The 72,089-nt window shown below is 44.9% G+C and overlaps 2 protein-coding genes and 1 long non-coding RNA gene across 7 annotated transcripts; 2 read left to right on the top strand and 1 right to left on the bottom strand.

Moving 5' to 3' along the window:
• Nucleotides 1–50,510: 50,510 nt before the first annotated feature.
• LOC123085766 (uncharacterized) lies at nt 50,511–54,314 on the top strand. 2 transcript variants are annotated; one of them, XR_006439876.1, is made up of 5 exons: nt 50,511–51,139; nt 51,225–51,286; nt 52,873–53,159; nt 53,281–53,355; nt 53,466–54,314. It is a non-coding gene; the product is annotated as an uncharacterized lncRNA (long non-coding RNA). The 2 variants fall into 2 exon arrangements; XR_006439875.1 differs by having other exon boundaries at nt 50,513–51,139; nt 52,935–53,159.
• A 1,394-nt stretch (nt 54,315–55,708) lies between these two features.
• LOC123085764 (proteoglycan 4) lies at nt 55,709–62,399 on the top strand. 4 transcript variants are annotated; one of them, XR_006439874.1, is made up of 11 exons: nt 55,710–55,896; nt 56,689–56,826; nt 56,997–57,182; nt 57,261–57,372; nt 57,501–57,534; nt 58,457–58,491; nt 58,588–58,622; nt 58,704–58,856; nt 59,013–61,432; nt 61,689–61,805; nt 62,018–62,169. XR_006439874.1 is itself a non-coding variant. In XM_044507465.1 (11 exons), the coding sequence occupies exons 2-11, from the start codon at nt 56,756–56,758 to the stop codon at nt 62,086–62,088; spliced, it is 3,195 nt and encodes a 1,064-aa protein (XP_044363400.1). In that variant the 5' UTR covers nt 55,710–55,896; nt 56,689–56,755; the 3' UTR covers nt 62,089–62,399. The 4 variants fall into 4 exon arrangements, 3 of the variants coding, with proteins under 3 accessions (XP_044363401.1, XP_044363400.1, XP_044363399.1); XM_044507465.1 differs by having other exon boundaries at nt 61,725–61,805; nt 62,021–62,399; XM_044507464.1 differs by having other exon boundaries at nt 61,725–61,805; nt 62,018–62,399.
• A 92-nt stretch (nt 62,400–62,491) lies between these two features.
• Nucleotides 62,492–70,905, bottom strand: LOC123085765 (2,3-bisphosphoglycerate-independent phosphoglycerate mutase). The gene is made up of 8 exons (XM_044507467.1): nt 70,603–70,905; nt 70,370–70,497; nt 64,627–64,777; nt 64,345–64,548; nt 63,778–64,205; nt 63,503–63,695; nt 63,106–63,357; nt 62,492–63,002 (listed from the first exon to the last, which is right to left on the bottom strand). The coding sequence occupies exons 1-8, from the start codon at nt 70,777–70,779 to the stop codon at nt 62,832–62,834; spliced, it is 1,704 nt and encodes a 567-aa protein (XP_044363402.1). The 5' UTR covers nt 70,780–70,905; the 3' UTR covers nt 62,492–62,831.
• Nucleotides 70,906–72,089: the final 1,184 nt, after the last annotated feature.

Genomic DNA, 72,089 nt, shown 5'->3' with positions numbered 1-72,089 from the left:
ACAACAGCCTCGCGAGGGTCTGTTCTTGGCTAGGGCGATGAATTGCTCAGAGGAGTTCAGTCACCTTTCTCTCTCTCTCTCTCTTTCTTTGCTTCCTCCAACCGACCGAACCCCCTTGCTATGTGGGTGGCTGGTCCTATTTATAGAGGCCCTGGTCCTCTCCCCAAATATCAAGCGGGAAGGGAGCCAACAATGGCGGGCTAATTTGAAGGGGGACAACAAGTATCAGCTATCCTGACAAAAGTAGTCTTCGCCTGCGCAAAGCTCTGGTGATGACGCCGTCTTGGGCTCCACGGTGACCTCCGTCTCGTAGTCCTCCTGGTCTTGGTCTCGTTGCACCGAAATGGCAAGCTTTGCCTGATGCCTCGGTACTCCGCGGCTGTGCTTGCCCCCTTTGCACCAAAGAGGAAAGGAGGACGCTGCGTGGGCTGGCACCCGCCTGGCGCCCTGAGTCGTCATGGCTTGCGTCACAGGCACCTCGTGAGGTACCCCGCCTTGATCGCTCCGCCTCCTCGTGAGCCAGCCTGACGAGGCCGTGCCTGAGGAAGCTCCACGTTGTCCGCCCCGCGAGGCTTGGCCCCTCGCTAGGGTCTTGGGTTTGTGTTGGTGAAGATGGGCCGAGCTGGGCCCCCCTTTGAGCCAGGCCGTAGGCCGCAGGCAGGCAAGTCTGGGGACCCCCGTTCCCAGAATGCCGACAGACGGCGGCGGCTGCAGGCATCCATGGCCTTGACGAGGAAGCAGGCGATGCAGCGGGGTGACGAGGATGGACGGTGCCGGCGTAGAAGAGGAAGGAGGGCGGCGCTTGGCGTCCCCGGCGATGCGGCGGCCTCCTGGTGATGCAGCGGACTCCTGGTCGCCGTAGAGGAAGCAGAGGGTGGCGCTCGTCGGAGACGGGGAGGCGGCAGTGAGGCGGTGACATGGGGGCCTGTTGGACGGGCGCGGGGAGGGAGACGCGCGAGGGAGTTCCTTACCCTGGAGCGAGATGGGGCGCGAGCGCCATGGAGGTGAACAGGGACGCGGGCAGCAGAGGGAGGAAGAGATCGAGAGGAGAGGTGGCGCGACGTACGGGAGAGATGGGATCGAGGAAGGGACTGCTGCGAGCGAGAAAGAGAGATCGAGGGGAGATGGGGATCGCGATGCGTGCGCGTGCAACGCTCTCCTGGCGGCGCTATGAAGCACGAAGGAGGAGGAGGGGTTCGAGGGAGATGGGCTAGGTTTAGGTGGGAGTTCAGTTGGGCCGGTGCTGGATGGGCCTATAGGCCGACTGAGCTAATGGGCCGGCTGGGTGGCCGAGGCCCAGGTAGCTGGTGGTGCTGCTTTTCTATTTCTTCAGACAGAAAAACAAAAAGGAAAGAGCAGGAAAAAAGGAGAGGAACTAGAGAAATATAAAAATATACTCGTGATCCTGAAAATGTGCTCTATTTAACAAAATTGGTTTGGAGATTTTTAAAGGAAGTAAAAATAATTCAAGTTTGAATTAAATTCAAGCTTGAACCATTTTAAACCCTAACCAAAACAATTTCAATAGAGATGAAATTTGACATAGAGGCTAGGTGCATGGTGTGAGAATATTGAGGCAAAGATGAACATTAAAAGAGAAGGGAACGAGAAACTTGCCAAAAGAAGGAAGTAGAAGGAAGGAGAAGGTGATGAAGCAAGATTCATGCATGGAACATGCAACAACTTAATATGTATGAAAAACACACAATGCACATGATGACATGATGAAATGCAACATGATGCAAATGACATGGCAACAACAGCGAAAAATAGGAAGACACCTCGCACATCAGTCTCGGGCCGTTACAACACTCCACCACTATGAGAGGATCTCGTCCCGAGATCTAGAATGGCACCAGAGGGAAAACGGAAGAGAAAGAGAAGAGGTAAACTAAGTTGCTCCTTTGACAAACGAGTGAAACCAAAGAACCTTGCAAAGGTTAAGCCATTTCGAGAAAAGAATACAACGGAGATGACGAAGCTGAAAACGCTCCGTTAGAAAAGAGGAACACGGGAGAACAACTTAGGGCAGCACTCCGATTGAAACGAAAAGGAATTGAATAAGAACTTGATAAGACAAGAAGATACTTGATGAAATCACAATACACTGCCTCCGTAACCATTGAATGAATGGAACAAGGGGTAAGAAAGATCTCGGACAACACTCCGGTTTAAAAGAGATAAAAAACTTGATAAAATGAAAGAGCTTGAGCAAAGGGACACAACACTCCGGTTAAAAGGATAAGCACGAACAGAACATGGTCCTAAAAATCCGAGAAGATGGGTTGAGGAGAGCAACATCACAATGCCTCCGGAACGGAAGAATAGAAGATAGATAATTGAAATAGGAGAATTGAGAAGAAAATGCCAACTTTCTGCCACAAAAGAGCTTGAAGAGGCATCTTTAGAAGAAGGGTCGAACGGAGTTGTTGGAAAAACCAACAACAAAAATAACATGGTTGTAGTGGGCTTATGGAGAACAATGAGGTGAAATTCTGCCACTAACGAAAACAATAGATTGGATTGATATCAACAAGGAGACGAGAAACTTACTCACCGGAAGGATAAATGAAGAACTTGGGTCATTTATAAGCACCATAATTAGCAACATTCCCAATGGAAGGCTTTCAGTGAGATATAAACCAAGATACTCTGACGAAGAGATTGATGGATTGAGAAGAGCTCATGCTCGAAGAAATTGATGGGTTTAACTATCTCATTCCTGACAACTTGCGAATCATGAAACACGAAAGAAATTGTCAAAATGACATAACACCACCTGAAGAGATAAAGTGGAAGGGATTGCACTCTGGATTGCAAGATGAAGAAATCTTGAGCTCCTCTGAAAAGAATCTTGATGAACACTTTGAGAAGGGAATTAAATCCTTGATGAACCATCATGCAGAACTCCATGAAGAACTCCGTTAAACGAAAGAATGATCAAACGGAAGGAAAGAGAAGTTGAAAACACAAAGTGAATCCTTGTACCGATTTAGATGGATCTCCGTGACGAGATAATGTGGAAACTTGGAACTCTGGAAAAGATAGATGAAACAATTGGAACCGAGAATTTGATGATAGTCCAGAATAATGAATTGAATTCACTCGATGAAAAAAAGCAATAATAAGAATTACATTATGTTTATCCTTCACCAATTAAATTGATGACAAAACAATGGATTTGGCACACTACTTATTCTGGTAGAAAGGATTAAGATAGATATAGCGCAAACTTGGGAAGGTATTCAACGAACCACTGGTAGGATTTAGAAACAACGAATGAATTGATATGATATCAAAGGAAGAGAAATCTTGAATGAAACACCGTAAGAATTGAACATGAAAATAGCAAGAGCACAAATTCACCGGGAAGAATTGGAAAACGAAAGAAGATACTTGAAGGAATTTAGATACAAGAGAAAGAATAGATCACGAGCTGATTAGAGGATATTTGAGCGATACACCGGTACTATTTGGAGAATGATAGCTGAAAGCTAAGAAAGAATAAATCTGAGATGATGGGCTCCGGATGATCAAACTGAAAAATACTCCTGAATTTGCTCCGGATAGGTGAAAAGAATTCTGATAATCGAAAACAATAAAGAGAGGATGGCCTCAAACTAGAACCACGAATCTCTGAGAGAACGGATAAGATATGGAGGTAAAGCTCTTCTTCGGTCTTCAAGTGTTGAGAATGATGACGAGAACCACCACTGAGAATTGTTGAGGCACTCCGGAATTAAAATTGGAAAGGTTGAACCAACAATGAAAAGAATTTGAGAGATCTTAGATAAAGGCATTTGACTGATGATAATTCATTCTTACGTCAAACTTCGAAAGAATTTGAGGATAGCTCCGGGAAAATAAGAAGAGTCAGGTAAGATCCTGGGAAAAGACCTGTGGGTTAGGGCCCACTGAAAGGAAACACCGTTGAACGATTTAAGAGAGAAAGCACCTGTTGAAATAAATGGCTTGAATGAGGTAACATCCTCGCAAAAGCTGGAACGAAAGCAGAGTGGAAACACGAATCTTCGAGATATCTTCAGCACTCCGGAATAATAGAATAGCGATAAGGGAATGAATATGAGGAGCACCGGCATGAGAGGGTATTTGAAACGAGGAAAAAGGATATGATCCACAAAGCTTGAATTGAATCCACCGGAAAAGAAAAAAAATGATGAACTTGAGGTTCCGTTAGAATCTTCATGAGAATCACCGGATAAGGATATTGAAAGAAAAGAATGAAGAGACTTCACAAGAATAAAAGGATGCTTGATTAAGAAATCCGAGTCCTTGAGGAAAAAGGGTGGGTGGGCGGGAAAAACAAAGGCAGCTTGGGACGAATGAAGCAAACAACCTTGAGAAGACTTGGAGTTGATCTTACGGAAGTGACAAATGATAGGATCATCTTGAAGAGAATCGCACCGGCTTGCAAGGATTGACATGACAAACTCGATGATCGAGAAGGATTAGTATTCCCATAGGAACATGAGAACACCGCTTAGGAAAGGTATGGAATCAACATTTGACATTGAAGCAACTCGAATACCACAACTCAAAACAAAACAAAGGATTGGCTTACGGAATAAGCTAGAACAAACATATGATAGAGATTTCGTCCGAAGTTTTCATGGTGGGGCCCACATGGGCTCGATCGTACAGCACCATCATGTACAAGGCAGTGCACATGACATACGAAGCGTCCCCGAGTCAGCATAGCCAAGGACTCTTTAAGACACAACGAGACCACTGTAAAACCAACCATGAATAGGCGGACCACTAGACGTCGAACCCCAATTTCATTTCATACATCTGTCGGAAAGATATCCTAAGAGCTACTTGAATTGCCACTTATAAACTCCCGAAATTTTCCGGTTATGCAATCAGGTGTTGGGGATACAGGGGAAGCATAATATCTCACCCAAAACTAACAAATCCTACATCCAACTGTATCCATCCTTCAACACATAAGCAAGAAACCTTCGGAAATCGTTTACCTCAACCTTCGAAAAACATCAGTTATATGAGTTATGGCAATACTACCGAACTCCCGCCCCAGTACTGGGTGGCGTCGAGGTTATCTCACCAACAACTGCATAAAAGAGATTTTCGATGTCGGCGAAACTAAACTAAGGTATTCCAGAACTGCAACGATAAAATTATGACGACAACACCTCGGAGCTCAACTCCCTGGGACACTGCCACAACCCCTAAATGACAGGAGGCACCAAGAACAATGTTCTCATCACAAAACCATCGGAACGATTCCAAGATACCCGCGTGATCCTAATTTTTTTTAGTGAAATTTGAGAAGAGAAGAGTCAAAACTCTACATCAGGATGCCTCACCAGAGCGATGAAGGGACTGGGGAGTAAAAAGAAGTCCTAACTCTCCGATATATATAATTCCTAAATGACTCAAAACATTTCTAGACTCAATAACGCCAGCGATTCGATCAAGCAGGGGGCTCCTAAGGTCGGGGAAGGCTCTGATACCAACTTGTAACGCCCTCGATGCGGCTATATCTCCCACGTGTCGAAGCAGGACTTAGAGGCATAACTGCATTGAAAGCAATGTCGCAAGTGAGGTAATCTTCACACAACCCATGTAATACATAAGGGAAAGAGATACATAGTTGGCTTACAATCGCCACTTCACACAATTACATGAATAAAGCATTACATCAACCAGATACAATCAAGGTCCGACTACGGAACCCAAAATAAAAGAAGACTACCCCAAAAGCTACACGGATCCCCGATCGACCCCAACTGGGCTCCACTACTGATCAACTAGAAGGAAACAACACAAAGGACAAGATCTTCATCGAGCTCCTCCTTGAGCTTGGTTGCGTCACCTGCTCGGTAACATCGGCACCTGCAAAGTGGTTTTGGAAGTATCTGTGAGTCACGGGGACTCAGTAATCTCACACCCTCGCGAACAAGACTATTTAAGCTTATAGGAAGGGTAAAAGGTATGAGTTGGAGCTGCAGCAAGCGACTAGCATATTTGGTGGCTAACAACGCAAATGAGAGCGAGAAGAGAAGGCAAAAGCACGGTCGAACAACTATGATCAAGAAGTGATCCTAGAACAACCTATGTCAAACATAACTCCAACACCGTGTTCACTTCCCGGACTCCGCCGAGAAGAGACCATCATGGTTACACACGCGGTAGATGTATTTTAGTTAAGGTCAACTTCAGGTTTTCTACAACTGGACATTAACAAATTCTCATCTGCCCATAACCGCGGGCACGGCTTTCGAAAGTTCAATCCCTGCAGGGGTGTCCCAACTTAGCCCATCACAAGCTCTCACGGTCAATGAAGGATATTCCTTCTAGCGGGAAGACCCGATCAGGCTCGGAATCCCGGTTACAAGACATCCTCGACAATGGTAAAACAAGTCCAGCAACACCGCTCGAATGTGCCGACAAATCCTGATAGGAGCTGCACATATCTCGTTCTCAGGGCACACTTAGATGAGCGCTCCATACAACTAAAACCAAACCTCGAGTTTCCCCGAGGGGGCGCTGCACAGGGCTCTAGTTTGGACCAACACTCAGAGGAGCACTGGCCCGGGGGGTAAAATAATGATGACCCTCAGGAGCGCGACTCCCAAGGGGAAAAAGGCTAGGTGGCGAATGGTAAAACCAATGTTGGGCATTGCTGGAGGAGTTTTATTCAAGGCGAACTGTCAAGGGGTTCCCACTATAACCCAACCGCGTAAGGAACGCAAAATCCGGGAACATAACACCGATATGACGGAAACTAGGGTGGCAAGAGTGGAACAAAACACCAGGCATAAGGCCGAGCCTTCCACCCTTTACCAAGTATATAGATGCATTAATTAAATAAGAGATATTATGATATCCCAACAAAATATCCATGTTCCAACAAGGAACAAACTCCAATCTTCACCTGCAACTAACAATGCTATAAGAGGGGCTGAGCAAAGCAGTAACATAGCCAATCAACGATTTGCTAGGACAAGGTGGGTTAGATGCTTGGCTCAACAATATAGGAGGCATGATGAGCAAGTGGTAGGTATCGCAGCATAGGCATAGCAAAAGAGCGAGCAACTAGCAAGCAAAGATAGAAGTTATTTTGAGGGTATGGTCATCTTGCCTGAAATCCCGCAAGGAAGAAGAACGAGTCCATGAAGAAGACAAACGGACGTAGTCGAACGGGTCCTCACAAATGCGACGTTATCGGAACCAACTCGAAGAAGCAACACCGGAAAGAAGCAAACAACATAGTAAACAACCAAGACATGAACATGGCATGATGCACAACCAAGTATGATGCAAGTCCGGTTTAATGAGGCATGGCATGGCAAAGTGCAACAAACAACACTACACATTAAGTGGAGATCAATATGCAACGGAGTTGCATATTGAAGAAAACACCACATGACTTATTTAGTTCTCTCTCATTTAGGTACCCATCAATATTAAATGTTGTTAAGCATGTCAAGAGGGTGAAGCATAACAAAACTATACTATCTAAACAATTTAAATGGGGCCGGATATCACAAACAACAAATCCGGTAAAACCCCATATGCATTAGTAATCTAAAGCAAACAACAATTTTAAACATTCTTGGTGATATTATCATGATGCGGATGACATGTACAAGTTTATGCAAGTTTTATGAAAATGTTGGGATGAGCATATTATGAAGCATTTGTCATCATGGCAGGAACAAAAGGGGTGCCACGTCGACGATAACGAAAACGGTGCCACGGCAACATTTCGGTTCCGGTAACTCAATTGAGATACCGATGCAAAGGAGAAGTGTGCGGATGCATGCAAAATATGGTGGGGCGCTCCCGGATTTCGGGTGTCCCACGAGACGATGGTAACAAGGCAAAAGAGGGGCAACATGCATCAACAATTCGGACACGGTTCGAACATGAGCATCTCATACAACTTGCATTCATTCTCGGAAGGTCGTCTCGGCGGTTATACCTTCAAAGCGTGCAAACGGGACGGTTCGAGTTCGTCAAGGGAAGTAGAGGAAGTAGTCGTTCGGCGATGGTAGAAGAAGTAGTGGTACTATTGGTCCTCGCCGGTAGTGGTACACGTTCGTTTTAAAGAGGTACTTGACGCATCCGAGGTTTCCGAAGGCGACGGTAGTGGAACTTGGTGAATCCGGGTTCTTCGAAGGTCGTCATCGAACTTGGTCAAAAAAACACGGCGTGGGTAGACGTTCACTCGACGGTCCTTAGCAACGGTCATCGTACACGGTTCGTAGACGTTCGGGTCTTCTGTAGAGGTACTCAACGCACTTCGGGTGTGTAGTCGTACATGGTTTGTAGATGAACTTGGCGGGTCCTCAACGTCCTGGTACTTGGCATTCGGAGCGGTGGTCGTTCGTGTGCCGTAAGTCGTGGTACTTGCCGATCTTGGTGAATCCAAGTGTCTCGGTGGCGGCCATGGTACTCCCTGATTTGGAGGGTCTTGACAATGACAAGAGGGGCCAGAGGTTGTGCACGATGGCAGCGAGAGCTTCAGTGGCATGCAGCGCACGGCGGCGATGCTTGGGTTCCATGGAGGGGCACAAAGGTAAGAAGGCAACGAGGCAGGGGCGACGCGGGAGGAAGCAGGGGTGCCGGACGCGCGTGGAGAGGCTCGAGGTCGAGCTCCTGGTTCCGGCAAACTCCGAACGGAGCGGCAGGGACATGTTGGCTTGCTCCGGCGTGGTGGCGAGGAGGAGGTACGGGGCCCCGCTGGAAGAAGGAGTGGAGGGGCTCAGGCATGAGCTCCTGCTCGAGGAAGATGACAGGGAGGCAGCAGAGCAGGGTGAGGTCAGCCTGATCCGGAACTGAATGGCAGTAGGACGGCGGCGGCTGCAGGCATCCATGGCCTTGACGAGGAAGCAGGCGATGCAGCGGGGCGACGAGGATGGACGGCGCCGGCGTAGAAGAGGAAGGAGGGCGACGCTTGGCGTCCCCGGCGATGCGGCGGCCTCCTGGCGATGCAGCAGACTCCTGGTCGCCGTACAGGAAGCAAAGGGTGGCGCTCGTCGGAGACGGGGAGGCGGCAGCGAGGCGGCGACATGGGGGCCTGTTGGACGGGCGCGGGAAGGGAGACGCGCGGGGGAGTTCCTTACCCTGGAGCGAGATGGGGCGCGAGCGCCATGGAGGTGAACAGGGACGCGGGCAGCAGAGGGAGGAAGAGATCGAGAGGAGAGGTGGCGCGGCGTACGGGAGAGATGGGATCGAGGGAAGGGACTGCTGTGAGTGAGAAAGAGAGATCGAGGGGAGATGGGGATCGGGATGCGTGCGCGTGCAATGCTCTCCTGGCGGCACTATGAACCACGAAGGAGGAGGAGGGGTTCGAGGGAGATGGGCTAGGTTTAGGTGGGAGTTCAGTTGGGCCGGTGCTGGATGGGCCTATAGGCCGACTGAGCTAATGGGTCGGCTGGGTGGCCGAGGCCCAGGTAGCTGGTGTTGCTGCTTTTCTATTTCTTCAGACAGAAAAACAAAAAGGAAAGAGCAGGAAAAAAAGGAGAGGAACTAGAGAAATATAAAAATATACTCGTGATCCTGAAAATGTGCTCTATTTAACAAAATTGGTTTGGAGATTTTTAAAGGAAGTAAAAATAATTCAAGTTTGAATTAAATTCAAACTTGAACCATTTTAAACCCTAACCAAAACAATTTCAATAGAGATGAAATTTGGCATAGAGGCTAGGTGCATGGTGTTAGAATATTGAGGCAAAGATGAACATTAAAAGAGAAGGGAACGAGACACTTGCCAAAAGAAGGAAGTAGAGGGAAGGAGAAGGTGATGAAGCAAGATTCTTGCATGGAACATCCAACAACTTAATATGTATGAAAAACACACAATGCACATGATGACATGATAAAATGCAACATGATGCAAATAACATGGCAACAACAGCGAAAAACAGGAAGACACCTGGCACATCGGTCTCGGGGCGTTACAGTCCAGCATGGGAGATATTGAAAACTTTTGGTCATGATGTTGACAGGAAAAGCATGCCTCTCTCAAAAATAATTTAATCTATGTTATAAACCTTGAGATCTAGCGCCTCTGTAAATCTCTGCTTCCCTCTGCGAAGGGCCTATCTATTTTGCTTTTATGTAGTTTTTGTTTTTATTTTGAGTCTCCATCTTCTCTTATAAAGCACCAACTAGCACTACTGCAGGATGGTCCAAACGCGACACTACGATCAGAGACCCTTCGACGAAACTGTGTGCGATACCATAATCGCAAATGGTGGTGTAAAAGAACCGTCAAAAAAGGTGCAAAACGTTTGCGATGGAGGAGCTACCAAACACGGTTCAGATTTTAGTTGTGTGTGCGATGGAGGGCATACGATTCAGCTCAATGAACTGTTTGCGATGAGGTGGAACAAAAGAAACGGGCAGCCTGATGAAGGCGTGTGTGATATAGAGCATACGGTTCACTCGGAAGAACTGTTTGTGACTAGGCAACAAAAAAATGGTCTGCCAGATCAAGGTGTGTGTGATACGCAGCAAACAGGTCCGTAACCAGAAATGTTTGCGAAGACCAATAATAACACAGACGATTGCTGCTAATAAGCCGTGTGAATTGCTCTGTCTACGGTAGAATAACATGTATATATATATATAACTGAAATAAACATCCAATTACATAAGTGACTATACAGATCATTCGCACGCACCTCAATAAACAATTGGATCCATTCTAAAGTAGGAGAAATGACCGTCTAGTCATCTACTTCTTGTGACGCTCCCGCCACTGCTATGTGGCTCAATCCCTCGTCTGGGTCAGGAAGAAGAGAGTTCCTCATGTCAACGATCCGCCTGTACATCGCGTAGCTTGCGTATGCGTCCATGGCCGCGTACTTGACATGTTGTTCATCCAGTCTCTCATGCCACACATTGTGCCAGGCGTTCTTGTCCTTATTGCTCTCTTCCTTCATCTTCGCGTAGTAGGGGTCGATGATGGCCGAGGTGAGGTCAACCAGGGAGTTCTTTGTTTTTGTTGTTGCCCTAGACCTTTTAGTGGTGCTGGATGTTGACAAGATTCGGGCATTTCAAGTCTGAAACCTTAAGCGCTTTTAGATCGTTGGTGGTGTCCACCATATCGAAACTGTAGTCGGAGTTGTTGATAAACCTGGAGAAACACTCGCAAGGCCTAGAGGACTTCATGTCACACGCACAACTGGGTGACGGCAACCTTCTAATCATGCACGGCACGACCGATGGTGTACTCGAGGTCGAAGCCGACCACTCGGTACTTGTCCTCGGCAAGGAATTGCTCCATAGTTTGGATGGAGCTCTCCACCGAGACCGAATCATTCGTGTACACTACCGAGAGGGCCTTTGATACATCTCCAACGTATCTATAATTTTTGATTGCTCCATGCTATATTATCTACTGTTTTGGACTATATTGGGCTTTATTTTCCACTTTTATTATATTTTTGGGACTAACCTATTAACCGGAGGCCCAGCCCAGAATTGTTGTTTTTGCCTATTTCAGTGTTTCAAAGAAACAGAATATCAAACGGAGTCCAAACTGAAAAATTCTTTTTGGAACGTGATTTTATTCTCGGATAAGACCCAGGAGACTTGGACCCTATTCCAAGAAGTATCGGAGGCGGTCACGAGGGTAGAGGGCGCCCCCCCCCCTACAGGGCGCGCCCCCTGCCTCGTGGGCCCCTTGGTGCTCCACCGACGTACTCCTTCCTCCTATATATACCCACGTACCCTCAAACGATCAAAAGAGGAGCCAAAAACCTAATTCCACCGCCGCAACTTTCTATATCCATGAGATCCCATCTTGGGGCCTGTTCCGGAGCTCCACCGGAGAGGGCCGTCATCACGGAGGGCTTCTACATCATCATAGCCCCTCCGATGAAGTGTGAGTAGTTTACCTCAGACCTTCGGGTCCTTAGTTAGTATCTAGATGGCTTCTTCTCTCTTTTTGGATCTCAATACAATGTTCTCCCCCTCTCTCCTGGAGATCTATTCGATGTAATCTTCTTCTTTTGTGGTGTGTTTGTTGAGACCAATGAATTGTGGGTTTATGATCAAGTCTATCTATGAACAATATTTGAATCTTCTCTGAATTCTTTTATGTATGATTCGTTATCTTTGCAAGTCTTTTCGAATTATCCGTTTGGTTTGGCCAACTAGATTGGTAGTTCTTGCCATGGGAGAAGTGCTTAGCTTTGGGTTCGATCTTGCGGTGTTCTTTCCCAGTGACAGAAGGGGCAGCAAGACACGTATTGTATCGTTGCCATCGAGGATAACAAGATGGGGTTTATTTCATATTGCATGAATTTATCTCTCTACATCATGTCATCTTGCTTAAAGTGTTACTCTGTTTTTAACTTAATACTCTAGATGCATGCTGGATAGCGGTCGATGAGTAGAGTAATAGTAGTAGATGCAGAATCGTTTTGATCTACTTGTCACAGACGTGATGCCTATATACATGATCATGCCTAGATATTCTCATAACTATGCTCAATTCTGTCAATTGCTCAACAGTAATTTGTTCACCCACCGTAGAAAACTTATGCTCTCGAGAGAATCCACTAGTGAAACCTATGGCCCCCGGGTCTATTCTCATCATATCAATCTCCATCACTTTAATCTTGTTTTGTTTTTACTTTGCCTTTTACTTTTCACTTTGCATCTTTATATCAAAAATACCAAAAATATTATCTATCGGATCTCACTTCCGTAAGTAACCGTGAAGGGATTGACAACCCCTAATAGCGTTGGTTGCGTTGAGCTCATTGTGTTGTGTAGGTACGAGGGACTTGCGCGTGGCCTCCTACTGGATTGCTACCTTGGTTCTCAAAAACTGAGGGAAATACTTACGCTACTCTGCTACATCATCCCTTCCTCTTCGGGGAAAACCAACGCAAGCTCAAGACGTAGCAAGAAGGATTTCTGGCGCCGTTGCCGGGGAGTCTACGCAAAAAGTCAACATACCAAGTACCCATCACAATCCCTATCTCTCGCATTACATTATTTGCCATTTGCCTCTCGTTTTCCTCTCCCCCACTTCACCCTTGCCGTTTTATTCGCCCTCTCTTTTCCGTTTACCTTGATGTCTTACTTGGCTCGTTTGCTCGTTGGTTAAAATAGTTGAATATTTATTCCTAAACAAAGAAGCCAATATCTATGGATCCTCATCCGCTTGCCAATCTTTTTAAGAGATCCAATTATGATGAACCAATTCCTAGTGATTTGGATGCACTAGATTATCTTTATAAGCTTTTGCCTGAATTCCGTAAATCTGAAAATTGTGATGAAGTGCTTCACAATAGATCTTTGAATAAAAAGCATGATTGCAATGATTTTATTATAAATTCTTTTGATGTAAATTGTGCTAATAAGATGCAAAACCCTAAGCTTAGGGATGCTAGTTTTGCTATGTCTACTACTTGTTGCAATGATCATGATTGGGGTGATTCTTCTTATGATCTTGAAACTTTATTTAAGCCCCATGATGAATATGAGATTGATAATATTGTTTGCAATAATATTGAAAGTGGGTTCGGAAGAGTGTCAACTTTAGATCCCACATATTTGGAGAATGTTCAATCTTATGAAGTTTTTGATAAAAGTGGGTTTGGAGAAATCATCACTTTAGTTAATGATAATCCCACTATTTTGGAAGAGTGTCAACTTCGCATGCATGTGGATCGTGTTGAGAATATGTTATGTGATAGCTATTTTGTTGAATTTGCTTATGATCCCACATGTAATTATTATGAGAGAGGAAAATATGGTCTTAAAAAATTTCATGTTACTAAATTACCTCTCGTTATGTTGAGATTGCTATTGTTTCTTTCCTCTTCCTTGCATATGCTAGTTTTTGCTTGCCTTGATAATTTGTTTGCCTATAAGATGCCTATGCATAGGAAGTATGTTAGACTTAGATGTGTTTGTCACATGCTTTATGATGCTCCTTTTGTGCTTCAATTCTTGTCTTTCATGTGAGCATCATTAAAATTATCAATGCCTAGCTATAAGGCTTTAAAGAAAAGCGCTTGTTGGGAGACATCCCAATATTTTTTCTTGCTGTTATTTAATAAATAAATTATTTAGCCTCTGTTTTGGTTGTTTTTTTGTGTTTAATTAGTGTTTGTGCCAAGTAGAACCGTTGGGAAGACTTGGGGAAAGTCTTGTTGAACTTGCTGTAAAAAACAGAAACTTTAGCGCTCACGAGAACTGCTGTCATATTTATTTGGAGAGTGCTATTTAGTTAATTATTTTTGAAGATTAATAATAGATAAATTACTCACGTCCAGCAATTTATTTTAGAATTTTTGGGGTTCCAGATCTTGCGCTAGCTACAGATTACTACAGACTGTTCTGTTTTTGACAGATTCTGTTTTTCGTGTGTTGTTTGCTTATTTTGATGAATCTATGGTTAGTAAAATAGTTTATAATCCATAGAGAAGTTCGAATACAGTAGGTTTAACACAAATATAAATAAAGAATGAGTTCATTACAGTACCTTAAAGTGGTCTTTTGTTTTCTTTCGCTAACGGAGCTCACGAGTTTTCTACTTTAAGTTTTGTGTTGTGAAGTTTTCAAGTTTTGGGTGAATTCTTTTGATGGATTATGGAACAAGGAGTGGCAAGAGCCTAAGCTTGGGGATTCGCATAGCACCCCCAAGATAATCCAAGGACACCAAAAAGTCAAAGCTTGGGGATGCCCCGGAAGGCATCCCCTCTTTCGTCCACTTCCATCGGTAATTTACTTGGAGCTATATTTTTATTCACCAACATGATATGTGTTTTTTCTTGGAGCGTCTTGTATTATTTGTGTCTTTGTTTGTTAGTATTCTACAATCATACTTGCTGTACACACCTTTTGAGAGAGTCATCTATGAATTAAAATTTGATAGAATACTCTATGTGCTTCACTTATATCTTTTGAGTTATGTAGTTTTGCTCTACGTGCTTCACTTATATCTTTTGAGCGTTATAATTTTGCTCTATGTGCTTCACTTAGATCTTTTAGAGCATGGTGGTGGTTTGTTTTAAAGAAGCTATTGATCTCTCATGCCTCACTTAAATTATTTTGAGAGTCTTAATAGCATGGTAATTTTCTTAATATAAATATGCTTGGTGTTCAAGATATGTGAAATTTTCTTTTGAGTGCGTTGAATACTAAGAGAAGATTGAAGCATGATAATTGTTTTGAGATATGGAGGTGATAATATTAGAGTTATGCTAGTTTAGTAGTTGTGAATTTAAAGAATACTTGTGTTAAAGTTTGTGATTCCCGTAGCATGCACGTATGGTGAACCGTTATGTGATGAAGTCGGAGCATAATTTATTTATTGATTGTCTTCCTTATGAGTGGCGGTCGGGGACGAGCGATGGTCTTTTCCTACCAATCTATCACCCTAGGAGCATGCGCGTAATACTTTGCTTTGATAACTTCTAGATTTTTGAAATAAGTATATGAGTTCTTTATGACTAATGTTGAGTCCATGGATTATATGCACTTTTTCCCATCCTTCCACCATTGCTAGCCTCTCTAATACCGCGCACCTTTCGCCGGTATCATACACCCACCATATACCTTCCTCAAAACAGACACCATACCTACCTATCATGGCATTTCCATAGCCATTCCGAGATATATTGCCATGCAACTTTCCACCGTTCCATTTATTATGACATGCTCCATCATTGTCATATTGCTAGCATGATCATGTAGTTGACATCGTATTTGTGGCAAAGCCACCATTCATAATTCTTTCATACATGTCACTCTTGATTCATTGCATATCCCGGTACACCGCCGGAGGCATTCATATAGAGTCATATTTGTTCTAAGTATCAAATTGTAATTGTTGAGTTGTAACAAAAATAAAAGTGTGATGATCATCATTTTCTAGAGCATTGTCCCAAGTGAGGAAAGGATGATGGAGACTATGATTCCCCCATAAGTCGGGATGAGACTCCGGACTAAAAAAAAGAGGCCATAAAAAAAGAGAAAAGTCCCAAATAAAATAAAAAAATGAGAGAAAAAGAGAGAAGGGACAATGTTACTATCTTTTTTCCACACTTGTGCTTCAAAGTAGCACCATGATCTTCATGATAGAGAGTCTCTCGTTATGTCACTTTCATATACTAGTGGGAATTTTTCATTATAGAACTTGGCTTGTATATTCCAATGATGGGCTTCCTCAAATTGCCCTAGGTCTTCGTGAGCAAGCGAGTTGGATGCACACCCACTAAGTTTCTTTTGATGAGCTTTCATATACTTATAGCTCTAGTGCATCCGTTGCATGGCAATCCCTACTCACTCACATTGATATCTATTGATGGGCCTCTCCATAGCCCGTTGATACGCCTAGTTGATGTGAGACTATCTTCCCCTCTTTTTGTCTTCTCCACAACCACCCTTCTATTCCACATAGTGCTATGTCCATGGCTCACGCTCATGTATTGCGTGAAGATTGAAAAAGTTTTGAAAAAGTTAGAGTATGAAACAATTGCTTGGCTTGTCATCGGGGTTGTGCATGATTTAAATACTTTGTGTGGTGAAGATAGAGCATAGCCAGACTATACGATTTTGTAGGGATAACTTTCTTTGGCCATGTTATTTTGAGAAGACATAATTACTTTATTAGTATGCTTGAAGTGTTATTATTCTTTATGTCAATATGAACTTTTGTCTTGAATCTTTCTAATCTGAATATCCATACCACAATTAAGAAATTTTGCATTGAAACTATGCCAAGTAGCACTCCGCATCAAAAATTCTCTTTTTATCATTTACCTACTCGAGGACGAGCAAGAATTAAGCTTGGGGATGCTTGATACGTCTCCAACGTATCTATAATTTTTGATTGCTCCATGCTATATTATCTACTGTTTTGGACTATATTGGGCTTTATTTTCCACTTTTATATTATTTTTGGGCTAACCTATTAACCGAAGGCCCGGCCCAGAATTGTTGTTTTTTGCCTATTTTAGTGTTTCGAAGAAATAGAATATCAAACGGAGTCCAAACAGAAAAATTCTTTTTAGAACGTGATTTTCTTCTCGGATAAGACCCAGGAGACTTGGACCCTACTCCAAGAAGTACCAGAGGCGGTCACGAGGGTAGGGGGCGCCCCCCCCTTACAAGGCACGCCCCCTGCCTCGTGGGCCCCTCGGTGCTCCACCGATGTACTCCTTCCTCCTATATATACCCACGTACCCCCAAACGATCAGAAGAGGAGCCAAAAACCTAATTCCACCGCCGCAACTTTCTGTATCCACGAGATCCCATCTTGGGGCCTGTTTCGGAGCTCCGCCGGAGAGGGCCGTCATCATGGAGAGCTTCTACATCATCATAGCCCCTCCGATGAAGTGTGAGTAGTTTACCTCAGACCTTCGGGTCCATAGTTAGTAGCTAGATGGCTTCTTCTCTCTTTTTGGATCTCAATACAATGTTCTCCCCCTCTCTCGTGGAGATCTATTCGATGTAATCTTCTTCTTTTGCGGTGTGTTTGTTGAGACCGATGAATTGTGGGTTTATGATCAAGTCTATCTATGAACAATATTTGAATCTTCTCTGAATTTTTTTATGTATGATTGGTTATCTTTGCAAGTCTCTTCGAATTATCCATTTGGTTTGGCCAACTAGATTGGTAGTTCTTGCCATGGGAGAAGTGCTTAGCTTTGGGTTCGATCTTGCGATGTTCTTTCCCAGTGACAGAAGGGGCAGCAAGACACGTATTGTATCGTTGCCATCGAGGATAACAAGATGGGGTTTATTTCATATTGCATGAATTTATCTCTCTACATCATGTCATCTTGCTTAAAGTGTTACTCTGTTTTTAACTTAATACTCTAGATGCATGTTGGATAGCGGTCGATGAGTGGAGTAATAGTAGTAGATGCAAAATCGTTTCGATCTACTTGTCACAGACGTGATGCCTATATACATGATCATGCCTAGATATTCTCATAACTATGCTCAATTCTGTCAATTGCTCAACAGTAATTTGTTCACCCACCATAGAAAACTTATGCTCTCGAGAGAAGCCACTAATGAAACCTATGGCCCCCCGGGTCTATTCTCATCATATCAATCTCCATCACTTTAATCTTGTTTTGTTTTTACTTTGCCTTTTACTTTTCACTTTGCATCTTTATATCAAAAATACCAAAAATATTATTTATCGGATCTCACTTCCGTAAGTAACCGTGAAGGGATTGACAACCCCTAATCGCGTTGGTTGCGTTGAGCTCTTTGTGTTGTGTAGGTACGAGGGACTTGCGCGTGGCCTCCTACTGGATTGATACCTTGGTTCTCAAAAACTGAGGGAAATACTTACGCTACTCTGCTGCATTATCCCTTCCTCTTCGGGGAAAACCAACGCAAGCTCAAGACGTAGCAGCCTTCCCCCTCACGTGGGTGTCCACTACGTGACCCATGGTGAACTGCTTGCCCTTGTCGTCGTCGGCTGCTGGGAGCGCCATTGGAACCGCTGGATGTCCTCTCTGTATGTGTCCTCGTAGGTGTGCTTATTGTGTCGTGTGAGACAAGAGATGAAGTTAAATGGCCACGGGAATAAAAGGGGGCCGGGCGGTGTGGATTCTCGGCGCGTCCGCATGGCAGTTTTTGCAGCGGGTAACTGCATCGTCGCGCCGCACCCAACGCAACTTCTTGCACACGAACGTGCGTGATAGTGCGTGATGTCTACTACACAACCTTCTTCTTGTAGATGTTGTTGGGCCTCCAAGTGCAGAGGTTTGTAGGACAGTAGCAAATTTCCCTCAAGTGGATGACCTAAGGTTTATCAATCCGTAGGAGGTGTAGGATGAAGATGGTCTCTCTCAAGGAACCCTGCAACCAAATAACAAAGAGTCTCTTGTGTACCCAACACACCCAACACAATGGTAAATTGTATAGGTGCACTAGTTCAGCGAAGAGATGGTGATACAAGTGCAATATGGATGGTAGATAATAGTTTTTGTAATCTGAAAATATAAAAACAGCAAGGTAACTAATGATAAAAGTGAGCGTAAACGGTATTGCAATGCTAGGAAATAAGGCCTAGGGTTCATACTTTCACTAGTGCAAGTTCTCTCAACAATAATAACATAATTGGATCACATAACTATCCCTCAACATGCAACAAAGAGTCACTCCAAAGTCACTAATAGCGGAGAACAAACGAAGAGATTATGGTAGGGTACGAAACCACCTCAAAGTTATTCTTTCCAATCAATCCGTTGGGCTATTCCTATAAGTGTCACAATCAGCCCTAGAGTTCGTACTAGAATAACACCTTAAGACACAAATCAACCAAAACCCTAATGTCACCTAGATACTCCAATGTCACCTCAAGTATCCGTGGGTATGATTATACGATATGCATCACACAATCTCAGATTCATCTATTCAACCAGCACATAGAACCTCAAAGAGTGCCCCAAAGTTTCTACCGGAGAATCACGATGAAAACGTGTGCCAACCCCTATGCATAGGTTCATGGGCGGAACCCGCAAGTTGATCACCAAAACATACATCAAGTGAATCACGTGATATCCCATTGTCACCACAGATACGCACGACAAGACATACATCAAGTGTTCTCAAATCTTTAAAGACTCAATCCGATAAGATAACTTCAAAGGGGAAACTCAATCCATTACAAGAGAGTAGAGGGGGGAGAAAACATCATAGGATCCAAATATAATAGCAAAGCTCGCGATACATCAAGATCGTATCACCTCAAGAACACGAGAGAGAGAGAGAGAGATCAAACACATAGCTACTGGTACATACCCTCAGCCCTGAGGGAGAACTACTCCCTCCTCGTCATGGAGAGCACCGGGATGATGAAGATAGACACCGGAGAAGGATTCCCCCTCTGGGAGGGTGCCAGAATGGGTCTAGATTGGTTTTCGGTGGCTACGAAGGCTTCTGGCGGCGGAACTCCTGATCTATTCTGCTCCTCGATCGTTTTAGGGTATATGGAGATATATAGGAGGAAGAAGTACATCAGGGGAGCCACGAGGGGCCCACGAGGGTGGAGGGCGCGCCCCCCTGCCTTGTGGCTTCCTCGTTGCTTTCTTGATGTGGACTCCAAGTCTCCCAGGTTGCTTTCCTTCCAAAAATAAGTTCCGTGAAGTTTCAGGTCAATTGGACTCCGTTTGATTTTCCTTTTTTGCGATACTCTAAAACAAGGTAAAAACAGAAACTGGCTCTGGGCTCTGGGTTAATAGATTAGTCCCAAAAATCATATAAAATAGCATATAAATGCATATAAAACATCCAAGGTTGATAATATAATAGCATGGAACAATCAAAAATTATAGATACGTTGGAGGCATATCAGCATCCCCAAGCTTAATTCCTGCTCTTCCTCGAGTAGGTAAATGATAAAAACGGAATTTTTGATATGGAATGCTACCTAACATATTCGTCATGTATTTATCTTTATTGTAGCAAGAATATTCAGATCCATATGATTCAAGACAAAAGTTTAATATTGACAAGAAAATAATAATACTTCAAGCATACTAAACTAAGCAATCATGTCTTCTCAAAATAACATGGCCAAAGAAAGTTCATCCCTACAAAATCATATAGTTTAGTCATGCTCCATTTTCGTCACACAAGAATGCTCTCATCATGCACAACCCCGATGACAAGCCAAGCAATTGTTTCATACTTTAGTAATCTCAAACCTATAAACTTTCACGCAATATATGAGTGCGAGCCATGGACATAGCACTATGGGTGGAATAGAATATAATGAGGGGGTTATGTGGAGAAGACAAAAAGGAGAAAGTCTCACATCGACGCGGCTAATCAATGGGCTAGGGAGATGCCCATCAATTGATGTCAATGCAAGGAGTAGGGATTGCCATGCAGCGGATGCACTAGAGCTATAAATGTATGAAAGCTCAACAAAAGAACTAAGTGGGTGTGCATCCAACTTGCTTGCTCACGAAGACCTAGGGCACTTGAGGAGGCCCATTGTTGGAATATACAAGCTAAGTTCTATAATGAAAATTTCCCACTAGTATATGAAAGTGACAACACAAGAGACTGTCTATCATAAAGATCATGGTGCTACTTTGAAGCACAAGTGTGGAAAAAGGATAATAGCATTGTCCCTTTTTTTGGCCTTTCCTTTTTTATTTGGCCTTTATTTTTTTCTTTTTTTGGGCCTTCCCCTTTTTTTCTTTTTTTTGGGGACAATGCTCTATGAATGATGATCATCACACTTCTATTTACTTACAACTCGATACTTAGAACAAGATATGACTCTATATGAATGCCTCCGACGGTGTACCGGGATATGCAATGAACCAAGAGTGACATGTATGAAATAATTATGAATGGTGGCTTTGCCACAAATACTATGTCAACTACATGATCATGCTAAGCAATATGACAATGATGATGTGTGTCATAATAAACGGAATGGTGGAAAGTTGCATGGCAATATATCTCGGAATGGCTATGGAAATGCCATAATAGGTAGGTATGGTGGCTGTTTTGTGGAATATATAAGGAGGTTTATGTGTGACAGAGTGTATCATATCACGGGGTTTGGATGCACCGGCGAAGTTTGCACCAACTCTCAATGTGAGAAAGGGCAATGCACGGTACCGAAGAGGCTAGCAATGATGGAAGGGTAAGAGTGCGTATAATCCATGGACTCAACATTAGTCATAAAGAACTCATATACTTATTGCAAAAATCTACAAGTCATCAAAAACCAAGCACTACGTGCATGCTCCTAGGGTGATAGATTGGTAGGAAAAGACCATCGCTCGTCCCCGACCGCCACTCATAAGGAAGACAATCAAATAACACCTCATGTTTCAAATTTGTTACACAATGTTTACCATACGTGCATGCTACGGGACTTGCAAACTTCAACATAAGTATTACTCAAATTCACAACTACCCAACTAGCACAACTTTGATATCACTATCTCCATATCTCAAAACAATCATCAAGTATCAAACTTCTCTTAGTATTCAATGCACTTATATGAAAGTTTTTATTATATCCTTCTTGGATGCCCATCATATTAGGACTAGTTTCATAACCAAAGCAAATTACCATGCTGTTTAGGACTCTCAAAATAATATAAGTGAAGCATGAGAGTTCATCTATTTCTATAAAATAAAACCACCACCGTGCTCTAAAAAGATATAAGTGAAGCACTAGAGCAAATGACAAACTACTCCAAAAGATATAAGTGAAGATCAATGAGTAGTCAAACAATTATGCAACTATATGAAGACTCTCTAACATTTAATAATTTCAGATCTTGGTATTTTATTCAAACAGCAAGCAAAAAAATGTAATAAAATGACGCTCCAAGCAAAAAACATATCATGTGGCGAATAAAAATATAGCTCCAAGTAAAGTTACCGATGAACGAAGACGAAAGAGGGGATGCCTTCCGGGGAATCCCCAAGCTTAGGCTCTTGGTTGTCCTTGAATATTGCCTTGGGGTGCCTTGGGCATCCCCAAGCTTACGCTCTTGCCACTCCTTATTCCATAGTCCATCGAATCTTTACCCAAAACTTGAAAACTTCACAACACAAAACTTAACAGAAAACTCGTAAGCTCCGTTAGCGAAAGAAAACAAAACACCACTTAAACGTACTGTAATGAACTCATTATTTATTTATATTGGTGTTAAACCTACTGTATTCCAACCTATCTATGGTTTATAAACTCTTTTACTAGCCATAGATTCATCAAAATAAGCAAACAACACACGAAAAACAGAACAGTCTGTAGTAATCTGTAACTAACGCAAACTTCTGGAACCCCAAAAATTCTAAAATAAATTTCTGAACGTGAGGAATTTATCTATTAATCATCTGCAAAAGGAATTAACTAAATATCACCCTCCAAATAAAAATGGCAGCAATTCTCGTGAGTGCTAAAGTTTCTGTTTTTTACAGCATGATCAACAAGACTTTCCCCAAGTCTTCCCAAAGGTTCTACTTGGCACAAACACTAATTAAAAGCATAAAACCACATCTAAACAGAGGCTATATGAATTATTTATTACTAAACAGGAGCAAAAAGCAAGGAACAAAAATAAAATTGGGTTGCCTCCCAACAAGCGCTATCATTTAACGCCCCTAGCTAGGCACGATGATTTCAATGATGCTCACATAAAGGATAAGAATTGGAACATAAAGAGAGCATCATGAAGAATAACACATTTAAGTCTGACCCACTTCCTATGCATAGGGATTTTGTGAGCAAACAACTTATGGGAACAATAATCAACTATCATAGGAAGGCAAAACAAACATAACTTTAAAAATTTAAGCACATAGAGAGGAAACTTGATATTATTGCAATTCATACAAGCATATATTCCTCCCTCATAATAATTTTCAGTAGTGTCATGAATGAATTCAACAATATAACCAGCACTTAAAGCATTCTTTTCATGATCTACAAGCATAGAATTTTTATTACTCTCCACATAAGCAAGATTCTTCTCATTCGGAATAGTGGGAGTATCATAAGAGACTCGAATACTATAAATTGTTTCCACATTAAAAGAGTAATGTTCAGAAAAAGGGTAATCATAATCATGACAAGTTTTATAAATATAATCACTACTTTTTATAGCATAAGTATCATCACAATAATCATCATAGGTAGGAGGCATGCTATCATCATTATAAATTTGCATATCAAAACTTGGGAGACTAAAAATATCGTCATTAAACATAGCTTCCCCAAGCTTGGGACAAAAATTAATTGCAGCAAATATATTCCAAAAACATCATCTTCATCAAACATAGCATCCCCAAGCTTGGGCCTTTTCATATCATAAGCATAATCACTCTCATCATTAATAGTATGGATAGCACCAATAGTATAGCAATTATCATATTCTTCCAAGCAAGTGCCAACAAGATTTTCAAAATCATAAGAAGTATCATTATATTCCACAATTATATTTTCATGAGGCATAATAGTAATATGAGCAACATTATTTGGGAGAGATATCTTTTTACCTCTCTTCCTTTTTCTTTTCTTCTTCTTCACCACATCATGTGTGGGTTCAATCCTCTTTTTGGAGCTCCTTATTAATGAGATTGGTTGAATAGGAGGCTCCTCCTTGTTACCTGATTCATCATAAGAAATAATAGAAGGGTATTGGGAAGTCTCTTCCCTTTTGTTAGTATTCTATTCATCCTCTATTTATTTTATTTTCTTTATGTAATTGGCAATATAAGGATTTTCAATGCAATTCACCGCACAATACATATAAATTTCCTCTAGATCAAAGCCAAGCAGTTTATAACAGGCAAATTCTGGAAGATCCCCAGTTATATGTTTCATTTCTTCGCAACCCATAAGCAAGCTAAGTTCATTATAATGTGCAAGGGAAATCAACTCATCACAATTTTTGGACACGATTAGATCATGAAACAATTTGCATCGGATGGTTAAATGACCACGTTCATTGCAAAGCTCACAAGTATGGCCAAGAAAATTTAAATTTTCAGCACAATCATCTAGCCTTTCTTGCAACAATTTAGTTTCTAAGTACTTATGCCTCTTGCAATATCTATCTTCCCTATTTGGTGTGTACTTACAAACCCAATGCACTCCACAAAAATTGACATGTTTATAGGAGACATTTTCATCATAACTAGTGCAATCATCATTAGTACCATGGATATTGAAGGAGTTCATACTAACAACATTGCAATCATGCTCATCATTCAAAGATTTAGTGCCGAACATTTTAATGCATTCTTCTTCTAACACTTTGGCACAATTTTCCTTTCCGTCATACTCACGAAAGATATTAAAAAGATGAAGCGTATGAGGTAGACTCAGTTCCATATTTTTTTAATTTTCTTTTATAAACTAAACTAGTGCTAAAACAAGAAATTAAAAGGCTCGATTGCAAGATCTAAAGATATACCTTCAAGCACTCACCTCCCCGGCAACGACGCCAGAAAAGATCTTGATGTCTACTACACAACCTTCTTCTTGTAGACGTTGTTGGGCCTCCAAGTGCAGAGGTTTGTAGGACAGTAGAAAATTTCCCTCAAGTGGATGACCTAAGGTTTATCAATCCGTAGGAGGCATAGGATGAAGATGGTCTCTCTCAAGCAACCCTGCAACCAAATAACAAAGAGTCTCTTGTGTCCCCAACACACCCAATACAATGATAAATTGTATAGGTGCACTAGTTCGGTGAAGAGATGGTGATACAAGTGCAATATGGATGGTAGATAATAGTTTTTGTAATCTGAAAATATAAAAACAGCAAGGTAACTAATGATAAAAGTGAGCGTAAACGGTATTGCAATGCTAGGAAATAAGGCCTAGGGTTCATACTTTCACTAGTGCAAGTTCTCTCAACAATAATAACATAATTGGATCACATAACTATCCCTCAACATGCAACAAAGAGTCACTCCAAAGTCACTAATAGTGGAGAACAAACGAAGAGATTATGGTAGGGTATGAAACCACCTCAAAGTTATTCTTTCCAATCAATCCGTTGGGCTATTCCTATAAGTGTCACAAACAGCCCTAGAGTTCGTACTAGAATAACACCTTAAGACACAAATCAACCAAAACCCTAATGTCACCTAGATACTCCAATGTCACCTCAAGTATCCATGGGTATGATTATACGATATGCATCACACAATCTCAGATTCATCTATTCAACCAACACATATAACCTCAAAGAGTGCCCCAAAGTTTCTACCGGAGAATCACGACGAAAATGTGTGCCAACCCCTATGCATAGGTTCATGGGCGGAACCTGCAAGTTGATCACCAAAACATACATCAAGTGAATCACGTGATATCCCATTGTCACCACAGATACGCAAGGCAAGACATACATCAAGTGTTCTCAAATCTTTAAAGACTCAATCCGATAAGATAACTTCAAAGGGGGAACTCAATCCATTACAAGAGAGTAGAGGGGGGAGAAAACATCATAGGATCCAAATATAATAGCAAAGCTCGCGATACATCAAGATCGTATCACCTCAAGAACACAAGAGAGAGAGAGAGAGATCAAACACATAACTACTGGTACATACACTGAGCCCTGAGGGAGAACTACTCCATCCTCGTCATGGAGAGCACCGGGATGATGAAGATAGCCACTGGAGAAGGACTCCCCCTCCGGCAGGGTGCCGGAATGGGTCTAGATTGGTTTTCGGTGGCTACGGAGGCTTCTGGCGGTGGAACTCCCGATCTATTCTGCTCCTCGATCGTTTTAGGGTATATGGAGATATATAGGAGGAAGAAGTACGTCAGGGGAGCCACGAGGGGCCCAAGAGGGTGGAGGGCGCGCCCAGGGGGGTGGGTGCGCCCCCTGCCTCGTGGCTTCCTTGTTGCTTTCTTGACGTGGACTCCAAGTCTCCCGGGTTGCTTTCCTTCCAAAAATAAGTTCCATGAAGTTTCAGGTCAATTGGACTCCGTTTGATTTTCCTTTTCTACGATACTCTAAAACAAGGTAAAAACAGAAACTGGTACTGGGCTCTGGGTTAATAGGTTAGTCCCAAAAATCATATAAAATAGCATATAAATGCATATAAAACATCCAAGGTTGATAATATAATAACATGGAACAATCAAAAATTCTAGATACGTTGGAGACATATCAGTGCGCCGGCCCCAAACACTGGCAACACGCGTGGAGGGATGAGGGAAGAGCACCCGGAGGGACGCGAGAGTAGAGCGTGTGCGGCAGGACGAGAGCAGAGCGCACCGCGGCCGCCTGAACCGCAAGCAACCACACGCATAGAGCAGTTGAACAGGCAGGAAATGGTCACCTACAAGCCGGCCGACAGTTGCGTCGCTACGTAGAGAGCGACCATGTGCTACCACCTCTGTCTAGTCTATAGTCTCCTTTATATTCTGTGCCATATTTTGCACTCAAATTTAACCAACAAAATGTTAATGCATGTTTTAAAAATTATATAATTGGAAACTATGTTCAAATACAAATCCAACTATATAATCTTTGGCGACATGCATTCATATTTTATTAGTTAAATCATACTTATAAACCAGGACGGTGGTATAGTAGGTAATTAAATCGCAAACATTTTTTATTAACTGTATGTGTACATGGCCTTTCGTCCTTCTCTCGCATGTATTGTCACCCCGCTGTTGCAGACGGCTTATAGCGCAAGCTTGCGCAGCGCGCGGGGGCGTTCTTTTGGCCAAACGGTGGCGCCAATGAATCGTCGATGAGCCCGTTCCCGCGCAACCTCACAGGTTCCCGCACAAGCTTCCCGCCCCGCTCGGTGAAATCCCCCAAAATCCAAATGCTTATCGGCCTGCTATAAAAACCCTCACGGCCGGCGAGTCCTGCGTCGCATTTCCCCCTCCCTCCTTGTAGCTTATCTTGTCTACTTCTCCCACAATCGCCAATGGCACCGGTCCGTCATCGTTGCTCAGCCACTTCGCCGTCATCAGAGGACAGCTCCAGCTGGGAGGTTACACCGTGGCGATGGTGCAATCCCCGGCGTAGTGTAGTGCGTGTGGCGTCCCTGTTGGGTGTGCGCAGAACACCCACCACAGGCTCCACCGCCGATGCCCGTCGGCAGCTGTTGCCGGCCGCCATTGCCGCCACACCACCGTCAAAAGCCAGAGCCATCGCACGCTCCGCCGCCGCGGCCCGAAGGCGGGAGGTGGCCGTCATGGCCGCCACCCCACTGCCGGCCACTGTGGCCATCACCTGCTCCGCCACCGCGGCCCGAAAGCGGGAGGTGGTGGTTGTCGGTGTCAAAACCGGCAGATCTCGAGTGGGGGGTCCCGAACTGTGCGTCTAAGGCGGATGGTAACAGGAGGCATGGGACACGATGTTTACCCAGGTTCAGGCCCTCTTGATGGAGGTAATACCCTACGTCCTGCTTGATTGATATTGATGATATGAGTATTACAAGAGTTGATCTACCACGAGAGGCTAAACCCTAGAAGCTAGCCTATGGTATGATTGTATGTTGTCCTACGGACTAAACCCTCTGGTTTATATAGACACTGGAGGGGGCTAGGGTTACACAGAGTCAGTTACAAGGGAGGAGATCTACATATCCATATTGCCAAGCTTGCCTTCCACGCCAAGGAAAGTCCCATCCGGACACGGGACGAAGTCTTCAATCTTGTATCTTCATAGTCCAACAGTCCGGCCAAAGGATATAGTCCGGCTGTCCGGAGACCCCCTAATCCAGGACTCCCTCAGTAGCCCCTGAACCAGGCTTCAAGGATGATGAGTCTGGCGCGCAGTTTTGTCTTCGGCATTGCAAGGCGGGTTCCTCCTCCGAATACTCCATGGAAGATTTTGAACACAAGTATAGTGTCCGGCTCTGCAAAACAAGTTCCACATACCACCGTAGAGAGAATAATATTTCCACAAATCTAATCTGCTGACATGTTTTGACAGCATGACATCACGTCATGGCCCGGCCATTATTCAAACCGTTTTTCTCAACCAGCACCGCACATATCGCGAGGCGGTTTTCTTGACACATCTTGTCAAAGCAGAGATCATGCCCTCCTTATTACGGGATTCTCATCAATACGGATGTGGGTAACCCAACCGTGCCTGTTGGTATGACTCCTCATATTTTAGGCAAGTCCCAAACGGCCACGAGGGGGACGCTTGATATTCACCCTCTTTATAAAGAGGCCAAGGCCTGTCCTTTTTTTCCCTCTCATGCTCAATCGAATCCTTCCCCCGCCTCGAGTCCCAACACCCAAGGCTCAGGTCAGGCGCTTCGGGCCTTCAACCATGTTCAGATCGAATCTCCAAGGTCAGTGGATGCCTTTCTCTGTCACAGAGGAGGACATCAAGAAGCTGAGAGAGGCCAGGTATCTGACCGCTGAAATCTCGCACAGGCTGCCCGCCCGAGGGCAGGTCATCCCCACTCCCGAACCCAACGAGAGTGTGGTGTTCATCTCTCACTTCCTCCGAGGGCTAGGCCTCGCTCTGGATCCCTTTGTTAGGGGGCTCATGTTCTATTATGGGCTGGATTTCCATGATCTAGCCCCAGATTCCCTCCTTCACATCTTGTCGTTCATCATCGTGTGTGAGGCCTTCCTCCGCATTACCCCACACTTCGGCCTGTGGCTCAAGACCTTCAATATGAAGCCGAAGATGATCGAGGGGTGGCATGCAGAGTGCGGAGGTGCCGTAATAAGCGAAAGCGCTGGGGCTCCATGGCCAGAGGGTTCCTTCCCGGAGGTATCCAGCTTGTGGCAGCGGGAGTGGTTCTATATCACAGCTCCCCGGAGTTCCAAGTGGGTAGCCACCCCTACCTTTCGCTCAGGCCCCCCACCACAACTGACGTCATGGATCAACAAGGGGCTGAACTGGGGGCTAGTGAATGATGTGCCGATATTGCAGAGTCGCATCCGAGATCTCCTTGAGAGAGATGTCAGCCTGGTCAAGGTAATGCAAGTCATGCTAGTTCGTCGAGTCCAGCCTTGCAAACGTCGACCCCTCCATATGTGGGAATTCAACCCATAAGGACCGCGAACTATTCAGCACTTCCTCGGCATGACGCTCGAAGAGATGTACAAATTGTTCTTCGGACCCCAAATAGAGTGTCCGGACACCACCGAGGATGCGGGTATGAGCTGTAATCGCCCTGATACCCAAGTAAGTAATCCCATGGCCGAACACGATGTCTTTCTATTTATCATAACATCATTATGAAAAAGTCGCTCTTTGACCAGGAATGGATAACAAAGGCGAAGATGATCAGGTGTTCGGCCCCCCTTCCCGAGGGCTTGGCCAATCCAGTACTAGACAGAATGCTCGAGCCGGCGCCGTATCAGGCGCCCTCAAAGGAAGATAAAGGGGGGAACAAAGAGGCTGAAAGCGGGCCTCACTCACTATTCGTCCAAACCGGGGGAGTTAGCGCCTCCGCGAAGGAGGATAACCAGGGAGAAGAATCTGACATTCCCTCTCCCCAAGGAAGGAAGAGGGACACCTCTGAAGACCCGGAAACAAAGGTTTTCAAACGGGGGAAGAAATCTTCGCCAGAGGGTCCCGTCTTGGAGGGTACTCTTGCCGCACAGTGCCCGCAAGGGGATCAGCCCTCGACCGAGCTGTAAGTAAACAAAAAGTACTTAATAGTGAAAATATCCTACCTTACTTCTGAAGACAGTAACCGAAGCTTATATCTTGTAATTCGGATTGTAGCCCTTCTCGATAGAGTTCGTCTTCGGGGAATCTTCTTCCGGAGATGATGGAGAGCGAAACACCTCCCCCTGCCACCCCGCCTCATGAGGCGGGCGACCCTGAAGTGTCGTTGCGGAGGGTTTCTCCTGATCCGCCAAGGCCAGAGGGTAATCCTTTGGCCACCCGGAGTCCTCAGTATTCGGCTCCTAAAGAGAGCAACAGAAAGAGTCTGGAACCGTACAGTGTGCGGTTGGACGCACTAAAGGATCTTCTGGACCAAGCGGCCATCTCAAAAGCGCATCGTACGCTAATGGTACGGTAATTGAAAGGATTTCATCCGCCGAAAGCGGGTTGCATGAAGCTTTTATGAGCCTGCTGAAAAGCTTTGAGGTACGTGAAATAGTTTATGTTTTTGACAGTACCGCACACATTAGGTGTGCCCTATGCAGATAGTAGCCCCTGAGACTCTGGTTGCCGTCAAAAACGGCAGCAAACGGAGGATCATATTCCCAGGTAATAACCAGACCGCCTTTATGTGCAGGTGGCTGAAGGTCTGGTGGCTAGCCGGACTGATGAGTTTGCCGAGCTAAAGCAGCTGCTTGATGCGGCAGATGCCGACATCGTGCTTGTCAACAAGCGGCTTGACGAGGCACGGGGTAAGTGATTTCTCCGGTGATAAACACATAGTAAGAGGAGCATGATGTCAGTATCTTTAATATGTTGTGACCGCAAATGGAGCTGCCACCGTGGAGACCCTTCGAGCGGAACTTGCCCGAGCCAAGGAACAAGCAAGGAATAGCGATGCGGCCGCTCTAAAGGCGGTTGAAGAGCTGAGGGCCGAACAGGCCGTGCATTGTCAGAGCAAGGAAAGAATAGCTAAGATGGTCGTTGAGTTGAAATATGTCGCTGACCGTTACTAGCTTCTTGAAAAAGAAAGCCAAGCGAAGGCGACGGACCTGGAGAAGGCCATGGTAGCAGCCAAGGAAGCCCGCTCCAAAATTAGAGCGACGAAGGAGGAACTGCATCAAGTTGCAGATATTGCGGCTGGGAAGCCTTTTTTGTTGCATACTAAGTTCGGAGATCCGAAGTATGCTCCTCTTGATCAACTATGGAGTTCTGCAGAGGGCATACGTGGATTTGGCAGCAAGTGCTGCTGATGCGGCCGAGTTCTTCAAGGATCAAAAAGATCGTGAAGTGGAGAAGTTGTTCTGGTCACAGTTCCATGCTCCAGTGCGTCAGCTGTTGTTGAATGAGTGAATGTCCGAGTGGGCCGAGCTCCATAGGTTGTCCGGACATTCCATGAGGTCTGTTGTGGATCATCTGTGGCTGGAAGGGCCAAGGCCGAATAGTTACTTTAGTTTAGTGCAACAATTCCTTGGTGCTGTGCCACACATCGACGCTATAAAGAGGTCGGCGTGCATAGAGGGTGCGCGGATGGCACTTGCCCGTGTCAAGACATACTGGGAAGATATGGAGGCCACCTCTATTGCAACACAGGGTTCGGCCGTGGGCCGAGTAGCTGTCGAGCACTACTTTGAAGAGGTCCTTAAAGGCGCTCGTTCGATAGAGGCGCAGTGCTCGAAGAATATTATGTTCTAGTGACATGTATTCCCATTGTAAAAACAATGTTTTATTGAATTATAAAGGTTGTGTTTATACTTTTGCCTGAAAGTATTATGATGCCTCCTGTGCGACCACTTATGTATATATGTATATAACCTGAAAGATTGCAGTCGTCGGCTTCAGCCCCCACGAACATAATGCAGGGGTGTTTGCAAAAAAACGTGTATTCACACTTGATCCAACGTCTTGGCCCATGAAGGAGGTGGTAGCGTAGCGAACGATGCAATCGGACTATATTGCTTTAACACTTTCACTTAGACATAGGAGTTTGACGGTGGGACTACTATATAGCCCCTGGTACTTCTGCGCTCGTCCGAATACGGGGCGCGTACGTACATGACCGGGAAATGGCCCTTCGTTAATGCGGAGGAATCCCGAAGATTCCACTAAGTCATCGAGTGGTTGACCAGTCTCGCGCTTTATCATGACAGTCACTTTTCGGCTTTCTCTACTGAGGTGCTCATCCGGATAAACCAAGGCACAATCGCAGTAGTTCTCCCAGTGCTACCTTAGCCGATATAGCGGAACGTAAGGTACCAAAACATGGGAGCCGGGCAAACCCAACATTTGACCAAAGACATGATTCGGAGCTGATGCATATAAGGCCAAACTCGCGACGCTGAACACTCCCTGAGGTATTCGGTCTTTATAACATATGTCGGGCTGAACAATGCCCTTAATAATAAACCCCAAGTGTCCAGGTACGTGCAATATCCTGACGTGGCCACATGCCAAGAATGTCAGTATCCTTCTCGGTTGTATTGAGTATCCAGAGGATGTGAACAACAAGAGACAGTAAAAAAGGTTTACGCATGGTCTTGATCTGAAAAGAAACCTTTGAGCGAGTCCCTGCTGCACGTCAACACCCGTGTCTCCGTTGTGCCGTGTCCTGGACGGGTGTAGCACAATTGTCATCTGTAAAAGAGAAGAACTTAGGTGAAATTTGTCGTGCCAGAAAATTGGTTATTATCAGTAAACCATTAAAATTCAAGATAAGTCAAGTTGAACCGAACTAGCCCTGATTACACGCGGGAAGCCCCTGGTACCATCTATGAGGGTTTAACCATCAAACCAATCACATGTGTATGTAGTGATGCGCTGGACTTGTCTAACCGTGTCCGTGGTCTTGACGGCATGTCATTTATTCTGGTTGGTGAGGCCGTCTAGTGCTCGGCTGTTAAAGCCGCCGCACATTCTTCCGCGTGTAGAGAACACTCAATATTTCCACTAACTGTGATGGTGCCACGTGGACCGGGCATCTTAAGCTTGAGAGAAGCGTAATGCGGTATTGCATTAAAACGAGCGAAAGCCGCTCTTCCGAGTAGTGCTTGATAGCCACTTCAGAATGGAGCGATTAGAAAGTTAACTTTTTGCTTCGGAAGTTGTCGGGAGAACCGAATACAACCTCTAGTAATAGAGAGCCCGTACAGCGGGCCTATGGGCCTGGTATTACTCCCTTGAAGGTAGTATTACTGTGGCTTATTTTTGTTGGGTCTATCCCCATTTTGTGGACTTTGTCCTGATATATCAGATTTAGACCACTGCTGCCGTCCATGAGGACTCGTGTGAGATGGTATCCATTTATTATTGGGTCTAACACCAAGGCAGCCAATCTTCATGCCGGATGCTTGTCGTGTGATCCCCGCGATCAAAAGTGGTCGGGTAGGCCAACCAGGGGTTGAACCTAGGGGTGACGGGCTCTATGGCACGTATGTCTTGGAGTGCATGTTTGCTTCTCCTCTTCGTCACGTGGATCATGTTTACTATTTTAACCTCTGGTGGGAATTTTTCTGTCCTCCGGTGCTTTGCTGGCGAGGTTCATCCTCGTCTTCGCTTGGTGTCTCGCCCCCCCTTGTGTTCGCCGTTTAGCTTACCGGCCTGCTTGAAGACCCAGTATTCTCTATGGGTGTGATTTGCAGGTTTATCGAGGGTGCCATGAATCTGACATAGTTTGTCAAGAATCATGTTTAGGCCAGGCGGTCCATCTCTGCTGCCTTTGAAAGGCTTTTTCCGTTGACCGCCGTATTATCTGGGCTGACTTCTTTATTTCCACGCTTGTTTTTACTGCATCGTGGTTTTCCATTGCCACCCCTGACTTCAGATGTTCTTGGTTCACTAGTGCTACTGCGGGCTAACCAGCTATCTTCGCCCGCGCAAAAGCGGGTCATGAGGCTTGTCAGGGCTGCCATTGTTCTCGGTTTTTCTTGGCCGGGGTGTCTGGCGAGCCATTCATCTCGGACATTGTGCTTGAAAGCTGCTAAGGCTTCAGTGTCCGGACAGTCGACGATTTGGTTCTTCTTAGTGAGAAACTTGTTCCAAAGCTTTCGGGCTGACTCTCCGGGCTGTTAAATTATATGACTTAAATCGTCTGCATCCGGAGGTCGGACATAGGTCCCTTGAAAATTAGCCTGAAAAGCGTCCTCGAGCTCATCCCAACTTCCAATTGAATTTTCAGGGAGGCTTTTCAGCCAGTGCCGAACTGGTCCTTTAAGCTTGAGGGGAAAGTACTTGATGGCATGGAGATCATCTCCATGAGCCATGTGGATATGGAGTATAAAGTCCTTAATCCAGAACCCCAGGGTCTGTGGTCCCATCGTACGCCTCTATGTTCACTGGTTTGAATCCTTCTGGGAATTCGTGATCCAGCACCTCATCAGTGAAACATAGGGGGTGTGCGGCAATCCTGTATTTGGATGTATCATGGCGTTTGGACAGTTGTAGTATTCAATTTTGATTTTGTGCCAGAGCGCGCTTCCTAGATCCATAGATGGATCTGGCCATACTGGATTTTTGACGCAAGTCCTCACGTAGATCGTGTGTTGACTTATGTGCGACCTTGTTAGCCGCTCTAGCGCGGTCACAAGGTGGTTGATCCCGCCAGTTGGCCGTTTTATTTTTCGGTTGTATGGGCTCTAAGGCCTCATCGTTGAATTCGGGTAACAGCTTACGCTTTGGATAGCTCTTTGTGTGGTAACCTACACCATACTTTTCTTCGTTGTCGAGCACTTTGTTCCTGTTGAGCGTATTCTATTCGGCCTTAAGCCTTTGCTTCTGCTTCTTCAGACTCCTCGCTGTGGCAATAAGCCTTCTGCGGAGGTTCTCGTGCTCCAAGTTCGTTTCTGGGATGATGTGTGCATCTTCATCCGGACTGTTTTCCTCCCTAGAGGGGTTTTGATGAGGTTTATGCTCGGCATCATCGTGTTCGGACGTCGGATCCGTACTGTGTTTGCCATTTGCAGCTTCATCGTGCTCTGCCGCTGGGGCAATGTGGTCGTTGTTTCCTCTAGAGTCGATTGGAGTGTTATTTTCTCTTGCGCTGTTATCGCTGTTTTTGCCGAGGAGCGATTTGGAGCGGCGCCTACGCTGACGCTTTGTTTGCTTCTTGGAGGGGTCATCCTCCGCTGTCTCCTCTCGTTCCTCATCATTGTTTTCTTTGGGTGTATCCACCATGTATATGTCATGTGATGAAGTGGCGGTCCAGCGCCCTGTGGGCGGTGGTTCCTGTTCGTCTCCCGCATCATCGTCCATACCATCGATGTCTTCGGAGTCGAAATCTAGCATGTCGGTTAAATCATTGACAGTGGCTACTCAGTGGGTCGTGGATGGGCAGCGAATTTCTTCGTCGTCTGCATCCCATTCTAGCCGGACATAGTTCGGCCAAGGTTCTCCTGACAAGGAGAGAGACTTTAATGAATTTAGCACATCGCCGAATGGCGAGTGCTAAAAGATATCTGCGGAGGTGAACTCCATGATCGGTGCCCAATCGGATTCGATAGGCATGGATGCATGCGGCTCGGAGTCCGTGGTCGGAGACGAATCCAGCGGTTCGGCAACACAGCTCTCGTAAGGGGTGAAGTCAGTATCCGGCTCCATCGCCACTGAGAGTGCGGCCTCCATGGCAGGGTCCATCCCTCCATCGTTGGATGGCGCAATTTGCTCCGGATTGAAGGCCGGAGTAGTTGCAGATGCGATCTCCCAAACACAGTCCGACGACAGAGTTACGTCATGCTCGTCGTGATTGTGCAGCGCACCTGACATGGGCTCGAATCCGTCGAAGATCAAGTCTCCGCGGATGTCGGTAGTGCAGTTTAAGTTTCCGAACCTGACCTAAGGGCCAGGGGCGTAGCTCTCGATCTGCTCTAGATGGCCAAGCGAATTAGCCCGCAGTGCGAAGCCGCCGAATAGAAGATCTGTCCGGGGAGGAAAACCTCACCATGGACCACATCGTTACCGATGATCGAAGGGGGCATCGAGCCTTATGGTGACGGCACAGTGGAACTGTCAATGAAAGCACCAATGTCGGTGTCAAAACCGGCAGATCTCGGGTAGGGGGTCCCGAACTATGCGTCTAAGGTGGATGATAATAGGAGGCAGGGGACACGATGTTTACCCAGGTTCGGGCCCTCTTGATGGAGGTAATACCCTACATCCCGCTTGATTGATATTGATGATATGAGTATTACAAGAGTTGATATACCACGAGATCGTAGAGGCTAAACCCTAGAAGCTAGCCTATGGTATGATTGTATGTTGTCCTACGGACTAAAGCCTCTGGTTTATATAGACACCGGAGGGGGCTAGGGTTACATAGAGTCGGTTACAGGGAGGAGATCTACATATCCGTATTGCCAAGCTTGCCTTCCACGCCAAGGAAAGTCCCATTCGGACACGGGACAAAGTCTTCAATCTTGTATCTTCATAGTCCAACAGTTCGGCCAAAGGATATAGTCCGGCTGTCCGGAGACCCCCTAATCCAGGACTCCCTCAGTGGTCGTGGCCGCCACCCCGTCGTCGGCCGCCGTGGCCGCCAGCCCACCGTCGACCATTGGGGTCATCACCTGCTCCGCCACCTCCGCTCGAAGGCGGGAGGCGGAGGTGGATGCTCACACGTGCTTCAGCGACCTTGCCCGCTACACCGAGTTCCTGTAGGAGGAGGGGGAGCGCCTCTTCGAGCACGCAAAGAGCCTTACTGCTGTCGTGGCCATAGCACACACCGCCTTAGAGGCGAGGAATTAGGAGATCTATGAGGAGAACCACCACTTTAAGAGGGGTCGTCTGGAGCGGCAGATGGCGTTCGAGGTGAGCGTCGCCGAAGCCGCAACAGCGGCAGACACCATATTGCGGTTGCCCAGCTCGTCGGTAGGCTCCTCCTCCTCCGCCTCTTATTGAGCGTGCTCGATAGAGGAGAAGCAGCCGGAAGTAGTACAAAGCCCCTCCGAAGTAGTAGTATTAGTATTTAGGGGTTATTTTGTTTAGTTCATCTGACTATAGAGGTGGTGGAACTGTACAACGTACTTAAAATTAGCTAGTATATACAGTTAAACTAGCTATTTCAGTACGTGGTTGGCAACAATTGGGGAAAAGTTTGGTTGGTTCAGCTGTCGAGTTGAACTGTTTGTATAAATTAAGAAACAACTGATTAATCTATGAATGAAATCTATACTTAATTACTGAATCTTAGTTACAAAAATTAGATACTGCTAGTGATTTTTAGCTCCATATTTTGACAAATCACAGTGTTACAAGTATTGACAAATCTTACCAAATTGTTTGTACGTGGTTGCACATAGGTCATTCAAAACAACCGTTTGTGTTGAAGGGATGCACAAATCCCGCGTTGCTCTCACTTTGCATACGGGCGTTCTATCTAAAACGTTTGAGATCAAGAGCAGCAGAAATCCTGCTCGGCACATTTTCACTTGGCTTCCTGAGGAAGCTGTCGGTTTGCATACGGGTGTTCTAACTAAAATGTTTGTGATGATTGTTTTATATTAAAAAAGGCAAATTCAACTGCAGTTTGGGCGGCATTAATGGAGAGGATGCAAGCAAGGCGGGCGGCCATGGAAGTTAAAGGGCTCGCTTCCTGTGCAGCATACAACTCACACGCTTCTCGGTGAGCCTGCGCATTCGAGGACAACTTGCACGCCTCTCGGTCAGCCTGCGCACCGGACAACGCTCGCACGCCTCCCGTTCAGTCAAGGTCAATCAGCTGTCCGCACGTCACCTTCTACAGCCATTAAAACCAAGACACGTGGCGCCACATGAATGGTTAACAGAATGCACACGGTTTGAATTATACAAACGTTTGAGATATTAAAGTGGCAGCTATTTTTCAAAATGCCTTTGTTGGCTATCATTATTTGAGTGTGCCTCTCTCAAAATGGACATGAAAAATACCACAGCATGTCAGGTGCCATTCCATGATAGCATGCCAAGTTTCATGAATTTCATACGAGTTTTGGATTTACTATAATTTAAAAACCAGGCATCATAATGTTTTGCTGGAAATCAACGGTGCCCTGGTGTTTGAAATTCATTCCCATTTCTTGCATGGGACCTAAGCATGCACCGAAGGACACGGATTTGATTTTTCAACCAATTTATATGCACCGGGGCATGTGCATGTAGTTAAAATTTTAATTATGCACGTAAATGCATTGAAAACTCAGTTAATGCATAAAAATGTCCAAACGAACCCCAAAAAATCATTAAAATTCACACAACACTCCTGTTGTTCTATGTTGACACGAGAAAAAAAATTGAAAGCAATAAGAGAGAATGGATATCGTTTCGTCCCCAAAGGTGGGACGTTCCCTACCGAAAAGCATCATGCTTGTTGTGAGAAGCTCCGGTTTATGAGAAGCATATACCCAAACCTGCCCCAAATGGGACAAATTTTTTACCACGACATGTTGATGCCGCTCCACGATAGCATGCCAAGTTTCATGAATTTCAGACGGGTTTTGGATTTACTAGAATTTAAAGACCAAGCATCTCAATGTTTTGCCGGCAATCAACGGTGCCCTAGTGTTTGAAATTCATTCCCATTTCTTGCATGGGACCTAAGCATGCAACCAAGGACACATATTTGATTTTTCAACCAATTTATATGCGCTAGAGCATGTGCATGTAGTTCAAATTTGAATTATGCACATAAATTCATTGAAAACTTAGTTAATGCATAAAAATGTCCAAACGAACCCCGAAAAATCACAAAAATTCACACAACACTCCAGTTGTTCTATGTTGACACGAGAAAAAAATTTGAAATCAATAAGAGGCAATGGATATCGTTTCGTGCCCAAAGGTGGGACGTTCCCTACCAAAAAGCATCATGCTTGTTGTGAGAAGCTCCGGTTTATGAGAAGCATATACCCAAACCTGCCCCAAATGGGACAAATTTTTTACCACGACATGTTGATGCCGCTCCATGATAGCATGCCAAGTTTCATGAATTTCAGACGGGTTTTGGATTTACTAGAATTTAAAGACCAAGCATCTCAATGTTTTGCCGGCAATCAACGGTGCCCTCGTGTTTGAAATTCATTCCAATTTCTTGCATGGGACCTAAGCATGCAACCAAGGACACAGATTTGATTTTTCAACCAATTTATATGCGCTAGAGCATGTGCATGTAGTTCAAATTTGAATTATGCACATAAAATCATTGAAAACTTAGTTAATGCATAAAAATGTCCAAACGAACCCCGAAAAATCACAAAAATTCACAAAATACTCATGTTGTTCTATGTTGACACGAGAAAAAAAATTGAAATCAATAAGAGGCAATGGATATCGCTCCGTCCCCAAAGGTGGGACGTTCCCTACCGAAAACCTTCATGCTTGTTGTGAGAAGCTCCGTTTTGTGAGAAGCATATACCCAAACCTGCCCCAAATGGGACAAATTTTTTACCACGGCATGTTGATGCCGCCCCATGATAGCCTGCCATGTTTCATGAATTTCAGACGGGTTTTGGATTTACTAGAATTTAAAAACCAGGCATCTCAATGTTTTGCCGGCAATCAATGGTGCCCTGGTGTTTGAAATTCATTCCCATTTCTTACATGGGACCTAAGCATGCAACCAAGGACACAGATTTGATTTTTCAACCAATTTATATGCGCTGGAGCATGTGCATGTAGTTCAAATTTGAATTATGCACATAAATGCATTGAAACTCAGTTAATGCATAAAAATGTCCAAACGAACCCCGAAGAATCACAAAAATTCACACAACACTCCTATTGTTCTATGTTGATATAAGAAAAAATTTGAAAGCAATAAAAAGCAATGGATATCGTTTCGTCCCCAAAGGTGGGACGTTCCCTATCGAGAACCATCATGCTTGTTGTGAGAAGCTCCGGTTTGTGAGAAGCATATACCCAAACCTGCCCCAAATGGGACAAATTTTTTACCACGGCATGTTGATGCCGCTCCATGATAGCATGCCAAGTTTCATGAATTTAGACGAGTTTTGGATTTACTAGAATTTAAAACCAGGCATCTCAATGTTTTGCCGGCAATCAACGGTGCCCTGGTGTTTGAAATTCATTCCCATTTCTTGCATGGGACCTAAGCATGCACCCAAGGACACAGATTTGATTTTTCAACCAATTTATATGCACTGGAGCATGTGCATGTAGTTTAATTTTTAATTATGCACCTGAAATTGCTAGAAAACCAATTTAATGTATAAAATGTTCAAACGAACCCTGAATAATTCCAATTCTTTTACGACACACATATAGTTGTATGTGTTCACTTTAGATAAAAGATCTAGCAATTCAAACACCATCCATTGTCGTTGTGACCCCATTATGTAATTCAAATCAAGATGAAAAATGAAGTAGATCGCACACAGTTTATTATCAGCAATCGTGTGAGATGCAGCACAAAATATCCTAGAGCACCGTCAATGTATAGTACTCCTATGGCTTACGCGAGAAGGTGCGTCGGCTACAGTCCACAGCCGGCGTCTCAAGCACACTAGCTCGCTCCCCAAATATCATTTCACTATTCAATCGTCGCCGGTGAAAGATGGGCACATGGACCCGCGTCAGAGGGCAACTTCGGTGGCCCACTCCAGCGAGAGCGTGGCAGCAGCTGCCATCCTCGTGCTAACAGTGTGCATGAGCACGGCCGCAATTTGCAACCGAGCGGCAAAGGCAGCCCAAACGGCCGATGTTGCTTCTCAGGTGGCGGCATCAACATCTGCCTCAGGGATAGCAACTGGCGAGAGCGGCACAACAGTTGTCCGTGCCGCAGCAGCGGCCTTAGCCCTGATGGAGGCCACCCACGACCATGTCGAGGCCGCCCATGCCCAGCTCCTGGCGATCATCACACAAATCGAACAAAGCTTCTCCGACAATGGTCGGCAACCCACGACTAAAGAGCTGGCAATTGCCGAGAGCGTTCGAGCAGCCATCCATTCCTCCACCGCATACCTTGCAACGACGGAGCCCATCCAAGCCCAGATCGCATCCGCCCACGTCCAGCTCGTGGCGGCCTTTTCCAAAGAGATGGCTGACGCAGATGGAGAGATGCTTGCCGAGTATGGTGCAATGGATGCCATGGAGCCCCTTTCCCAAGAGACCGTCGGGCGCGAGTTGGACATGGAGGCGGCGGCGGAGATCGACGAGCACCAGCCATAGTAGTACTCTTTGTTTTGTTTAATTAAGAGCACTGGTCTTTAATTTGTTTGAGTAATGTTTAGGTAAGCTAGCTCTGTTTAATTGCTGAACTTGCTCGATTAAGAAGTGTAGGTGTGTTGTAGTCTCCTTTGTGTACCCAAATTATGCAATGACGTGGATGACCACTGTAACCATGGAAATTCGAACCAAAAATTTTGACGTTCAAACTCATCACACATGGGTGAAGCTATCTGAATCGTTTGTGATGTCCACATATCGTACACATTTCTAAATAAGGGACCGTGTCTGATGACACTTTGTGCACCAGTTTTTTGGCTGAAGCGATTCCAAATTTTCGGCTTCGGCAGAAATATCTATCTCCCCGCCCCTTCCCCTTACCAAAAGCCACATTTCCCCTGTTTCCGCCTTCATTTCCAAGTTGAAACCTTCACTCCTTGCTTGCAGCGCCGCCTTCTCGTTGGCGACCCTCCTTCATGCTACTCGGCCTCGTCTATCCAGTCAGGTAATCCACACCCGACCTCCATCCTCCTCCTCCTTCCACATCCCACATGCCTTGACCGTCAGCGCGAGCGTGACACCTTCCACCCAAATCACCGATCCCTCCATCAAATAAGCACCACCCTAAGCCATGGTGTACGCAGTATAGCCAGGATCTCAAGGAGCATTTGGCAGAGGAGAAGCAAATCGCAGCCGCACACATGGATGAGGTCGCGATGGCTGCCATTCATGCCGACCCCCAGATCTTGGAGGACCACCTTGCCATTTGCTAGCTACGCTGGTTAAGCATGCTCGGTTTACCCATTGCGTGTGCTGCTCCTGCTTTTCCTTCATAAATTCTAGTGAATTGTGCTATCTAATTTTACCATGCAATCTGTTGCTCTAGTGTATATGTTTTATATGTCGTGCAGTGTGGTGCTCACTTATTAACTGTTTTGTTAATTAGTTGTCGTCTTCAGTGAACTGTTTGGTTCAATTCTGCAAATGTGATGTTCAATTCTTCAGCCTGCAATTTTGTATTGTCTTCCATGTGAGAAATAAATTGAATTTATCTTTACAACATACATGAGAAACGAATACAATTGCTATATTTCCAAGTTGTCAAGCATGCTTGGTTTGGTTATACATTGTGCAATGTGGTGCTCAGTTAACGTTTGGTTCATTTGTGTTGTGATGTTTAGTTAACTGTTTGGTTCAATTATGCAATGCGTGTTCAATAGTTGTGGGTGCATTCTGTAATTGTATACCATGTGAGGAATAAATTGAATTTGGTTGTAGTAAATACATGAGAAACAAATACAATTGCTACAATTGGCTGTAGTTAACTGTTTGGTTAACTATCTGATCTTCTATTAGGAGTATGTTATATTGTGCAATGTGGTGCTCAGTTAATGTTTGGTTCATTTGTTGTGGTGTTTAGTTAACTGCTTGGTTCAATTCTGCAATGTGATGTCCAATTGTCGTGGGTAGAATTTGTATTGTTGTGCATGTGAGGAATAAATCGAATTTGACTGCACTTAATACATGAGAAATATATACAAGTGCTATATTTCCTAGTTATTAATCATGCTTGGTTTGGGTAAATGGATTTTCCGTGTGGCTTTAATTAATCTAATGAATCTGCAATGTGCTTATTTTTCACCAACATATTTTACTGATAGCATGCAAACCCTTACTTAACCTGATGACTAACTACCTTATATGTGTTACAGGGAAACAATGAGAAGCACTAAGGTTTACAATTGAGGTTAGCACGTGCATTGTCCGTTCTCTAATAGCACATTATTAACAATTTGGTCTAGCACATGTAGGTCCTGTTGTCAGAGGTTTTGACCCACTGTTCGACCCTTTTTGCATATGGGGAAATGAGTTGTCCATGAATATCAATCAAATCAAGAAACTCATAAAGATTGTTAGGAGAAAGAAATTAGCGACAAAAACAACAAGATCTTTGTCTGCACAATGAAGAAGACATCAGCTCACTACAAGATGGTACTAACTATTATACCTTGCCTTTTTATTCCTTTGCCCCATTTCCAATATAGAGAAGATATTTATGCACATCCTTGTTTTCAGGCCTTTCCAAACAGTTCACTCATGATTACCTTTCAAACCACCTCTATGGTCAGGAGGCAAGGAAGGTATTCATACAACACCCATGGTTCAATATTGAAGTGTTACTGAAGAGGACGAAGGACAGACGGTCAATCATCCACAGGCACTGGCCTAAAGTTGCAAAGACCTTCAACATGAATGAAGGCTCAATATTCGCCTTCCGCTTCAGCAGTTTTCTAGATGAGATGCATCTGTCTATATACCGTCTATGATGCTAATTTTGAAAGGTTATACATGTTGCATGTGGAACTTGCTGCTGGTGCAGTTGTGTAATGGGGTAGCTGAGTGCTGAAGCTATATCATGTTGTACTCTGATGTATTTCAATTATGAAATTCTACTTCCTAAATATGGAAATGAAATATATTGTGTGCTTAATATGAAATGTCAATTAGATTAATAAATGGATTATGAATGATCGGATAATTAGCCTGCTAATGGCGAATTAGCCTGCTAGTTGGGTTTTGCTATTCCAAACGGTTGTTGAAAAAATACCGTGGACGATGACCTCAGGCAACGCACACAGTTTTTAGGAATAAATCGTGTTGGATCAATGAACAATCACACACGACTTTCTCTTAAAAACTGTTTGCGTTAGGCCACCTTGCGCAAACGTTTACCACATAAAAACTGTGTGTGATGGACAACCTTTGCCACACAATTTCTTCTACGGACCGTGTGTGATACATTCAATAATGCAAATGATTTAACGGGAATTTTTTTTGTGATGTACCTGTGAACGGAAACGTTTTCCTTGGAGCGACTGTGTGGGATGTACATACGAACGAAAACGTTTGGCGGGGACTAACTGTGTGGGATGTACTTGCGACCGGAAACAATTTCGCTGTATAATTGTATTTTTTTAGCTCTACGGTACGTATTTTCGTATTTGAGCGCTCGCCGATCGCACACGATCTTATTTTGCCGAGCGTGCGTGCCAGGAGGGCATATCCCCGACGGTTTCTGAGTCGTGTGGGAAGGACCCTCCTATCGCCCACACTCACTTGGCAACAGTTTCAAATGCCGTCGCGGAAAGGGATTAAAAACCGTTTGTTTAGGACCGACGCGTACCAGTGTGGAGAGCATTATTGTCAGACTTGTGCATTGGGTGCAGTTAATATTAAGTGTGTTTCATGAATGGATCCATGACTGAGCATAATGTGCTAGGGATAACTTTCTTTAGCGCTGATATTTTGGAAGACATGGTTGCTTGTTGGTATGCTTGAATATTTATATTTTCATGTGAAACCATAGACTATTGGTTTGAATCACTCAAGTCCAAATATCCATGCCACAAAGAAAAGATTATATGATGAATATGATAAGTAGCATTCCACATCAAAAAATTCTCTTTTTATCATTTACCTACTCGAGGATGAGCAGGAATTAAGCATGCGGATGCTTGATACATCTCCAACATATCTATAATTTTTTATTCTTCCATGCTATTATAGTATCAATCTTGGATGCTTTATATGCATTTACAAGCAATTATATACCATTTTTTGGGACTGACCTATTAAGTTAGTGCCTAGTGCCAGTTGTCGTTTTTGCCGGTTTTTGGTTTTTAGAATATTAGTACTAAACAAAGTCCAAATTCCACGAAACTTTTTAGAGATTTTTTTTCTGGACATAAGAGAACCTGGAAGCTTCTAGAGAGGACCAACGGATGGAGCAGTGTCCCATGAGGCACCAGGGCGTGCCCAGAGGGCGCACCCTGGTGGCTCGTGGGGCCTACGTGGCTCCGTTTAACCTAACTCTGTCTCTATAAATTCTCTAAACTCGGGAAACCAATAGAGACCCGTCCAAAATACTTTTTCCGCCGCCGCAAGTTCCTGTTCTCACGAGATCCCATCTGGAGGCATTTTCCGGCACTCTGCGGGAGGGGGGATCAATCACGAAGGGGCTCTACATCAACCTTGTTGCCCTTCCGATAATGTGTGAGTAGTTTACCATAGACCTACGAGTCCATAGTTACCTACGGGTCCATAGTTAGTAGCTAGATGTCTCTCTCTAAGATCTTAAATACAATGTTCTCCTCGATGTTCTTGGAGTTCTATTCGATGTAATCACTTTTTGTGGTGTGTTTGCTCGAATGCGATGAATTGTGAGTTTATGATCAGATTCTCCATGAATATTATTTGAGTTTCCTCTGAACTCTTTTATGCATGATTATTATAGCTCTGTATTTCTCTCAGATCGATATATTTGGTTTGCTCAACTATATTGATTTTTCTTGCAATGGGAGAGGTGCTTTGTGATAGGTTTGATCTTGCAGTGCTCAATCCCAGTGATAGAAGGGGACATGACACGTATTTGTATCATTGCCATTAAGGATAAAAAGATGGGGTCTATTCATGCGTGAGTTTCCTTTGTCTACATGATGTCATCTTGCTTAAGGCGTTACTCCGTTCTTTATGAACTTAATACTCTAGATGCATGCTGGATAGTGGTCGATATGTGGAGTAATAGTAGTAGATGCAGAATCATTTTGGTCTACTTGTTTCGGACATGATGCCTATATACATGATCACTGCCTTGAATATCGTCATGATTATTTGCTTTTCTATTAATTGGCCAACAATAATTTGTTTACCCATCGCATGCTAGTTTCTAGTGAAAACTATGGCCACAGGGTCTACTTTTATCATATGTTAAAATCCTAAAAATATCTTGCTTCAATTTTACTTTATTTATTTTATTTTGTATTTTTATTCGACCTATCTATCAATTACTACACAATTTAATCTTGCAAGTAACCACCGAGGGGTTGACAACCCCTTGTTCATGTTGGGGGCAAGGATTTGTTATTTTGTGTCTAGGTGCTGCTAACGAGGTGTTGCATGGTTCTCCTACTAGCTTGATAACATTGGTTCTTAACTAAGGGAAATACTTATCTCTACTGTACTGCATGATCCCCTCCTCTTCGGGGAAATCCCAACGCAACTCACAAATAGCAGAGGCCAGGCTATAAGACCTCCTAGGAGCCCCCCAAAGAGGGGGTCGGCTCATTCCACACACGCACACGCAAGGAGAAGAGGGGAAGCTAGCTCCTTCTTCCTCCTCCACCCAAACAGCTCAAGGAGCACCATTGTAATCCTCTTGTGATCCTCATAGTAGATCTGGTAGGACCAGGGGTGTTACCACCCACGGAGGGCCCCGAACCTGGCTACATCGCATGTCGTGCGCTGCTTATCCCCAATCTTGCCTACGAAACCCACTGTCGTCCTTCAGCCCCAACCACGTTCGATAAGCTTGTCCATGGCATCTGCTGTGAGCACACCATGAGACTACGCCTCTCCCTCATTGCATATGATAAGTATCTACTGTGTTATATTCAATTGCCTATGGACAATCTTTCTCTTCATGTTACAAAAAGCTCTCTACTAAACAACTAACTTTTATTACCTTGCAAATTACTCCTATTTTTATTCTATCTAAGTACTTCTAGTTTTATTCTTGCAAACTTATCCTCTTACACCTACGAAGTAGTTTTATTCTTGTTCTAGGTAAAGCGAATGTTAAGTGTGCGTAGAGTTGCATTGGTGGTCGATAGAACTTGAAGAGAATATTAATTCTACCTTTAGCTCCTCATTGGGTTCGACACTAATTTATTCAAAAGGAATACAAACGACCCCCCATACTTGTGGGTTATCAGGTACCGGCTTATCAACCATCTAGTATTTGGTGGAGCTTCTCTTCAGCGGGTACCCCATCTTCAACATGTAACTTACTCCCACACACAGACACACATGCACACCTACATACTTAATAGGCTATGTCCTGTGCTGGCAATTGAAAGTGTTAGTGTGCATATGTTCTCTATCATCATCATGCAGGATCATAAGGACCTCACTTTTTCTGGAAAGTGATTTTCAACCAAGACACTTGTTCAAAAAATATACCAACAACTTCAAATTCCTGGCAGAATCAACATTATCTTAAATCAACAAAATGGTATTATGAGCAAATTGTATAATGGCCACCCCTTTATATATAAGGTGAGGTATCAAACCTACAAACTTCCGAATGTCTTGAGCCATCTTCACCATTTTCTAAAGACAATTTGCACTGATATTAAAGAGGAAAGGAGACAAGGGGTCACCTACTCACCTTGCCTCACCCCTTTTAAGCTGCCAAAATTCTTACCAACAATATCATTAACTTAACACCGAGAGTCCCCCTTTAAGCATAGTATGGAACCACCACATCCACCTATCATTAAACCCTCTTTCTCTCACGCTATAAAAAGGTAAATTCCAGTTTACCTTGTCATAGACTTTTCAAAATCCAGCGTCAAAACAACCCCTTGTTGCTTTTTCCTCCTTGGCTCATGTAATATTTCATGTCAAAACATGACTCCATCCATAATATTTCTCCCTCTAATGAAGGAACTCTGGGTTATAGAGATAAGTTTACCCGTAAAAAGGTTTAACTCTATCAACCATAGCTTTTGGGTATTTTTTATAAACAGAGGCAAAATGACAAATTGGTCTGTATCTCTAAACAATATATGCATCTACTCCATTTGGAATAAGAGTTATAATAGAAAAATTTATTCTGCTCAGGTCTACCTTTCCAACACGAAATTAATGGAAGCACACCATAATATCATCTTTGATAAAGTGCCAATATGCTTGATAGAATTCAATAGGAAACCCATCACACCTTGTTGCTCTATCCTTTTTCATACCATCAATCACTTTTTTTAATTTCTTCCCCACTAAAAGGTTTGTTGAGTTCCATATTATCTTCCTCTCACAGTTTCTCATGTTTAGTCCACACATCACTTCTTAATCTACAACTAAAACCTTTAGTAGGTCAAGAAAGCTCATTGTAATAGTTGGAAGCATGATCAACAAGACCGGTGGTCCCTTGAATCACAAATTATCCATTATTTAGAAAATAAATGTGCTTTTATCCTGCTACCATTAACAATTACTCCGTCTGTTCCTAAATATTTGTCTTTCTAGAGATTTCAACAAATGACTACATATGGAGCAAAATGAGTGAATCTACACTCTAAAATATGTCTATATACATTCGTATGTGGTAGTCCATTTGATATCTCTAAAAAGACAAGTATTTAGGAATGGAGGGAGTATATGGAAGTAACAAGTATTATTGTCTCCCTCAAGGAACCAATCCTCTCAAGATCTCTTGTGTCAGTAGCCTTCTTCTTCCTTGAGAGACTTACAAATAGAGCTCTGGCCGAAATTTTTCATGGCTGGCAAGGGGCTAAATTTCTTCCAAGATTTCCATGTCTTTAGCTCACCAGTTAGATATTTATTATTTTCAGGATCTGATCTCTTAAATTCCTCTCCCATCCTTTCTGATATTCCCCTTTTTATTTTCTCGCCCACGCTGCCCGCTCGCTCACCCATGCTGCCCGCTTGCTCGCCAACTATTCATAGAGTACGTGGACGCAGCGAGCCTGCCAAGCACCCCGCTCGTCCTTTATATGTTCGATTTGCTCATACTCTTGAGTTTTTTTTGCATGACATCCAGACTGTCCTCAGCAACAATAGGTTCATTCCATATATTTTCCCACTAAGTTCTTTTTTTGCGGGAGTTTTTCCCACGAAGTTCATGAAACCCTTTCACAAAATCCAACTAGGTTCAAATCTAAAGGGATAAAGTATTGTTGCTAATCTCATTATCTCCCACTAGTAAGTATGCACGTGCAACGCACGTCTTAATTGTCATCAAATAATTATTAAAATAGTTTATCATCTACTCCCTCCGTCCCATAATATAAGATCATTTTTGAAGCTAACATAGCTTGAAAAACGTTCTTATATTATGGGACAGAGGGAGTACTATACATGTATTATTACTGATAATAATTTTTTTGGGATGGAAACACAGCTAAATGACGAACAAATAAAGGGCATGCAAATAAGTTCAAGATCAATAAATTTATGTAACATATGATGCTGGTACCTAGTAATTAGTTATAAGCTATTTTTGTAGCCATATCATCTTGATTCTACCCTCTGCCCCATCATAAAAATTGACATCACACATGGCTGCAACAATTTCAACATGACGAGTCAAATATGTTGCCTCTCCTATCTCACACATGCCCTTGTTTCATCATATCATAGAAGAAAAACAGTTTCGTTATCAGTAAGATTGAAAAGAGTCAAGCCATATAGCAAATGGACAAGCTGATTTCTTCATCATGAAATTTTATGATTTGAAATAGTTACTAAATATGTAATGTTTAGTCCAGCAGCCAAATGTGCTTATACCCCTCAGTTGTATACATTTTTGCTTCACTCATGGTTCAGTGCCATGATGTCATAAAAGATATATTAGAAAAACTCGAATACATATATGTAGTAATGCAGCGTGTGGGAAGATGGATTCATGCATAATTAACAGATACCCAAAGCAATTATGAAAAAACATGAAAGGACGGATTAACCATTGTTACATCCTAAATTAGTGAGAATATTTGTAAATTGTAGAAGAAAAAGGTACAACTATCAAAATAAAACAAAACTTGAATCTTGGTTCATTAAAAAGTAACTTACCCTACAGTCTAATCACAGAACAACACATAAGTAAACAACTTGTTGTTTTCTAAAGAGGATGAATTTCATTGGCAGCATGTGTGAACTATCATAAGAAAATTAGTCTGAACTCCTAAAATTTGTTACTCAAGAAATCATCTGCAGGCCCCTGAAATTTTGCTATGCATTTTTTGAAAGAGAAGAGCACTATATCATATCCGCAGTACTGTGCAATAGTTTGTTTCTTGAACCTAAGCAAAAGCAAAACTTCCTCTAGACACTTGCCTGATGTAAGAGGGGAAGAAACTTTCATAATTTCAAAATGGAGGACAATTCACATTTGCCTTTTTTTGCAAACAAAGAGATTGTCTATGTAGGCGGATTGGTGGAGACATCTTTGAAGAAAAACTCACCTCTATTTTTTTACACAAAATGAAACTGACCGTGCACCTTAAATATGTGCAAGCTAGTTGTGTATTTCATCGATTGTTCAAGGAGAAGGCATCGAGGAAGGAACCTCCCTGATGATAATACAACCTAGTCAGTCAGAAGATAATTCTTTTTTTATTTGGACAAGCCGCACTCACTTACAATTTCTCTGGTGAGTCACTGTCAACACGGAGTACGTGTATACAGTATTAACGAAAGAAAAAAAATCTGGTCACTTCCCCACCGCCCCCTCGCATCTCCTTGTCGTTCCCCATTCTCCCATGGTCGCCCCTGCTCCTCCTCCCCTTAATGTCAAATCCGGCCGCGGAACTGGCCGTCGGAGGCGTGGGACTCGCACACCCCTGCTCTTCCCTGCTCCTTCATCGAATCCGGTCGCCGAAGTGACCGAGACGGTGCTCGAGCTCGGCATGCTCGCCCGGACGCCGAGGCTCCTCCCTCCTCCTGATTTAGTAAACATCGCCGCCGCCGCCATGAGCCTCTCCACCCTCTCCCGCGCTCGTCCCAGTTCCAGGTTACTCTATCTCTCCGACCCCGCCGCCTGCTCCTCCCCGTCAATTTGGTTCGTCAACAGGTGCATCACCTCACTCCGTGCAATGTTCGGACCCCTAGGGTTATCTGCTCGGGGGCCATGGCGTGTTCCGCGTGGTGCTGCCTTCGCCGCCGCCGCCGCCCGGCGGTGAGGGCACTGGCTTTTGTCTCATGGGTCGCTGCCTGACTTCCGGTCTGGGGAGACGGGCTTCATTGGCCAATAAATAGGGACGGGAAGGTCCGAGACTGGAGGTCCCTGCTCGCAAACTCGCAACCCCGGCAGCTATTCTACTACCAATAGAAAAAGAGTAAGCTTTCTTCCTAGTTTTGGGTTTCCTTTAATCCGCTTATTAGTTGGTGGCTGTGTTGACGATGCGATCCTTAATGGTTCAGTTTCATGAAGGAGAAGAAGAAGGCGCCAAAAGGGAATGGGAGCAACAAGTCTGAATGGACGGGTATGTTTTGATTGTGAGTTGCATTGCACTTTATTTTTATAGTTTGGGAAATCCTTGGGGTTGCCTATGGAACGTTTCCTTGATGTGATGGTTGGGCATATTTGTTTACTAAATCAAAGTTCCAGTTTACCTTCATCGGCAACTCTAAATATTTCTTACACGTCTTACCACAAGCATATATACTTCAAAAACATTTATTCTAAACCGGTTCATGATAGATCAACAAAACCTCGTTGACGCTCTCACCTAATAGGATATCTACATGAAAGAAGAATATCGCATAACTGCATAGTTCCAACAAGAAGACATTCAAATGCACCATTTTACACTCTGGAATCAGGAAGTGCAACTTCTTTAGTGTTTAGAATGGATCAGGTTACATGTTTTGTTTTCACTTTTAAATAAATAGTAAGCTTGCAAGTGCAACGCATGTATTATCATGTGAAAACAATTAGCATTCATCATACAAAGAAAATATATCAATAAAATGATGAAAATACATTGATGTACCAACATAAGAGAGGCAATAGAGATGTTTAAAAATGTTGTAACACACCAAAAAAATTTACTCGGACTAAAACCCTAGTGAACATATTGCCAAACCTTTGTATTCAAGTTTTTCCTATCAAATAGGTAATGCCGAGAACCAATTTTTTTGTAATTACACACATGGGAAATTCGCAAAGAAGCGCATCATTCATCGTAATCAACTCCATATTATTAGGGAAAATCTAAAAGGCTCGAAACATAAACCAATGCATCTATCCACAAAATAAGCTCTGCTTCATGACACCGACCAATGATTACAAAGAATTGTTATGATCACACTAATAGGGCATCTTGCAATATAATAGAAAATCATTCAAGTCTATCATGTATATTTAGGAAAAAAGCAAATATTGCAGTAACTTTTTGTGATGAAGTAATACAAAAGAGGTTCTGGAACATACTCCTTGGCTTCTTCTAAGGCTCAGTAGAAGCATGCTTGCTTGCATTCATTGCAATCAACCTTCCACTCAAATCCTTTTAACCAGAAAGGAGCTTGCTGCCCCAAACGAGCAGTAACAAACACTTTTCTGTTGGGAAATGTTTCACCCTGAAACATAATCTTAAGGAATCACTTTCATAGCAGAATTTTGTGTTCTAGTTTGATGAGGGATGCATTAGTTAAAATTTCAAAACAAGCTATTTCAGTTACACCAGTGTTCCATATTTTACCGTACTACTATTTTTTGCTATGTACTTTATTATAACGGTTTCCTTCACATACTTCCAGTTTGCAACTTCGGTTATACTAATGTTACAAACACAAACAAATAAAAATACTTGGTTGTACTTGAATTTTGTGTTTGTTGTCCCTCCTTTTTCATTTATCTAAACTGCAATGGACTCCATTATAAACACTGAAGCAGTGTACAAAGCTATCACTGAAGCACTATATAAAGCTATCACATTGCTATTCCATTTTTGCTGAAGTGTTTTTTCAACCACAACTTAGTTCTGTACTTCTTGTTAAAAATATCCACCCGGTGATTTTTTTATATCTTCATAATAATACCTATCCTCTAATTGCTGGTGCGCTGTAGTGAGATTCAAATTTGGAGCAATACATCTTGCCCAGTTTCACCTGTGGAAACCCTCTTTTAAGGTCAAGATCCCTACAAAGATCAAAATGATAGAAGGTCCGGTGTGCTGGCGCTAATGCAAAGCGTGGCGCAGATGGGCTGGGTCCTCGGCCCATCGTCCTCATTGTCTGCGCCTACATCACCTACTACATCGTTGTCCTCATCTCCGACTACTACCGCTCGCCGGAACCCATCCATGGCAAACGGAACTATACACATGTACATGGCCGCCGTCCGCTCCTGCCTCGGTAACAAATAATCCTGAAATTAACTTCTCCTGGCATGTATGGATGGACATTGGCAGCATGCATGCATGTCTGTTGTTAGGCAGAATAAATGGGTCTCACACTCTTGATCATGTCCATGCAGGGCCTAGAGATGTAGCTGTGTGTGGCAATGCACAGTACACAGTTGTCTATGCATCACAGTTGGCACGGGCATCATGTAAGCACAGGCAGTTTTACTATTTAAGCCTCTTTTACTTCTGAATATCTGTAAATATTTTGTTCATAAAAGTCATGGACTAAAAGAAGTTCCTTGCCTTGAGAGTGCAGGTCTGTGGTGCCCAGCAACTGCCGCCATTAAAAGGGCCACGACGCGAACTGCAGCAGGATGGGGCGATGTACCTGGTGATGTTCCGCCTTGTCGAGCTCGTCCTCTCATAGTTCCCGGGCCTGGAGATCGGCCACCTTTGTCTCCATCATCGCCGTTATCATGTCCTTCACCTACTCCTTCATCGCGTTCTTCCTGAGTGTGCGACCTGCGCGCAAGGATAGGCCAGTGGCGGTGTACAGCCACTTGCATCGGTCGGCGGCCAAACGAAGGAGCGGTGGGTGGTGACCTGTGCGTAAGGAGAGGCCGGCCAGCGGTGGCGGGGGCGGAGGCCAACACAGATCAATGGCGACAAGGGAAAGAGAGGCAAGGCAAGCATCGACGGTGGCGGGGGAGGAGGGTCAGGCGGCGACCCTCGAGGGAGTAGGAGCATCCGGCGGGCAGAGGCAGGTGGCATGCGTCGCGGGGTAGTTGTTTTGAGGCGATTTGATTGCGATCAGTTTCCTGTTTTTATGGCTTGCGTGATCGTAGGGCTTGCAGAGGTGGGACGGTAGAGTTTTCGTCCGCCGAGGAAAATTGCTAAGCGCAGTTTTGCCTGAGGGTTAGTCTAATCTTAATGGTTAGATCTAATTAAGTAATCTGATCATGAGGTTGTAATTGGTCCATGATGTTTTGTGTAGCTTAGGCTAGGTGCACTTAGCAATGAATATGTTTGCTTGTTTAATAGTAGTATAGATAATGTCCATTACGCCAACATAAACATCCATGTACATATACGATGTAGTAGTATACGCACAAACCACACGCATCTTTCGGCTGCTCCTTCAATACGATGCTATCACAAACGCAAACGGTGGGTTTTGGGTGTCCTTGTGGCTTTGACCATAAAATCACGATCAAATCGATGTGCAGATAATTTTTCCACCAATTGACCTGCAATTACTGGGGTTTTAGAGTTTGGTGTTTGAATTTGTTGAACACATAATTTACCTACAAGTTCAAGGTTCTGTACTATGAACTACTCATTCCTTTTTGGTTTACAGAGCTTAATTCAAAAATCTCACCAATCAAGGTAGATGGTGAGTGGTGGAATACTTTTTGTAGTTTGCAAAACACACAATTAATGCTTTTGTTTTTCTCAAAAAATTATGTTTACCAATGTATTAATTGCAATACATGCATGCATAAAGTATATGTATTGGTCAATTTTCTTTTAATACTTGCATGTAATGATTTAATATATTTTGGAATTTGAACATGTGACGGGGAACAACCAAATTGAGCCTTATAAAATGAAAAAACTAAAATTTTGAGATAAGATCTATAAACCGGAAAAGAGGGAGTATGAATCTAATTGCTGCTTAAGGCTAGCCATAGTGGGCGTAACTTAAGTACTACCTCTCTCTCAGTTTACAGGGCGTGTGCGTGCCCCTAGGTCGTCAATTTGACCAACCTAATACACGTCATATATTATAAAAAGTATATCAATATAAACTTCAGATGTTTTATTTTCAAACCGTATAATTTTTGTGTTATGTAGTTTATATTAAGGTGATAAAATTGACAATCTAGGTATACGCGTAGGACTTGTAAACTGAAACGGAGGTAGTAGTAACATAGCACACCCCAAGAAAAAATTGCTTATGTGGCATGGAGTTAATAATGAGAAAAGAGATGCTTGTGGTAATATAATATGTTACTGTAACATAACACACCCCGAGGTAAAATGAGTCTATATCTCAATTAAGAAAGACTTACATGTTATCATCCATATGTTACTACCTACTATAAAAATAGTAACATAGACTAGTAATATATACATGCCATTAGTCCAAGTTACTCACCACTATGCCAACCTAAGTTTAGTCATTCTACACAGAATAATGCTAATTACTCAACATTCTCCTTGCCGGATATTCTCCATCGCATGTGCTTTAAATTTGAATGATGCAATCCCCAATACTGTATTATTGTTACTATTCATTTCAATATTTCGTCGGAATTGTCAATCAGATTTCTTAAACAAAAAAGAAATCAGCGCGCGCAAAAGCGGAGTACGTTTCCTACCTATAATTCCCCGGAAGGGCGTTATGGTAAATTCTCCCGACGCGTCCCACCGACCGACGGCCTCCTTTTGAAACCGCAAGCGCACTCCACGGGTACACAAAACACCAGGCCAGTGGCGGGACAGTAAATAAGTGCAATACCCAGTGTCAGTTCCTCAACTGGCCCTCAGTCATTTAAACCCCGCATTCCGCAGTTGTGCCTTCTCCTGGCGTCCATTCCCCCACTCGCTGCTGCAACTGCAACTGCCCCCAGCGAAAAAAGGAGCGACTCACGGAACAAAAATTCTCCATCACTTCCGAGCCCTCGATCCAGTCGGCGCGGCGCCGGATCGAATGCGGGAGGCGGAGGCCGCCGCCGCTTGATCTGGTGAGGCATTCGTCTGCCCTGCCTTAGTTTTCTCGGGTGTTTTTGCTGCGGTCTCCTCGGACCTGGGTGGGGGTGGCTTGCTTGAGCTCGAAGCTTGAGGCAGTGGGTCGGTGAGCGGGCGTTGTCGCCTCCAGAATCTGGATCCGCCTTCTTCCGTTCTGTTTTTTGGCGAGCCATAGGAGCCAGGAATCAGTGGAGTTGGCCTGCCTGGATCTCTAGGGCTTTGGATTTTTGTCTGCGAGGGATTTTGGGGTTTTGGATCCGGGAGCCCCCGCGGGCTCCAAACTTTCGATCGCTTAGAAACCCTCCATTTCGGATTCAATGCGTCCAGTGCTTAGTTTGGTAGCTCTGATGATGAAGGATCTGCACTGATGGTACTAGAATTTTGTCTTTTGGGTTTGAATTGTATCTGCTTTTCTGCTTCTCTGATCTATGAATCTGATTGCGTTAACTAAGGAAATTGAGGCATACTACACTCGTACCACATGCTATTTTACCGCTATAGAAGCCTATAAGTTTGTCTGTGCTGTGGGAACATAATCGAGCGGAATGAATGACTTAGGTGTGGAGTTGGTTCGGTGATACATGCACAATCAGTTTGCTCTATGCTTGGTTGGTACCCTCATGCTGAAAAGTAACCTGCATATTTGGGCATGGAACATTTAATCACTTATTATTATAGATGTTGACATATTAGCGTTTCTGACCTTGGCAGTAGCATTATCTCTCTTCTTTGTTATCTGTTTCCTTTTGCAAGGTTGGTGACGTTTCTGCTGATATTCCCGTTGACAGGTATTTGAAGTGGACAAGGAGCAGATACGATCTATAGAGGGTTGCTGTGCTTGTAGTTGTGGGCAAAATGGAGGGGAGAGTTGCTGGCGACGTGGAGCTTGATTCTGCAGTGTTCCAAGTGTCATTGACCAAGAACAGGTGAAGCACTCTGTTCACCGTGATTGAGCTTATGAAGTGTGCTTCAGATTTTCGTCGCTGCATTTGGCTGAAAACTGTTTCATGGATATGCCATATTGAGTCTTTTATGATTCACAATCTCTGATATAAATTCTGACCCGCCCAGTATTGTGAAACCTTTCCTTCATCAGGTATGAGGCAATTGCTTGTAATGGAGAGAGTGCCGAACCAGTAGCATCTGGTCCTTTCGACCAACTAGTCCTGCACTTGGAAGATGCCAAAAATTTCCAATCACGTTCATCAAGTGGCTCTTTTAAGCTGTTATTGGCTGGGGATGCAAAAGGCTCTACCTGGTTCACAAAATCCACCTTAGAGAGGTCTTTCACCTTAACCTTTTTCTAGTTACTTGTGTTTTTTATAGTTGTAATCGTAACTAAATTGAACATCCCTACCAGATTTCTACATATCATAAATTCGCCTGATGCATCCAAAACGGCGAATGGAATTTTACAGGAAATGTCTCAGCTGGAGGAAACTAGAAAGTTTCATGATTATCTACAGTCCAAGGTATCATAATTTTGTCCCAAAAGAAGTAAAACAAATTTTCTGTGCTAAGTTTGCTTGCACATTTAAGTTCAGTTCTTATCTAGAAAAACAGCAGACGCCGTAAATAACAAAATCCATTTTTTATGCAGGAACAACAAAATCTTATGGGTGGTGCTTTGACAGGTACATTCAAAGAAAGTCTTGCTTCTTCCATTGTTCTTTGTACTCGAAAGCCATCACAACCTTTCAGCATGTATGGCTGTATGCAATATGGCTTTTGTCTCCTTTTTATGAAGCCTATCTAATCAAATTTTGGATTCACTTTACCATTTTAGTGCTATGAGTGATGGACTTAATAACAGTTTAGTTCTACTCTTAGAGCCTGTTACTCATTCCCTGGTTGAAATCACATTTTTTATCAAGCATAACACTCAAATGGTTGATGAATCACAGTACTTCATTGGTGACTTTAGTTGGTTCCTTGACTATTTAGTTGGTGACTTTGTTGGTGCATTGTGTTTTGATATCTTTAAGACTTTGTTGGTGCATTGAGGCCATTGACATATTTTCCTTGGTCCATCCATTTTGTTTGCTTGTGTCCATAGATAACGAATCCTACTATCGTACCCATGATTCTTTGCCTATCACTAGAAGAAATTAGCTGCCTGCTGCAAATTCTAGAAATTATCTATCTGTCAAAGACATGAAAACATAATAAAAATTGCTGTCTTGCACTCACACGTGATTTATATAGGCAAATGCATTTTGGCAGACACTATTTTCTCTAATTGGATAAGTTCAACCCTTCTTTTGACTTAAAAAATCGGAACCCGAGGCATTTGGTCTGACATAAAATGTTTTGATGCTCTAAAATATTATCTTTGGGTTTGTTGAAAATGTTCACACTTCACATTTCTGCATGCGCGTCAATGCAAATGAAAACACTCTATTAAAAAAATTGAGCACTAAAACCTATAGGTAACTGTTTTTAGTTTTGACTTAGTACAAGCAATTTCTATGGATGGCAAGGGATTTCTTTACAGAATGTCTTATTCTGGCTAATGTTGGTAGAGTGCTCAGTTTATGATGATATTCTAATTTGCAGGTGGTCTCTCCAGCACCGTTGGCAAACCACAGCAGGTAATTTCCATTTGTGCAAAACTTCTGATGGCTTTATGTTTTTGTGCATTTTTATGTTTTGTTTGCTCACATTTTAGTTCTCAAAATTACTTTCAGGGAAATATTGGCCCAAACTCCTCAGTGGCTACAAAGTAAAGCCTTTTCTTTTTCCTTTTTCTGTCACTATTTTTTCCCATCTATTAGTTGACATTTTCTATAACTAAATGTTGAAGGAATGAGTTACTTCGAGCACTGGATTTGAGGCTATCAGCACTGAAAGAAGAAATCTTGGTATTATTGAGTCGAGCAGTTGGCTCTAAGTTGTTGAATAAAGAAGTATCAGATTTGTCTGGTTTTGTTCAGCATTTTGGGACATCAGAGTTTAGGTATGCTGCAAAAATCACTACAAACTTATCCCCCCCCCCCCCCCCCCCCCCCCCCACACACACACACAATTAGATCATTTCTACAAGGTCATTCCATTGTACTTTTTTTTGTGTGATACAAGAAGCTAATTGTCATCATTTATCGTTTTGCTTTAGTTGGTTGGTGAGGTGCCTACTGTTGATCCGGGATTGCCAGCCCTCTGTGCTACCCCCACACCAAGCTTCTACTGCTGAGAGAAAGGATGATGCACTTGAGACTCGTGATATCAGTTCCCAAACCAATATCCAAAGGCCTATCACCAGTAATGTTTCCCCAGCAAAGCTTGCACAAGTTGAACGTAAAATGTCAATGGAAAGCGACGATTCCTCTGAGTCCACCGATGAAGATGAAGCTGTTGTTGAAAGAAGCCGCCCCCTTATGAGATCTGCTTCTCCTAGGAGGTCTGCTTCTCCAATGCGAAGGGTTCAAATTGGGAGATCAGGATCTCGTAGGTCAACGCCAATTGCCATCAAGAGCCTAAGTTACTTCCCTCCTAGCCAGAGAGTTGCTTTGGATAAAGATGATGAAAGCAGCTGCAATGGTGAAACAGACCAGCCACCAAGGAGATCCGACAATAATGTAAGAAGAATGAGCGTGCAAGATGCGATTAGCCTTTTCGAGAAGAAGCAGAAGGGTGAGAATCTGGATTCTGAAAGTAAGAAAGCCGGCTTGGTCGCGACCAAATCTGTACTGCGTCGGTGGAGTTCAGGAATGGGTGACTCTTTGAACAGCAATACATCGGGAGAAAAGACCTCAGATTCTACCTCTCAAAGCAAATCTAACAATATGGCATCTGATGCAGAGAAGAATGAAGCTGAATTACAGGCTGAGACAGATGCAGCGCCAAACAGTGTAGTTGCACCTGAGGCAGGAAGTTACGATGCTGATGGCCATGGCATCACAGTGTCGGACATGGAAAATGTGGTCTCATCCCACAGTAACATTTCTGCTGAACAAACACATTCTGGGCAGGAGTCAAACAGTGATAGGGCAATGGCCTCTGCTGAGTGGAATCGCCAGAAGGAAGCCGAACTTAATCAGATGTTAATGAAAATGATGGAGGTCATGCCTGGGAAGTTTGCAGGCGCCAATGTAACTGCTACCGGGCTCATTTCTGCAAGTGAGAAGAAAGGCGGACTTCAAAGAGAGAAGCGAGACACGAAGGTTCGAACAGAGAAAGGTGTAAAGCGACCAGCAAAGGAGACGAGCACCAAGCTCTTGAAGGAATCCGTTGGGCAGAACAGAGCAGCAGTTACCCCCAAGACTAGCATCATAACAGAGAAGCGCAACTCACCTATTCCACAAAGGGCAAGGAGAAATTCATCACCTCCAGTCTTGCCAAAGGAAGTGATCTCAAAGACACCAGCAAAAAAAAGTTCCCCCAAACCATCACCTGCACCAGCTACCCGTAGTTCATGGTCAGGATCTTTGACTAAAGCAACTAGTAGTACTGCACAGAAAACTAAAAACTCTCCTGGAGCAGTTTCAACATCGACACCAACTAGCCGGAGAAGGACCGCGACAGCATCCTTGGCACCTCAGCCGATTTCAAAGGTGGAGAAACCCCTTCCAGCAGTGAAGAACAAGAAGGAACCTGTGACTGCGACAAAGCCAGCCATTAAGGGGCAGGAAGATAAGAAGACAAGGACAGCAACAAAGCCGAGCAGAGTGGCAAAAAGTTCACCTGCATCAGAAGAAAAATCAAGTGCAATGACAAAGTCAGGCATGTATAACAAGGTCCCAAAGAAAAGCAGTGTTGTACCAGTAGAACCCAAACCCGTGAAGAAAGCCACTGGGATTAGTCAAGGTGTTGGTTCTGGTGCTGTTAAGAGTAAAGTGCCGCAGCTTGGTGATTCTTCAAAGGGCAGTGGAATTGTTACCCGTGCGGAAGATAAGGAGCAATCTCCTGTGACAACCGAGCCAACTACCAAGGTACCAGAGGCTGATCTTGCTCAACCAGCACATGATGTTGATGAAAATTTAGAAATTTCGATCGATAATGACTTACATGTTGAAAAAACAGAAAACCCGGGCTCGAGTTTAAGCGCAGCCGAAATGGGCCCCAGTGACCAGGTTGAGCCCTCTGTCGTTGAGGTCAAACCTCTTGACGAGGACATGGACATCTCATCAGCTGCCTGGGTTGAAGTGGATCATCAAGAAGTTACTGATGTGGGTGAAAGCGTGACAGGCGAGGATGTCACCTCGCCAGCAATTGAACCATTGCCGTCATCAAGCCCAAGAATCCGTCATTCGTTGTCACAAATGTTGCAAGCAGATAGCAACGAACCAGAAATAATCGAGTGGGGAAATGCTGAAAACCCACCCGCAATAGTTTTTCATAAAGATTCTCCAAAAGGATTCAAGAGACTTCTTAAATTTGCTCGGAAAAACAAAGGAGACAACAACACTAATGGTTTGGCCAGCCCATCTGTGGTTTCTGATGGAGAGGATGAACAAGAAGAATCCGGTGCTGGTGACGGTGTAAATTCCAGCAGGAGAACTTTTGATGGTTCCAAGACTAATAGCGTCTTATCAGGTACTTCTACAGCCATAATTCAGCGGGAGCTTCTCTTCCTACATGCTGTAGTTTTCAAGCAGAAAGCATCTCATACTTTAGTGCTTGAGGCTCTCAGTATTTTACATCTAAAGTTCCTTCCAAGATGGTCATACACAGCGCGCCGCAACGTAACATCGACAATATGATAGCGCAAAGCGAATCTACATAAACATAACCGTTATGTGTTTCTATGAAATACACGTAGTTATTCATTTTCCTATGAATAAAATTGCAGGTCTACCTTGTCGAATCTAAACCTCTTGTTTTTCAGCTCAATCAACGGCCAGCAGCTTCAATGCCACAGGCTCGGATAGGCTACGGGACAGGCCTGGAGCTGCACCGTCAACTAAAGGCTAGTTCCTTTTACCCAAACAAAATTATGGTCACTTGTATCTACTCCCTCCGTTCGGAATTACTTGTCGTAGAAATGGATGTATCTAGATGTATGTTTGTTCTAGATACATCCATATCCGAGACAAGTAATTCGGAACAGAGGGAGTACTAGAGTTGAGTAGACGTGAAAGCACCACTAATACATTTGTTTGTGCCTCTTTGTACTTGCAGCAGCATCAAGGTCATTCTTCTCCCTCTCAAACTTCCGGAGCAGCAAAACCAACGAGTCAAAGCTTCGATAGATAGCATGCGTTGTTATACGTTAGATGTAAAAATGGATTGAGGTGACTGATTGTTGAGAACGGAGCCAGGTTGTTTGTGTCCGGTTCTGCTTTCCTGCTCTTCGATATTAGCTTCTCCTTAGCGGTCCGCATATCATTACTTTGCTCATGTCTTGCTGTACATCTTTTAAGTATTTTTCTGAGTTGTTTTAGATGACCGGTATGTTATCTTGACTGGTACTACTATTTTTCTTTTTTGCGGGTGATCTTGACTGATGACTGCTGCAAAAAAAAAAAAAAAACAGATTTAACTGCATCCAGCTAGTTGGTTATATCAGGCAGCTTGACTAGAACTGATTGATGATCTACTGTTGGTGTCGCGAACCTCTGGGATTTTTAAAGCTAAAACTCTGAAGGCGACTTCTTGTTCCAAGTTCTCATTTAGCTACGTATTTGGCGTAAAAAATTAATTCTCACTGAATTTGGAGCGTGCCAAGCAATCATCCTGAAAACGCTGCATGATTACAAAGGTCAGAAGCGCTCTCCCAACAAACCTAAACCCAGGAAAAAGAGGCACAAAATAGATACTCCTACTACATATGGGTACGGTATCACCACACACGGACGGATTCAGAAACAGAAGTGGACATCAATTCAAAGAAAGAAAGAAAATGGTGGTACATGGGTGGACATTTATTTACTAGGTAGACATAAGCATGGCTGCGCCAATCACAGAAAGGGAAGGGGAACGGCAGATGACGGATTCAGAAGGGAACCGGCGAGACTTGGATGAGAGTTGGCTCATAGTGACGAGGGGCCTCGAAACCATGGAGGTTGATGAGTGTCGCCGCGACGTTAGCGAGCCCGGCATCCGGAAGGTCCTCCCGGAATGTAGCCCCTGGCGCAAGCCCTGGACCTCCGATGGCGATGGGGACCTGCAGCCGGGTTCAGTAAGACGATGAGAACGGGACACTCAGTCGTGCTCGTGCATATAGATATACATAGCACCGGGCGTCTGATGATGAAATGTGCACTCACTGGATTCAGTGTGTGTGAGGTAAGGGGCTGCACATTCCCGTCTTTGTCGCGAATCGGTTTCCCGGATTTGTCTCTTTTCACCATGTCCTCGGCATTGCCATGGTCAGCGGTGACCACGAAGATGCCACCTACTTGTTCAATGGCGTCAAGAATAATCTTGACGGCTTCATCAGCGGCCTTGCACCCAGCGATGGTGGCTTCAAGGTCACCTGTGTGCCCAACCATGTCTGCATTCGGGATGTTTACCCGTACCTACAAAACCACCACATCACTCTGTTTTACTACTCACCGTAGTTGCCAATTAACAGTTACAAATGAGTATCTCATTTGTCTACTTGCACATGCATATGCATATGCATGGATTTATGCTTGAGGAGGATCTCATTGTGCCAAGTACCTGATCAAATTTGCCACTGAGGATGGCATCCCGTGCCTTCTCTGCAACTTCCACGGCCTTCATTCTTGGCTGTACATTAAAGGGTATACCAGTGTCACTGGGAATTTCTTCGTACCTTTCCAGGTTTGGGTTGAAGTAGCCCGACCGATTCCCGTTCCAGAAAAAGGTGACATGACCAAATTTCACTGTCTCGCTACAGGTCAAAACCACAAGACATGCTCAAGTACCAGAATGTTCAGAGATAGAAGCTCTTTATACAGCACAAAAGTATGTACCTGCAAGCGTAGGTGCGTACGCCATTGTGCGCCAGGTACTCGCCGGACGTCCTCTCTATCTCCGGGGGAGCAACAAGGTAATGACTTGGGAGCTTTAGTTCGCCGTCATACTGAAGCATACCGGCGTAGCGAATCCTCGGGAATCTGACACGGTCGAATTTGTCCAAGTCCTCGTACTCTAGCGCCTTTGCGAGCATCACCATTCGATCAGCTCTGAAGTTAAATGTCACAACAGCGTCTCCATCCACTATGGGCCCAACAGGTTTTCCGCTTTCATCGACGACGACGAACGGGGGTAAATACTGGTCGTTGGCCTTGGGATCATCATCCCTCAGCTTCTTCACGGCTTCAAGGGCACTTGGAAACTTGTGTGGGGCTTCACCAAGAACCTGGGCATCCCAGCCACGCTTCACAACTTGCCAATCATTCTGCATAACAACAAGAAATACAAAGTTATAACTGCAGTATCTCGCAAAAAAGAAGTTATAATTGCAGTATTGCTGCTGCAGGGTACATCCCTGAAGAAACACACAATTTTTTGAAGTAGGATAGGATAGGAGAGATCACCTCATAGCGGTCCATTGTAACATACATCCTGCCTCCACCAGATGCAATCCTTGCATCAACACCCTTCTCCTGTAGCTTAGCCAGATCATTCTCAAGCGTTTCCACGAATGTGACACTGCTTCCATCCAATACGTCGCGACCGTCGGTAAGGATATGAACCCGTATCCTCTTCGCTCCATGTTCACTAGCCCCCTTCAGAAGCAGCTGCCACAGCCAAATCATTCACATCAGCCTGGAACTACACTGCAGAATGAACTCTGCTTAGAAGAAAAATGGTGTAACCTGCAGCTGATCGATCCTTGAATGCACGCCCCCATCGCTCAGCAAACCAATGAGGTGCAAAGTACCGGTGTCAAAAGACTGCTGGATGTACTTAAAACCCTCCCCCTCATATATCTTCCCAGAGTCAAGCGCCAAATCCACCAGTTTTGCACTGCACGTTGTGCACAAATGATCACTAACTTTTGCTTAATAAGTAGCTTCACCAAGGTAGTTGTACTGAAATTAACTTGGTCGCTTTGGTCATACATGACTGTTGTCCTTATGCTAGCACTAACCCGCACACACCATCGCAAAGCACGCAGACCCGCACACTCCCTCGCCTACTTAACACCATCACATTTTGTCCCGCCCGAGTAACCGGAACAAGTACGGTTACAATGTCAATCGCAAGGATTAAACCAAGGTGTATATGAACGACCACTAGGTCACATGCCTCCATTTGTTCATACATTATACCAGCATAGAAAGCCAACATACAAGTTCAATATCTAAAATGACTAAAGTCGGCAACAAACCTACACACACAACGCATAGTGTATTCAAATTTCTTTACAAAGTGTTTATTATAATTATTACTAGCATAGTAAGTATCCCTTTTACATAGTTTATTATCACTATTACTACTATAGTGTCACTGGCTTTGATAACAATTAGGAAGATCCCAAAAACAAAGTAGTAGAAAAAGAACACAAAATTGAAATGTCAGGCTGGTAGGACTAGGGTTCCTACCGGCTCTACTGCGAAGGTTGTAGGGGCAAGGAGGGAGTGGACGCGGCGAGGAACGGGCGCGCCGGCGGCAGGGCGCCGTCGCGGCTAGGGTTGAGGGCGGCGGCGGCTTGGCTGCGGCGGCTAGGGTTTCCGGCTCCTCTAGAAGCCGGGCAACAAAAGATAATAATAGTCTTTATTGCTTGCCTCAAAACGATGCCTTACATGAGTATTTATAACTTTAGCCTAAGATAACTTGCCTAAGATAACTTGTGGGCCAAGCCCCTAATACTAATGCCCGGTGGGCCTCTTCCTAGAATAGACCAAGCCGGTCATAACATCTCTCCCCGCCTGCGCAAACAGCTCGTCCTCGAGCTGAAAGTCTGGATAGTGTTGACGGAAATCTTCACGCTGCTCCCAAGTAGCCTCCTCCTCCGGAAGGCCCGCCCACTGAATTAGGACGAACCAGACGCCACGACGGAGCTGGGCCTGCAACACCTTTGCTGGCTCTGGAAGAATGCGACCATCGGCGGTTGGAGGAAGTGCCGGAGGAGCCGCCGATGGCTCCCATGAAAAGGCTTGAGCAGCCCCACATGGAACACGTCGTGGATGCGGGCGCGGGCTGGAAGCTGAAGACGATAGGCCACCTTCCCAATGCGCTCCACGACAGGGAAGGGCCCGGCGTAGCGAGGGCCAAGCTTGCGCTTCGCGCGCGGGTCCAGTGACTGCGTAGAGCGGTGGAGAAGACGCAGCCACACCCAGTCACCCACTGCGAACTCCGCCTCGCGATGATGATCGTCATAGTAGTGCTTGGCCGTCTGCTGGGCCTGAAGGAGACGCTGACGGACCTCAGCCAGCATCTCATCACGGGTGCGGATAAGGTCACCCGCAACCGCCGTCCGAGCCGTCTCCGGGTCGACCGGAAGTATAGGCGGGGGTGGTCGACCATAGACCACCTCAAATGGCGTCGCGCGCAGGGCGGAGTGATACGAAGTGTTGTAGCAGTACTCCGCCCAAGAGAGCCAGTCCACCCAAGCGCGAGGCCGATCACCTGTCACACAACGCAAATACATGGCAATGACCTTGTTAACCACCTCAGACTGACCGTCCGTCTGAGGATGGAACGCCGTACTCAGGCGGAGCTGGACACCCGCCATCCTGAAGAGGTCGCGCCAGACATGGCCCGTGAAGACTGGGTCCCGATCACTGACGATCGACGTCGGGAACCCGTGTAGACGGACTATGCCGTCGAAGAAGGCCCGGGCCACGGATGCCGCCGTGTATGGATGGCCCAGCGCGATGAAGTGGGCGTACTTAGAGAAGCGATCGACCACCGTGAGGATGACTGACTTGCCCCCCACCTTGGGAAGGCCCTCGATGAAGTCCAAGGAGATATCCGCCCAAACCTGAGACGGCACCTCCAAGGGCTGAAGGAGCCCCGCCGGCCTCAGGGTCTCTGTCTTGTTGCACTGGCAAGTCTGACAAGACCGAACCCAGTCGCGGACCAGGGCACGATCGCCAGGAATGTAGAAGTCGGCGCGAAGATGATGGAGGGTTTTCTGCACACCCTCATGGCCCGCCGAGTGGGCGAGCTACAACACCTGGTGACGGAGATCATCATGCGCTGGAACAAAGATCCGGCGCCCATGGAGGAGCAGTCCGTCAGAGAAGCACCAGGGCTCCTCCAAGTCGCCGGCCGCGAGCTGCTGCTGAAGAAGTGCGGCGTCATTTGCCGTCGCAGTGGCGCGTCGAATGTCGGTGAAGAGACCGAACGATGGCCCGGAGCGGATGCACAAGGCCGTCCCAGCGGACGCGTCGGCGGATGGCGCGAGGTCGGAATCGCGACGGGACAGCGCGTCGGCCACGGTGTTAAGACGGCCCGGCCGATACTCGACGGAGAAGTCAAAGCCGAAGAGCTTGGTGATCCACTGGTGCTGCGGGACGGTCGACAGCCGTTGATCCAGCAAGAACTTCAGGCTGTAGTGGTCCGTGCGAATGTGGAAGGTCCGCCCCCACAACTATGGCCGCCAATGACGTACGGCCTGGACGAGGCCAATGAGCTCCCGCTCGTAGGCTGCCAACTTAAGATGGCTCGGAGCGAAAGGCCGGCTGAAGAAAGCGAGGGGCTCATCGCCCTGATGAAGTACGGCGCCGAACCCGGCGCCCGAGGCGTCATAGTCCACCACGAACGGCCAGTCGAAGTCGGGCATCTGGAGGACGGGGCCCGTCGTGAGGGCCCCCTTGAGGGCCTCGAACGCCGTCATCGCCTCGTCGTCCCAGGCGAAGGCGTCGCGGCGAAGCAATCGCGTGAGGGGCGCCGCGATGAGTCCGAACTCCCGGATAAATTTCCGGTAGTAGCCGACGAGTCCGAGGAACCCGCGGAGAGCCCGCGGCGAGTGAGGCGTCGGCCAGGCGGAGACGGCCGCCACCTTATCGGCGTCCATAGCCACCCCGTCGGCCGAGATGACATGGCTGAGGTAGGCGACGGTAGGCGTCCCGAACGAGCACTTCGAGCGCTTAAGGTGGAGGTGGTGCGCCCGAAGCTCGTTGAAGACGATGGCGACGTGCTGGAGATGTTCGTCCCAGGTGGCGCTGTAGATAAGGATGTCATCAAAGAAAACAAGCACAAACCGCCGTAAGTAGGGTCGAAGGACGTCGTTCATCAGGGCCTGGAACATCGCCGGGGCGTTGGCGAGGCCGAAAGGCATCACCAAGAACTCGAAGTGGCCATGGTGGGTGCGAAACACCGTCTTGGCGATGTCGTCCGGATGCATGCGCACCTGATGATAGCCCGACCGGAGATCGAGCTTGGTGAAGAAGCGTGCCCCATGGAGCTCATCCAAGAGCTCGTCGACCACCGGTATAGGGAACTTGTCCTTGAGCGTGAGTGCGTTGAGGGCGCGGTAGTCGATGCAGAAGCGCCATGTGCCGTCTGACTTACGGACGAGAAGCACCGGCGCCGTGAAGGGCGACGTGGAGATCCGGATGATGCCTGCGGCGAGCATCAGGGCACACTGGCGCTCCAACTCATCCTTCTGCAGCTGGGGGTAGCGGTAGGGTCGCACCGCCACCGGAGTGGAGCCTGGTACGAGGTGAATATGATGGTCGTACACCCGGGCAGGCGGAAGACCCCGCGGATCGTCGAAGAGGTCGCTGTGCTGCTGCAGAAGAGAATCCAGCAGGGGGTGCTCGGCCTCCGAGGACGCGGCAGCCAGCTGGAGGTGTGGCACGGCAGGCGCGGCGCCCCCAATGCCCTCCCACCGGATGCGGCGGCCCTGCCGCCAGAATGTCATCGTGAGCGCGTCGAAATCCCACAGGATGGGGCCGAGGGTCCGGAGAAAGTCCACCCCGAGGATGAAGTCGAAACAGCCCATATCGATCCCAGCACAGGTGATGGAAAAGTGTTCACCGCCGATGGAGATGGGAACGTCGCGGGCTAGCCCATGACACCGGAGGCGATCGCCGTTCGCCACTGTGATCCTAGGGATACCAAATTGGTAGGAGTAGGGTTCCTACCGGCTCTACTGCGAAGGTTGTAGGGGGAAGGAGGGAGTGGACGCGGCGAGGAACGGGTGCGCCGGCGGCAGGGCGCCGTCGCGGCTAGGGTTGAGGGCTGCGGCGGCTTGGCTGCGGCGGCTAGGGTTTCTGGCTCCTCTAGAAGCCGGGCAACAAAAGATAATAATAGTCTTTATTGCTTGCCTCAAAACGATGCCTTACATGAGTTTATAACTTTAGCCTAAGATAACTTTCCTAAGATAACTTGACTAAGATAACTTGCGGGCCAAGCCCCTAATACTAATGCCCGGTGGGCCTCTTCCTAGAATAGACCAAGCCGGTCATAACACAGGCCCACTCGAATCATACACGAATGAATGTGTACCAAAAAATGATCGATTGTATTGTAAGAAAATAAAGGATTCTTTCCAAGAGGTTTGAGCAAACATAAAATTTTCTTTGAAATGTTACGCGAGGAAATCACTGAGAAAATGCTTGATAGGATTCAATACTACTACAAATCAAACAACCCACGTAGGGAAATTCCTACAAATCTCATGTGTATTCTCCCGAGGCGAGTACTCCCCGACTCTCTTTGGAAATAAGTAGCACCCGACTCCTCTTTGGCAATAAATAACTCGCAAATAGAAATTTCAATAAACAATCCTAAAGAGTGAAATTCCTTAAAACACCTATGAAAAACCTTTGAATCAAAGAGGTCCTAAGGAGTAAGATAGCCACCTTTAAGAGATAAATAAACAAGTGTCCTTATATGGCTTCCACAAATTTTTCATAACACACTGCAAATCTTATTATTCTAGTACTCACTCTGTCCGAAATTAACTGTAACGTATCTACACACCGAAACACATGTAGATACACTCATAACACTCATTTCAGAGACAGTTAATTCCGGACGGAAGTTGTACTAGCAATAATACTACACCTACGAAAGATGTTACGTAACCTTCCTCCTAATCCTCTCCCCCCCCCAAAAAAAATTCAACAGGGGTGGGGCCGGCCTCCCCTCTTACCTCCAATCAAAAATTGCCAACTGGCCAATCCCCCATAAACCGGGCTAGGATCGTCTGCAGTACTGTATGATGCAGTACTATCATTGCCGTGTGGACCCGGCCCCATATGTCATCCGCACTACAGCACCGTACAGTACTGTAGAGGATCTCAACCCCCGCAAACCATACTTAGGGCCTCTTTGATTTGCAGGATTATAAAAACATGGGAATAGGAAAAACATAGGATTGGAATGTCATGCTCATCTCAATCCTATAGGGTTTTAGGTTGTTTGAGCATCATAGGAAAAACAAAGGATTCTTTTAAAGAGGTTTGAGTGGATGCTAGAAATCCTATGAGAAGTAGTACAAAAAATTCCTTTGGAAAAAAATCCTATAGGATTCAATCCTATGAATCAAACAATCAACATAGAAAAAATTCCTAAGGATACCAATCCTTCAAAATTTCTATGCAAATCCTTTGAATCAAAGGAGCCCTTAATTGGCCGTGGATGTAGCATTGGGAGCATTACCCCTGGGCATATATCTGGCCGGCTCCAAGCGCATTGTGGCCGACCTCGCTGTTCCCCATGTCATCATCCGTAGGCAGCCCCACGGCCGTGCCGTGAGCTTTGATCAGCCTCCACCTCTCCGGAGCACCCTGCCATGCCATGCAACCACACAAGCAAAGGATCTCCATCCGCATGTAGGAACCGAACCGGAACCGATGAAGCAGCGTGAGAGAAGAGAAGAGAGACGCAGGTACCTTCTTGAGGGCGTCGAGGGTGGGGGTGTCGGCGACGTGGATGCAGTTGAAGGGGTCGGGCGGCGCCTCGCCCCATCCGTCCAGCACCACCACGCCCACCACCTTCCGTTTCCCCAGCCTCCCGTGTTCAGCCAGCCCCCACGGCCTCTCCTCCTCCGCCCCCGGCCTGCGCGCCATCTTGCCTCGGGCCTGTGTGATCAACACTCGCTTCCTGAAGCAGCGCGCCGAAACAGGGCAAGTGCTTTGCTGGGTTCTGGCCTTCTGAGAGAAGCGGTGGAGAGATTGCCGAGTTTTTGTTTGTAGGAATCGGCCATGCTTGTTTTCTCTCGAAGGGTCTGGGCGCCACGAGGCAGCTGGGAGAGGCACAAGTGTATAGACCTGAGGAGCTGGTCCGCTCATGAACCTACCTGACAGTACGACGCTGACACATGGCCCCGGTCAAATTCAAAGAAGAAGAAGAAGAAGAAGAAGAAGAAGAAGAAGAAGAAGAAGAAGAAGAAGAAGAAGAAGAAGAAGAAGAAGAAGAAGAAGAAGAAGAAAAGATTTCCATGCCAGTTAATTATAATTTTTTTTCAAAACTATGATATATTATATAGCATTTTCGAGAACTATAGCACGTAATGCAAAAAAACCAAAACTAGTAGCCCGTCGGGCAGGTGTTGGCCGAAGTGGCACTTTTCGGTCGCAGCTTGGCCGAAATGGGCTTTTCGGCCCGCGGTTGACCGAAGATACGCCTAGCTGGGCCGAAAATCGAGTGTCGGTGGAAGTATGGCTGAAAATAGTAGCTTCGGCCTGGGACCGACCGAAGTGGGCCTTTTCGGCCAGGCAGCGGCCGAAGTACTTTTCAGCCACGCATTGACCGAAAAGCGCCGGATAAGGCACCGCGCGGCGTCTCCTTCCTCTCGCCTGTTCGCCTCTGTTCTTCTTTCTCTCTCTCGTTTCTTCTCTGTACCTCACCATCCCTAGCTGATCTCCTCCGTTTGCCACCCATTTTCACATCTAAGCCACTGAATCGGTAGATCGTAGCAATCTCAAATGGCCTACGGTGTTTTTTTTGCTATGGGATAGTTTTCTGTGCGTTTGGGGAGGAGTAGACATGGTGGGGAGGAGGAGCCATGGTGGGGAGGAGGAGATGCGGTTGGGCAGGAGGTGTTGATGAGGAGCAGCAGCTGTGGAGGAGGAGGTGCGGCTTGGGGGTGACTGGAGTTGAACCTCCGGTCGTCGAGGGGGCGGCGGTGGTGCTGTCGTTGTTCAGTGGTGCAAGCACCTCCGCTAAGGTATAATCATCTCCTCACAAATTTTCTCTGAGTTGCATAGTTTAGTTAGCGTAGATAAATTATATTGCGAATTGTAGTGTTAATTTGTATGTGGTGGCATTTTAGCGGAGTAATAATTGTGTTAGTGTAGCAGAATAATAATGATTGTGTTAGTTTAGCGGATAATAAAAATTGTGTTAGTGTTAATTTGTATGTGGTGGCATTTTAGCG

Source organism: Triticum aestivum, chromosome 4A, assembly GCF_018294505.1.
Source record: "Triticum aestivum cultivar Chinese Spring chromosome 4A, IWGSC CS RefSeq v2.1, whole genome shotgun sequence".
Classification (NCBI taxonomy): domain Eukaryota; kingdom Viridiplantae; phylum Streptophyta; class Magnoliopsida; order Poales; family Poaceae; genus Triticum; species Triticum aestivum.
Note: the sequence above shows the minus strand (reverse complement) of the source record. Positions and strands in the feature narration are given on the sequence as shown.

Bases quoted from the DNA above. Each gene is read 5' to 3' on its own strand.
- LOC123085765 (XM_044507467.1), bottom strand. From the start codon at position 70,779: ATGGCGCGCAGGCCGGGGGCGGAGGAGGAGAGGCCGTGGGGGCTGGCT. The intron at 64,206-64,344 runs GTGATCTCTCCT...GTTGTTATGCAG, and splicing joins TTACAATGGACCGCTATGAG to AATGATTGGCAAGTTGTGAA. The intron at 63,696-63,777 runs GTACATACTTTT...TTTGACCTGTAG, and splicing joins GTACGCACCTACGCTTGCAG to CGAGACAGTGAAATTTGGTC.
- LOC123085764 (XM_044507464.1), top strand. From the start codon at position 56,756: ATGGAGGGGAGAGTTGCTGGCGACGTGGAGCTTGATTCTGCAGTGTTC. The intron at 57,183-57,260 runs GTCTTTCACCTT...CATCCCTACCAG, and splicing joins ACAAAATCCACCTTAGAGAG to ATTTCTACATATCATAAATT. The intron at 58,492-58,587 runs GTAATTTCCATT...AATTACTTTCAG, and splicing joins CCGTTGGCAAACCACAGCAG to GGAAATATTGGCCCAAACTC.